This window comes from Papilio xuthus, unplaced genomic scaffold (assembly GCF_000836235.2).
Source record: "Papilio xuthus unplaced genomic scaffold, Pxut_1.1 DF825946.1, whole genome shotgun sequence".
Lineage (NCBI taxonomy): Eukaryota > Metazoa > Arthropoda > Insecta > Lepidoptera > Papilionidae > Papilio > Papilio xuthus.
This window is the reverse complement of record NW_013532703.1, coordinates 5,722,323-5,783,270: the sequence shown is the minus strand read 5'-3', so window position 1 is coordinate 5,783,270 and position 60,948 is coordinate 5,722,323. Positions and strand designations below refer to the sequence as shown.

The window sequence follows — 60,948 nt, the reverse complement described above, 5'->3', positions numbered from 1 at the left end:
TCCTACATCATTGATTTGTACATTTACTAGCTGTCGCCCGTGAATCCGCGCAAGTAAAAAATCTAATAAGTAGCCTATGTGTTCTAGACCATGTTCTACATCTACGCCAAACAGCGCGATTCATGCAGTTGTATTGCAGATATTTTTAAACAAACATACATCCAAACATTCGCATTTATATTATTAGTAAGTTAGATAAATTCAGAAAAAACCTAACCTAAAATATATATGTTTTAAACAAAATATCATCTCCATTTCATCGGCAATGTTTCCTGAACACCAAAACTAACTTATAAACAATCTTACTACTATTATAGATGCGAATGTTTGGATGGATGGATGTTTTTAGAAGGTATCTCGGTAACGGCTCAACGGATCTTGATGAAAATGACAGAAGTAGATTAGTCTAAAAGGACACATAGGCTTTTTAATTTTATTTTTAATTTCGCGCGGACGGAGTCGCGGGCGACAGCTATCTATATAATTCCATTGTAGCAAAAACTTGTCGCAACAAAACTATAAAAATAACTGTTCATTTAATTTGTTAATATTAATGTCGTTTTGTTTGTTATTTTGTTGTTAATTCGATGAATTTATTTCTGTAGTCAATGCCGGAGCCAGATGCATCGCATCCCGGATATTCACGATTTAAACGTATCCTGGTTCGTTTTAAATTTATTTTTAGATAAACATCTGGATATAATTGTGTTTTTGGTTAAAATTGTAAAATAAAAACCCTTTCAATGTCTTTACCGAAAATTTATTTTATATAAAATGTTTTATATATATCTTGTGGTTGCTTATTTTTCGAAATTCAGAATTTTTATTTAAACGCGCTAATCTCAGGAACTACTGGTCCGATTTAAAAAAAAACTTTTTTTCTTGGATAGTCCATTTATAGGTGAAGGCTTAGGCTATATAACAATACGCTGCGACCGCTGTTTTTTTTTTAATTCCGCGCGGACGAAGTCGCGGAGGACAGCTAGTATTTAATAAAACATATATTAATTTCACCCAATTTTCTTAAAAAGGATTATCTTTCAATGCTCTTTACCTTAATATATAAATATATTTGTTTTAATTTATATATTATGAATTATAGTTAATGATATACAATTAATTACATTACATCGTAAACACACACACACACACACACACACACGCGCGCGCACACACACACACGCGCACACACACACACACAAATCTGCGTTCAGATCTCCAAAATGTTTAAGCTATCACCGAATGTGAGCAACATAACATAGCCAATGATCTAATTTGCAATAACCGCGACCTCGTGTTCTTCGTTGATTCATTTCGGAAATTCGTGAAGGTGAAATGAAAGCAATTACGCATTTAATGACGAAATATGACGTCATTCACTTACCGGACATCGTCATCAAACCTCGATTTCTCTTATAAATAATAACAATGTTAAATATCTATATAAACTAGCTGACACCCGCGTCTCCGTCTGAGCGTTATTAAAAATTAAATTAGTAGCTTACGTGTTCTTCAAGATTATGTTCTACATTAATGCCTTACAGCGAGATCAATGCAGCCGTTCTGCTAATTCATTGGCATTTATAATATAAGTAAGATAACGATTTAAGTTTACACTTTAACAACTTAACCAATCAGAAATTGTGTTAAAAGGATAACTTAGATGAAAAAACTTCTTTTATCCTTAAAATTGTTTTGATAAAGAATATACAACCTACTTATTGTAGCTGAAGATCAAGACATTATCATATTTCAAACACTTTACGTATAATACACACGGAATTAATTAAAAAAAAATGTTCACCAAGTGTTAGGAAGAAAAGTCGGGTAAAAACCGACATTGGTATATCGGCTAGCATTAGACCTTTTTTTTATATAAGAGAAGGAGGCAAACGAGCGGCGGGAACACCGAGGTGATCATCGACACCCATGGACATCTGCAACACCAGAGGAACTGTAGATGCGTTGCCGGCCTTTATGGAAATGAAAAAAAAACTTAAAAAAAAAACATCTTTAAAAATATCAACGTTTATGTCCCCTTACTAATCAATTTGGCACTTGGTAACGAAAAGCGCGTCATTCGCTCCAAAATATTCTCACTAATATTGTCCAAAGCAAGGGATAACAATAGCAAAATGCACACAAAGCTAATGCCAACTGAACTTTAAATGAACTATTTTATTATTACGTAATATCCAACAAAGTACTGGACAAATTCCAATAATATTACTATCAGAGAATGCGTCACAGAAATGAACAAAGTTTGTATGTGACATCAGTAGACGTTGTGCGCATTGGAATTGAACCTATTACCAATGCATATGCATTCCAATTTATCACTCATTCACAAGGATATCGTTTGTAGTACCGAGTAAACAAACAAATAATGTAATCAACGGTTCTACAATCAAGGTAGAAGGCAGACGCGTATTTTAACGATTAAGATTCGATTATCAGTTAATTCGGTATTATTAAATCTTACTAATATTATAAACATGAAAGAGGATATGCGTAGAAAGAGGGTAGATTCATATATAACGGCTGATAGAGATGTATGGAGGAGTACATACTGTGCCGACCTTCAATATTGATGTATGTTTGTTAGAATGTAGTTCAGGAGAGAACGGCTGAACGGATCTTGATGTTTGGTATAGATGTAGAACATAGTATGGCAGAACACATAGGCTACTACATTCCTAAGAAATTAAAGTACTATATCGCAACCAATTTAATACCACGTACGTTAAAAAGTAAATCTATCTTTAATATCAAATGTATGTAAAATTTAAAAACATTCATTGATAGACTGAAATACAAAGTTCAAATACTATTAAAATATTCCAAAGGATTAACATAATTTACTGAAGTATTTGAACCTTAACTTCGAAATAGTAACCCATCATCGCCAGGCGCCTTCGAACCCGGACCTTTAGTGACGTGGGCGGACCACATAGCTCGCTTAAACCCGTCATTACTAATACCTACTTAGTAGACTAACTTGGTAACAACAAAGACAATTCTAAGAAAAGTAATTATATACGATTACTAAGGAACCATCTTTATGTTATAAAATCTTACTAATATTAATATGATTGTTTGTTTGGATGTTTGTTAGAAGGTTTCTTCAGAACAGCTGAACTGATCTCGATGAAATTTAGCATACATATAGAACATAGTCTGGAAGAAGGCATAAGTTACTAATTATGTTTTATATCGCGCGGACAGAGTTGCGAGCAATAGCTAGTTTTATATATAACAGATTATAAGTTATATAAAGAACTGTTTTAGATTCTGCAAGAAAAATCTTTAACTACTTAAATTTAATAGTTTTTTATCACAAATTTTTAGGTACTTAGTAACAAATATGTAGTGCTATTTATTTTTATCAGGCTGACAAAAGTTAAGATAAAATAAAACACACTGTAAATGACAGAAACGAGCCAAAAACCTTTAAGGATTGTAGGCTCATGTTTTGTAGTCTATATCTGATGGGACTAACCTCTATAAGTCTAATGGAATATAGAAGAATGTAATCAATAGAAAAACATATAATATGTTACAAATTGTTTGTATATTTCCAAAGATGTATCAACATCCGTTTCAAGTTAACTATTAAGAAATAAACACAATATTAGATAAACAACAAAACCTTAGTCACAAATCATATTTATGTTGGATTCGAAAGATGTTGGGTTTTTCCTTACAGATTATTGTTACGATTTTTGCCATATGACTGTTTACAATTACATAAATATAGGTTCTTGTCATCAGACCTTGTACCAAAGAGGTTGTATTACTCATTGACTTTATGACAACTTCTTTGGATATGTCACAGAAAAATATACTAATGAAAAGATAGGAATTTTGCGCCTTGGAGGCCTAATTTTAAGTTTCTCTTCCTACCATCTTTCTTATAAGGAAAGGATGGAAAGTAGAAGTGGATTATCCGAATGAGGAGATGTATGGGAAGGACAAATATTCTGTTTCTATGCATCCCTCTGTCGATTAAAGGTAGAGGAAACGCATCTGCAATTGCGTATGTCTATGAGCAACGGTTTTCGCTATTTCAGCGACTTCAGATGGCCGCCCGCTCGTTTGTCATTGTCAAAAAAGATTGTAGTACACAGTTCTATGAAGAGTTCCAGTAATTTGTTGAATTTAATTCATTCATAGTAGTAATAGGTTCAGTTATTCTAGGCATTCTGATAAATAGTTTCCTGGTTGATTGTAAATTTAATCTAATTATAATAAATAAATATTGCACTTTAACAATTTATGGTCGTAAATTACATACATAATAGACTGATATCCGGAGCATAACTGATAAAGTGCATTTACAATCAATCGCATTTATTTATAACTAGAAGTCGCCCGCGACTTTACCCGCGCGGCATTACAAAAATACTTAATTTATAACCTATGTGTTCGTCCAGGGTATATGTTCACCTCGCGGACGAGAGCGAAAGCGTGCCCGTGGTCCCGTCCCGATGCGTTGGAGGAACAGAGAGGTTTAGTGGGTATGCCTCCGCTATAGAGGAGAATCCCACATAACTACCGCGTCCCCCCGGGCGCGGAGTATGCATAAAGCATTCCTCTCTGGAAAAAAAAGGGTATGTTCACCTATGCCAAATTTCAGTAAAATCAATGCAGACGTTCTCGAGATATTTTGTAACATACATTTGAACATTCGCATTTATAATATTAGTAAGATACGTTACCGATATATGAGAATAAGGTTGCACTTTCATTAGTCACTAACTCTGTCGTTTTACAGCATGTAGGGAGTCGTCTCATATGTGTTTGCTACCAAAAAAAAATTACTAACTCCTTAATTATCACTTACTAGCTATCGCTAGTGACTCCGTCTGGGCGAGATTACAAAAAAAACTTAATTAGTAGCCTAAGTGTTCTACATCTATGCCAAATTTCAGAGACATCCATCCATCCTTTCTTAAGATACTTTCTAACAAACATAAATCCATGTAAAGTTTCGCATTCATAATATTAGTAAGAAATAAAAGTTAAAGACTTAAATAAAAGTTATATTGCACATCCCGAGTCTGCTTCCTGTACGGTAATTACAAATTACGCGGTCAAGACGGGTCATTTCATTTATAAATGTAAACCAACTGGCAGAGGAAATCCTTAATGCCTCATCCAAGGACCACGGGTACATAAAACGATGAGAGTTACTATTTACGACTGTCGATTCCGGATTCGAAGGTGTCCTGATCAAAAAACCCAAAGCGTTTTCTCAATCATTAAAAATTAAATTAAGTACGTATGTTTGTTTTTAAAGCATATAAAAATTATAACTGGACAGATATGCCATTAAAAACTATTGTAACGAAATTAATGATAAATTAAAAGCAATACAGACGCAAATTGTTTTTAACTTTATATGCTTTTCATTCTAGAATGACGATAACACATTTCCAAGTTATTGTTTGTACACTTAATAAACTTTGATCACAAAATCCTTTGTTTATATTTAATATTTTCAATCAGAACATATTTGATTCTATTGGAACGGGTAAATTATTTTATTGCTTACTTGAAATATATTGTAAATCACGTAGTAAGAAGCATTAAGGCCCTCCACACACATATACCTTAAAGCTTTGAAACCACAAGATTTTTGTAGCCAACTTACGCATTACTGACATACAACATACATGAGCGCAGTCACGCGTCGCCGACATTTTGGTCAATAAAACAAGTCGCACTTAATCTGTTTGTATAGATCGTCGTGTGAAATTCGCTCCGATTTTAAAGATGGTAGAGCAAATCTATACAGTTGACATATATTTGCTGTCTGTACTGACCGTATAGAGTAGCGTCGACGATTCTTCGTATGGACCGCGAAACTTGATACTTGCGACGCAACAATACTATATTGCTTTTGAAGATGTTTCGTTGTGTACGAAGGGGCTAAGTCAATGAATTAATTCACGCTATGACAAATCCAATTAAGTTTTTTGATATATTATATATCAATAACATATTTTGATATTAGCATCATATTTTCGCGAATAAAAAAAGACGTTCATAAATCCATATTGTTAATAAAAAAATTGTATTTTTTTTAATAAGAAACGTTGATGACGTCACGTACGCTGCTTCATTTAAATTTCATAACTAGTTTCTTATTATAAAAGAAAAATATTTATGAATATACAAAACAAGTTTAGTTTTTTATTATTTTTTAATATAATTTTCGACAAACACAAAACATAATCGCCACCTGCAAATTGCAAATTTTAATATAATACGACATTTAGTTAAAATAACTGTCACTAGGGGCATTCTTTCGTAACTATTTCTTTGTCTACTTATACAGGGTGTCTAAAGTTTAAATTAAGTAACTTTTGGATAGAGGTGTGTTGAGTTAAATCGTCATATTTTCGACCAAGGAATCTATGGTGCTCCGTTGTGTACCTCATACCCAGACATCCTATATAATGTATTTTTGTGAACATAGTGTTTAAACTAGACTAAAATGAGTACATTTAATATGTTAGGCAATTAGTAAAGATATTGTTTTTTTACTTACTCAAAGCCTTCCCCATATGAATTCAAAACTTCTAAAGAATACTGAGCTTATTTTGGTAACCTTACTTTTGAATTACTCATTTATCTATATTGTTGTTTTATTACGAACCGGACTACGGATACATTTGTTTCTTTAGAGCAAAATCTGATGAGTCATTCAAAAGGTCTCCTACCACCGATTTTACCACCTTTTATAAGACATAAGTTAAAGGTATTAGAAATTATATATCTGACTTGATATATCACTTAAGTACTATGTTCAAGGGATGTTAGTTTACACATAAAATGGAAATCATTTTAAAATGATTTGAAGAATATCATCGCGTAATCTTGTGAGTGATGCTTTGAAATTGTTATATTTAGGTTCCATTATTTGACTGTCCTAAACGATCCATCCACGCTGAATAAAAAAAAAACTTAACTAGTTGCCTATGTTCTTGCAGACTATGTTCTACATCTGTGCAAAATTTCATCAATATTAGTAGAGTTGCTATGTTTGTAAAATAGATCGAATCGTTTCAATTGTTTGTCTAAGCAAAATAATTGTTATCAAGTGAAACTCGCGCCATTATCTCGTAGTGCATAGTGTGAGATAGAGACGTCACCGCAAAAGGTCAGTCTGTGCGTTTCATAAATGTTTGTATAAAAGCGCGCGAGAAGACCGCCGGTAACAAAGTGACTCGTTACTGACCGGAGAGGCGTTGTGTCATCCGATGTTTTAAATATTGACATCAATACAGAGACGGTTTCAGTGTGTTGTGCTTTTCATTGTGGAGTGGTCGGAGGTTACGGAGACAGTTTTTTTACCGATTTAATTGTGAGTTTATTTTATTTTTCTATTTTTATTTATAGTGTTCTTTCAGTGGCTATTTTGAATATTTTTTAAAACGTTTTTAATATTTTTTTTAAATAAAGTATTTATTTTTAAGTATATTTTGATAAATCTATATGATTTATTTTAGAAAAAATATATTTTAATGCATAAAAAATTGTTTAAAAATGTTAGAAACTATTAACTTAGTTGTGATAAAATTTTGGGTGTTCGTTGATGTCTTTAGTTTGAAAAAGCTCGTAGTTGGCGCCAAAATTATTTAACAGACCACTTGTTAATAATACGTATAGTTTTGATAAATTAATATGAAATGAATCCAAGAATTTCTTTCATTATATTATTTATAAAATAACGTTTAACTGATGTAATAAACAATTATATTAAAGTTAAAAAAATAAATTTAAGTGACATGATATTACTTGATTAAGCCAAATTTAATTTAAAACATTATTTATTAATAATAATCAATTGATAAATAAGAAAATATTTTTTTTAATCTATTAAGATTATATTTTACTCCTATTACAAAACTAAATGACGACCAGACCATCATCATTAGTTTATTTAAAGTAATTAATCATTTGCCATCTTTTTTTTCTAACTATTGAATAATCATTAAATTATGCAATCCTTTGTAAATCCCAGCTACAATCAATAAGTCATATTTAACATTGATTGACGTTAATTACTATCGTCTGTCAATGTCATCCTACTTAACATTCAACTTAACAGACAGTTGCAGAAGAGTGGAAACGAGGCTTAACATCACAAACATCGCTACATATTTTTAATTGAACTTTATAATTATAATCTTTTTAAATATTTCATCGATACTTACCATCATATTGTTAAATGAATATTATAAATATTTTTTAAAATGAAAAAAATGTAGGATGATCAATTAATCCTCTTCCGTCACTTGGAAACTAGTATATAACGTAAGTCTAGTACATCTTACTAGTGTTATAAATACGGTATGTATGGATGGATTTTTATTAGAAGATATCTCCAGAACAGCTGCGTGGATTACTCTGAAATTTGGCATAGATGTAGAAAATATTGAAGAACATATAGGCTACTAATTAAGTTATTTTTAATTCCGCACGGATGGAGTCGCGGGCAACAGCTAGTGATACTATAAATATTGAATTCATGAAATTATTTGATTATCCATTTTGTCCGGTATTTTTCGTTTAGTCATCTTTAGAAGGTCATTGTGTAATGTAGATGCTTAGGTGTAAATCTTTACTACGTGAAAGGTCAATTATTTACTTTAAAAATGTTGATAAAATATAAATAAACATATAATATTACAAAATAACCAAGGTTTTTATTGCAACTTTTGACTTATGTATTGACGATAGACATTGTAGAGATATTTCTATTGGTTAAAGATTTTTTTATATGTAGCTAAAAATAACTCATTTATATGCAATTTATTTATAATTTTATCACTTTGTATCTAAATAAATAAGTTATTGGATTATAAGTTATGTTAGTGAAAAAATCTGACAATCGAGAGCGGAGACACGCAGTAACAAAATCCAGACGAATTGAAAACCTCCTCCTTTTTGTAGTTGTAAATGGCCATAAACAATTTGGAAACAGTATTGAGTTTCCTTTTTTTTTAATTAATTACACTACTATATTTAATACTAAAATATACAAGAACTGTAATTAATGTTATTTTTAGGGTTCCGTACCTCATAGGAAAAACGGAACCCTTATAGTATCACTTTGTTGTCCGTCCGTCTGTCTGTCAAGACACTTTTTTACTAAGTTCTTAGATTAATTGATTATAACATAAGCTGACACATCTAAAATTATGAGAGAAAATATCAAATGTCAAGTAAATGTCAGATATCTAGAACACAATTTTAGAAAGTTTTGTGACCTTGACAACGAGTTATAGTTTTTAAATAATGGAAGATAACTTTACGTTGCAATTTCTTAAATATTACAAATATTATAAATGCAAATGTTTAGATGGTTGGATAAATGATTGTTACAAGGAACGGCTCAACGGATCTTGATAAAATTTTACCCAGATGTAGAACATAGTGTAGAAGAACACATATGCTAGCTTAGCTAGCTTATTAAGTGTTTTATTTCCGACAAGATGGAGTAGCGGCCAACAGTATTCTATGAAAAGCTTGCTTTTCAAGATATTATCTCTATTTCTCTAACAATTGTAGAAATTCCCAATTTAATTTCTCTGTTTTCCTTTTCCTTCTTTTTCTAAATGGTCAGTAATAACTTATGAAAGCCTGACCCAAATTGACTAGGCCATACGGTGGTCTAGTGCACATTATATGATCTTGCATTTGAATTTCCACTGCTGAATTGTAGTTCACTTCATTATAGTTCGCAAAATACGTATCTTCATAGCTTCAGGTTTTACTAATTAAAAACTATGTCGTACTTTCAATTCATGTTCTAGCTTACACCCGAGCTTTAAGTTTCCGTGCCATTGTGTTATTGTATAATACGATCATAAAAGACCAGGTCGTGTTATTCAACGAAAATTCCAAGCGTACATTACATCAATACACGTGACGTCACCCGGACGTCTCCGTCCACTGAGGATATGCAAATGACCAACGTGACAGATGGTCGAAAACTTACCGAACAATTATCAACAAAGTACCAAGTTAAAGTAAGCTTTCATTTAACATATATACAAACATAATAATCTCAGATTTCTTAAAGAAATCTTACTAATATTATAAATGCGAATGTTTAGATGGATGTATGTTTGAAAGTATCTCGTACGTAAGTATCACTTCCCGCACGTTTTTTTCTATACTTTTCATATTTATCTTTTTATTAACCTAAAAGGCACAAATTCTGAGTGGCCATTATGCCACCTCTTTCGTATAATGTTTAATCCACCAAAGAGTTAGGATATGTAATTCTGCACTCAGCAAAGAGTATGCAAACCTTTCATATGGACAGTTTTTGATATAAATGTCAATATTTTTATTCGATTTCCATATTTGGCGGGAACCTATTAAATAATAACAAATAGCTTACAATTTCTGAATGTTCTAGAAAATACATTCACTCGTATAATCGCAAGAATTCTTACATTGGTGACCATATGCTCAGTGTTTGTAATCGTTGACTCGGTTAAAGGCTCTAATCGCGTCAACATCCGGTTATGATAACTATATAATTACTTTCTAGAAGCCTGCGTTATACAGCTGTTTATGCAACTACTTATATGTTACTTAGTAACTTATATGTTCTTATAAATGTCATTAGATTACGTATGATTTAAGTTGTTTTGTTTTATATATTCCTTACGTTTTTGTGATAAAAATTTAAGTATAGAATTATATTTTTTAAGGGTTTATACACAAATGATTGTTATACTAGACCAGTTTAATGGAATAATAAAAATAAATTAATAAATTAGTATAGCGAGATGATAAAAAAAACTTTTTAACTACATTTTTACATAAATAACTTAACCGGTGACACAAATAACGAATTTAAATACTAGTTTTACTTAACTAAGTACAAAAACTCAGTATAAATATTTGTAAAATTACTTCGATTTCACTATAATAGTTGAAAGCGAATTGATTTAACTTACTGAGTGGATTTTGACTTTGGTAGGAGCTATCATAAACTTAACCACTAACTTAACATACAATGCAATAACGCATTGAAATATTAACTGGAATTTACATAGTATCATGATTTAAACATAAAACTAACGAAATCCTGGCACAAAACATTGTTATCTTTGTCTTTTACACAGAGAATGACAAGGATGGTAATATTTTTTTTTATATCATAAGGTGCCAAACGAGCGAACGGCCACCTGAAATCGCTGAAATAGCGCAGTGACCGTTGCCCATAGACATACGCAATTGCATATGCGTTGCCTACCTTTAATCGACGGAGGAGAGGATGCACAGAAAGAAAATATCTTCCCTTCCCATGCATCCTCTTATCCGGAAAGTCCACTACCACTTTCCATCCTTTCTTTATAAGAAAAAGGGTGGGAAGGAAAAGAGGACTTATCTTTGTCTTATTTGTAGAACGCAATTCAATTAATTGATTCTATAAACAATTTACATGCAAAGATTTTACGATGTAATAAAATTTGTTACATCATTATGTACATTTTGCGTTATTTTTAGAACCATGACGATACGACTATCGACTATTTAATGGTGTGTCCGAGGAATTCCAATATCGAAATATTTTTTATTAAGCTTATTATCTCTATTATTTTCTACGACAATGAAAGGGATAGTAATATGTTATAGATTATTAACAGTTATTCTATTCGTTCGTTCATAAATGAAAAAAGAATGATTGATTTAACTTTAAAAGTAAAGTAAAGGCTATTAACATTTCTGTGTGATTTTAAGAATGTTACTTAACATTCAAAATTGTATTCAGATGTTAAATTCACTTCCAAATATTAATGACTCCCACACTTTGATTGTTCTATCTTAACTGCGCTATTGTTATAGTTATTTTTAATTAAAATAGACTATTATATGTAAACATCTACAACCAAGGTCACGTGATTAGGGTAGCTAGAATAAGTATGTTTCACGGCCTTGTTCCAGTTTTATTTCTCACAGATCTATGAATATATTTAAGATATCCCTATTGCTTTGACAATGGACTCATAGAATTTTCAAAGTCAGAATTCAAATGTTCACTGTGCTAGGAGCATGGCCCGAAATGCCTTGAACCCTTTCTCCAAGTAACATAGAACACATAAAAATGACTTTACTTAATTTCTAGGGAATGGTCTTATACTATTATATTTTTCTCCATCAATATATTATTATATTCTACTCCCGCTATACTTTTTAATTTCGTCTTCCACAGTTAAATATTCAATTCTTTCTTAAGTCAAACAAAAAGAATTAATGCAAGAGATGGGTATTGGCTCCTGAACCATAAAACAACATAGTACAGGAGCCAAGACAAAAAATAATATAAATAACTGTCAAACCTAAGCTTTGTTTATTTTTAAATTAACACTCTTTCTTTTTTTATTGAATTTATTGTCTAAGGTGTTTTCTCTCCTATATTATATAATATATGTGTGTCCTAAAATCCTTAATTCAAACGTTTTAAAGCGAACAAATTGGCAGATGCTAAATGAACATAAAAGTGTGAACTTTCAAAACATTACGAAAGGACATAAGAACCGGATTTTGTAGTGACGTCCGATACTATGATATCGACGAAATATAACCGTGGAATTCCACTGTTTGTTATTACATTTACTTATCTTAAACGGACCTTGCTGGGAATTTAAAGTACATGGAACAACCTAGAAAATTTTACAGGCTATGTTCTTAATCTATGTCAAATGAAAAACTTCTTACTAATATTATAAATGCGAATGTTTGAATGGATGGGTGGATGGATTATTCATCAACATCATCATCAACAGCTCACTATATGTCCCCACCGAGAGGCTCGGAGCCTACCCTAAGTTACAGGTGACTAGGTCATAGTTAACCACGATTACCAAGTGCAGGTTGACTTCACACATATCTTTGAATTTCTTCTCAAATATTAATTACAATTTATTAATCATTGGTAAAAAAAAATCGATTTAAATGTACATATTTACAAATGTATTACAAATATATCTCTCTATATATCTCTTAAATAGTTACTTGATTAAATACATATTAACGTAATATATGCATTAGATGCCACGGTCCGGTTGGGCGTAGGAGAACACCGCGGGGTTTAGTGGGTAGTCCGGTCTTGATCCCAGGCCGGGAGTCCCACACGAAACCGTCCCTGCTGCCCCCACAGCACAGACGGCGAAGTGCATAAACGCATTCCCCGCTTTAACAAAAAAAAAAACAACGTAATATTATATATGCATTTTAAATTAATTTATATATTAATAAATTTTATGTTTTATCTTTAAGTAGAGGATAGATTAAAAATATTTATTTATAACATATAGGAAATTTATGTTGTAAGTTAATTTATTTTAAGTATTTTTTAACGATTCAGTTTTTGTTTTATAAAATCTTTTCATTATAGACGCGATTATCGGAATATGTTACATATACTTTTGTGGCCAGAATTTATGTTGTATTTATAAAAAAAAATATTTGTCTATGGGAATAGTATCTATGCTTTGGATTCAAACAAGGAACACTAGTTACTAACCGTGAGTTTCTAAAACCAACATCGGTTTCGGTTTAAAGATCTTTATTTACTCATACAAAACACAAAATTTCGCTTACAATGAGTACAAATGTGAAATATAACATAAGGGCTTGCGGGCCAATACAAATTATAGTAACAATATATAAGATTAATATAAATCAAAAACAGACCTTACTACAACTAAAAGAACACTTTTTAACATCCCTGTTTATAACATGTTATAACTATTATGGCGAAGACAGGGATGACGATATGTTTTATACAAAGATTTTAGGTAACTTAGAAGCCCATAGTAAGTAGTACTCTTAATTTATTTACGACTAGTGTGGGCTAAAGCTAACTAACTTGAAGGTTCCTTAATATATAAAAATTTTTGCTCAATAATACTCCGTAATCGTAAATATTGTTATGTATCGGTTTATGTAAATGATTAAATCCCTAAAAAGGATATACAACATAGTCGTAAATAAGAAAATCTCGTATAATTAACAATAAATTCAACTATAAAATATATAAATTGACTTCTGGTTTTTTTTTACATTAATCATTTATATTGTCGTAACTGAAAAAGTTGTTCACAATTTGGGTGGTCCGAGAAGATATTGAATCTGTAAAAGTTCAATATCTTTTCCATATAATAATGTTAAAACTAACAGTCGACCGCGAAACCGTCTGTGCGGTATTTAAAAAAAACTTAATTAGTAGCTTATGTTCCTTACAGATTTCGTTCTACATCAGCGCTAAATTTCAGCGAGATCCATGCATCCGTTCATAATATTATTAACTAAGATAAACACGTTTCGAAGTATAATACGTCATAAGAAACATCTAAAATCAACTAAATTGATTTTAGATGTTTCTTATGACGTATTGACCACACAGAAGTCAGGCGTGAAGTGGAAGCAATTCCGCGTTTCGTCTGATGAGTGTGCGTCCCGGAGGCATAATTTACCTCCTCTTTCCCTTCCTACCCTTTTTTATAAGGAAAGAATGGGAAGTGGAAGTGGACTTTCCGGATGAGAAGATGCATGGAAATGTTTTCTTTCTGTGTTTCCTCTCCTCCGTCGATTAAAGGTAGGCAACGCATATGCAAATGCGTATGTCTATGGGCAACGGTCACTTCGCTATTTCAGTGATTTCAGGTGGCCGTTCGCTAGTTTGCCACCTTATGATATAAAAATAAAGTTATTGTTTGTTTCCGTCGTTTGAAAAGAGAATGAGAGGTTAAGTTACTGAAAATGTTTTGGCTATCGAAACCTAAATAGTGGAAACAAGATTTAAAACTTAATTAAATTCCTATTAAGTAGATAACATGATGACAGATGTTTCAAACTTAATTTAAATAGTATTTAATAAATATCAGATAAACGTGTAATATCTTGTTTTAACTAGAATTAAGTAAAATTGATGAATTAAGAATACTTGCGTCAGACTGTGATGTTTGATAAACGACCGCCATCGACCTGGGGGTCGAAACTGTTGATTAACCTATCAACATATTACCATAAACTTTACGAAATTGCCCCGTATTTACGACATTTGAAAGTTGTGGTCCTTCTAAAGCAACAGTAACGTATCTGAACTTTTGGGGTCATTGAAGATGACTTACTTTACATTTAAATATTACAAGACTATTAAAGGTATGCATTTACAACCTTATTAATTTAAAACTTGTCTATGGGCATGTGTCACACATTTTCTCGTACATCTGAGGCAAAGGTAATTTAGCTATTCAGCCACTTAAATAACACGGATCGGTTTTGTGCAAACATTAAATCTATTTTAGGCAAAAGATTTTATTAACAATTTCATCATCAGCTCACTATACGTCCCCACCGAGGGGCTCGGAGCCTACCCTAAGTACCTTCTCAGATATATGTAGGTTGCATCACAATGTTTTCCTTCACCGTAAGAACGTTGGATAAATGTACATATGTAAATCGTATATTAACAATTTACATATTTTAAAATATTCATTTTGAAAAGAAATTTTGTCTTGCCTATTTATTGATGATTAATTGTTTTTTTAATTACTAGTTAAAGTGAAAATTGATACGTTTAATAAACCAAACGTAATATTATTAAGAAAATCAAAAGACAATTGAATATAACCTTAGCATAAAATGTATGACCGCAAAAGGATGCGGTTGTTATCCAACTGCAAACCGCAATATTATTTAAAGGCCAATCTAAATATAGATTAACAAATATAACTAACGTAGAACCTGTAGCATTGACATTGTACTGTACTATAATGACTTTGACATATGTTTGACATGACATATGTCACGTGACGCAATTGCTGGCTGATAAGGATGTCACTTTAAAGAGATTCCCGCCCACAAAGAGTCTTGAGTTTCAATAGCGTCTATGAATAGTTATAGATTAAATAGAGTTGAATGAAATACAGAATTATAGTTATACAAGTATTATCTTTGTCTGTAATTCATGCGAAATAATTGTTTGAAATTTAATTATTTTGAGGTTATGATTCATAACAACTAACATGTCACATTTTGGCGCCAACATGTAGGCGGTAAGCGCCATCTTGACATTTATTATTTTAACAGCCTACGTCCGCTTAAATTATATATAATTAAAATTAAGCACAAAGACACGCCGAAATTGTTAATATATTATAATAATTTAGCTAAGCAATACACATTTGCTTATAATGTACATTACATCTTTGTTAACTTAGCATAGAGTGGACGGAAATAATTTTCTTTTATCAATTTTTTCTGCCAATTACACTTCATCAGATTAATTTCAGAAAGTGTACAATAGTTACATGAACAGAGAAATGAAGAGAACGCGTCTGTAAACTTTTAACATTTTAAGATGTCTATGGGCGGTGGTCTCTACACTAATTCAGAGTTACCATAGACAACATACTTGCCATATTCTGATATAAAAGTTAATACTAAACTTCATATACTTTTTTTTTAATTTTATGGCCTGGTAACATAGACCTTTAGGTCAATTTCATATTCCGATAGGGAAAGGTCAAACACTAGATTTTCTCAGACAAATCTCAAAAAGGATAACCTCTAAATACCTGTTACTAAGTTCACATCACGCATATGTGATTGTCTGCCAATAACCCCATATTAAAACATTTAAATAGCATCACAACGAGCTGAGTATTAAGGCGTGGGCTCAGCAAGGTTGTGTAATGAAAGCGATGACATAAAGCGATAGGCACGAGTGGGCGCCAAACGTTTGCATCCAACTGTTTGTTTCTCACTCGAATTTATTTAATGATTTGCAAGATTTTAACGCGTAATCGTGATATATGTAAAAATTATTTTTTATATATAGAATTAGTTTTCGTAGATTACAATTGTATTGTTTATTTTGAATATATCTTGGTATAAAATATCGATATTAAAAGCCATCCCTAATATTTTTTTGAAATGGTATGAAAATTAGTAAAAACACAATGTAGGTCTTTAACCGTGGATTTTTGAGACCAAAATCTCTGTTTAAAACATATTGTTACATCATTTTTGTTAAAGATAATGACAGACGATATGTTTAATATAGAGATTTTGGTCTCAAAAATCCACCGTAAGTGAATGATCCAATATTACAGAATAGAAGTGAAGTTATGGAGTTCTTTTATCCCTGAGAATATATTACTTACAGTGAGTTTCTAGGCCCAAAATCTCTGTATAAATTATTATATCGCCATCCCTCTCATTATCTTTGACAAAACAGAGTTACAATGTGTTTTTATCGGAGATTTTGGTCTCCAACACCCACGGTTATAAAAATTGTGCGAGTACATTCTGCAAATAGCTGTTTGTAAGAGGGACTTAAGTAGGCTCGACACTTTGCTACTACGACATTGGTTTGTTTGTCTTAGTGTTTACGTAAGAAACTAGATATATCTAGGTATTTAGGTAAAAAGGTAAGAAGTCGTAATACGATTTAGAATGTTATTAAAATTTAATATTTTTACAATGCAACCTGTTTATTATTTTACAAGAGCTATGTTTGAAAATATAGATTTTTGCTTAACTTCTTAGTAAAAATCTTCTATTCTTTCGATTTAATAGAAACCCATCGGAAATTGAACAACGGACAGATGTATACGTTTGGTTATACAAGGCTAGTGTTGTGAACGGGTAATTATCGATAAATGTTTTTTTTTCCAAAAATTATTCTTTTATATGACCTTTAACAAAAAGGTTTGTTGGAAGACTAATTGCTTGATGTAATTAATTTCAAACTAACGATAATGTCAATGCCATATGATTTTATAATAAAAAAAATCAAGTGGATAAAAATTACTGGCTGACAATAATACCGATCGACGTTGAGTAATTTAAGAAAAAAAAAATCATAACGCGTTAGTTTTCTTTGCGTATCATTATGTGACAGGATTGCTATATTTAATACTAGCTGTCGCTCGTGACTCCGTCTGCGCTGAATTAAAAAAAAAACGCAATTATTGGCCTATACGATTGTTGTAATATATTTAAAATAATGCTCAAACATACATTTTATTAAAGAATTTTAATTAATTAATCCAAACTGTGATTATGAAAGTATTATATTAAAAAAAGATATTCAATTTTTTCTATTAAAAAGTTTTAAATTTGAAACGATTTAATTTAAATATTAATTGATAAGAAATGAAGATAACCTTAAAGTATACTTAATTATAAACTAAGCGTTTTGTGTTACAAAATAAAATTAGAAACCGGTAACTCGGACCATACAATCATCTAAATAGCCTGATAGTGATTCAGATATTTACCTACAATTTAAAAAAAATATTAGCTAATAAATTAGCATTTGATCTTTTCTAGTAATCTGATAAAGAAAGAAACATTTTAAGGTTTTTTTTTAAGTAATTTCTTGGACCAGGTCGCTTTACTTAGTTTCTATTATGTGATTAGAAAGCCATATCTCTTAACCTAAAATCAATTATTCCTATTTAACTATCTTTTTAAATGTGTAAAAAATATTAAAACAATTTTATTTACGGATTTACGGATTTAAATTTCATTTCATTAAATTTAAAAAGTATGGAATGACTGTGTGAAAGAGGATGCGTAAGAAGGGGGTAGACTCGGATATGACGGCTGATAGAGATGTATGGAGAGTAGTACATGCTGTGCCGACCCTCGATAGGGATAAGGGCAGGTTGATGATGACGGATTTAAATTTCATTAGAATTTTTTTTATATCATAATGTGGCAAACGAGCGAGCGGCTTCCTGAAATCGCTGAAATAGCAAAAGACCGTTTCCCGTAGACATACGCAATTGCATATGCGTTGCCTACCTTTAATCGACGGAGGAGAGGATGCACAGAAAGAAAATATCTTCCCTTTCCATGCAGCCTCTCATCTGGAAAGTCCACTTCCAATCCTTTCCTTATAAGAAAAAGGGTGGGAAGGGAAAGAGGACTAAATTGGGCCTCCGGGACGCACACTCATCAGACGAAACGCGGAATTGCTTCCACTTGACGCCTGTCTTCTGAATCCGATCCATTGAAGAAGAGAGTCGCATTGAATTGATTAATTTTTAGGATTTATTATTAATTTCTTGCTAATTTTTTCATAAAACTTTTCTGTTATTGATTCATAAATTATTACCAAATTAGTCGAACAATTTTGTTTTTTTTTGTATTTTAGTGTCAAAGGTTCAATGATGTTTCGGTATCTTATTTGAATATATAATTTCGTTGATAAGGTTGATTTTTTAATATTAATAATGTAAATAAAATAATAAGTATATTAGCAACAAGCTAAAAATCTTTACCTGTGTTAAGATCGTTATTATTTCTTTTATATCCTTAGACTTGTCTCCATCTCATGTTTATTTTAAGAATAAAAATTTTGAACCTTGTTTCAACTTTTATTAAAAACCAGATGTCGCCCGTGACTCTGTCCGCGCAGGTTAAAAAAACTTAATTAGTAGCCTATGTGTTCTACCAGGCTATGTTCTACATCTATGCCAAATCTCAGCGAGATCCGTTAGCCCTTCTGTAGATTCAAACAAACTTCCATCCATCTAAACATTCGCATTTATAATATTAGTAAGACTAAATATCGGCCGCGAATTCGTCCGGTCGGTTTAAAAAAAAACATAATGAGTAGCCTTTATATTCTAGACTATATACCAAATTAAAAAAAAAAACAGATAGTAGCCGATTCTCAAACCTACTAAATATGCATATATAGGTAAAATTTAGGAGTATGGTAACTAACATTGTGACATGAGAATCTATATATATATATAAAAGAAAGATGTGTTAGTTAAACTATTTATAACTCAAGAACGGCTTTACCGATATGCCTGAAAATTGGTTAATAGCTAGCTTAGAGCCAGGAGACAGACATAGGATACTATTTATTCATATTTTTTTCCAACTTATGCCTTGCTGCTTTTTATTTAACTTATCTATATATATTTTTCTATATATCCACGCGGACGGAGTCGCGGGCGACAGCTAGTTTTATGTATTAATAATACTATTAATCGAATTACTATTTTTAATTAAGATACTCTATATAAGATAAGAGAATATAAATAATTTTCACAATATGTAATCGTATTTAAAAACATGCAATTATTTCTTAAATTCCAATTTAGATTTATTCCAAACTTTCAACATGTTCAAATGTCATAATAACATCGTAAGTGTTAAGAAATTTCAATCATCATTACAGATGATATATAATAAATCAAATCTTTAATATAAATGATAGTGGTCATTTGTAAAAGGATTAAGAAACAGGTGCAAAACGTTTTGCTCGTTCGCTTAAAACCTTGAACTATGAATGATCAAATTTGCATAAGATTAGAGTGTTTTTCTTCTATTTTTATGTCATTCTAGTCTGGTGAGTCTTGTGATAGCTTTGAATCGATATTTATGTACACCTTTAACCTACCTTAGTATATTGTACATCTGTAAAATTTATCAAAAGGTTATTCTTCGATCGCTTAAATATACTTTATCATAAATGTTTTATTAGAAAATAATGTATTATTTTTTTTTGTTTCAGAACAATGAAGCCACTACTTAGTACAGTGGTGGCTCTCTGCCTAATCCTCCCCACACTAGCACACCCAGAAAATATCGAGGAGGTTAAAGAATTGCCACAAAGCAAAGAACCCGTCGTTGAGGCTGAAGAATCCAAGTCTCAAGCCAGAAAAGAACGTTGCTCAAAATGCTCGTCTACTGTCGGCTTGGACCTTAAGTCGCCGAAAGACCTTATCGCGGCACTACAGACCCTACCCGGAGGAGAGGTCCACACCCAGCAATCCTTTGAAGGCTGCTCGAGCAGCAAAGGCTGCGCTGGCATTAAGGTTCAAGACGGAAAAGTCACCGACAAATTTGGTAACTTAAACGCTTTTGGTGGCGAGAATACTTTCAAAGCCGGTTCTACGTTCGGTAGCAATCTTCTTAATGGTAAAATCTCCGGCGAACCTCTCTGGTGGATGGGTGCCAACTCTCCGTTCAAAAACATCAACTCGGCGAGCTACAAAGCCAGCTCAAGTTATACCAGCACCACTGGAGGTGCCATAGGAGCTGGTGGTGCTGACCTTTCGAAAAATATCTTCTTGAACCCGGGCGCAAGCGGCTTTGCCGGTGGACAATCGAATTACGATGCTTCGTCATCCTCTTTCCAAGCGACTAAGGAAGGAGAACTTGACGTCGCAAATAATCCGTTCTTAAACGGCAACATAAACTTGGCACAATCTGGTCTTGCTGGCGGTAAAGGATTCGCAGCGCAAGGAGGTAGCGCTTTCGGAGCGGGTTCCACCACCGCTTTTGGTAGTGGATCTGGTTACGTTGGTTCTTCTCCTAGTCCATTCGCGACCAGCACTGGGCCGAACATCAACCTGATTCAAAGCGCACAGAAGCCGAGCGTATTCGACATCGACCAGACACAGCAGACGATCAATGATGATATATTCGCTGGAGGATCTAACGTGAACCTTCAAGTTCCGTCTGGTGAGGGTCTCCAGCAGTCTTGCCTCGGCCAGGGCTACGCCTGCGTGCTGCGCCCTCAGTGCAGCAATGGTGTCACCAGCGCTATACCACTAACCAAGGTAAGAATTCATATATTTTTTTAAACATCAGTTTTAGAAAAAAACTAACCATAGTCTGAGATTAATATTATGTAGGTTTGGTGATTATAATTTAAATTACAATTAAGTATTTCGTCCGTGTAAATTGAACGACCATAATAAATATTCAACTTAATTTTTGTGTTTAGTAGAAATAACAAAATATAAGCTTTACAAAATACTTCTCCATAACAGTGATTTCTCGTGAGAATTATCTTGCCATTGTTACTCATATATTATTTACTCGTATGTATTTTAAATTTAAAAAGTTTCGCTTCAATAATACAAATCGTAGAATATTTTTTGTTACAATTACAACTTTAATTGTCGCCGTCCGTGGCTCAGTGGTCAAGCACTTGACTTTCAATCTACAGGTCCTGGGTTCGAATCCCACCATATACCAATGTGTTTTTCGATTTCCGATTTACATATGTATCCGACGTTCTTACGGTGAAGGAAAACATCGTGATGCTGCACATATCTGAGAAGAAATTCAAAGATATGTGTTAAGTCAACCAACCCGCACTTGGCCAGCGTTGACTATGGCCTAATCACCGTACGTGGGGACGTATAGTGAGCTAATGATGATGACAACTTTAATAAAATTCTTGTCTTTTCCCAATAAAATGTTTTATTGTACGCGTCACAAGAGGTCAACCGACCTTGTATTCCTAAACCTTTATTGTGTAATACTTGAAAATAAAAACCAAATAAATACATTTCAATACAAAAGGTCACGCGTGTTGACTTTACAAATGTCATAATCAACCGTGAAAAGGTCATCTTTAAAATTCACCACCATCTTTAATTCGACGCTTATAAAAAAACTAAGTGTTGCGCGCAACTTTGCTCATTTGGAATAAAAAAAAAATGAGTCATCATAATTTTTATCACACGAGAAACGTACATTTTTCCAGATAAAATGGAATAACCCATATGCTATTTCGACTTCTAATCTATGCCTGTTTCGCCTTTGATTATCTAGTCAACAAACATCCATACATCCATCTAAACTTTCGCATTTATCTATACATATAAATAAAATTGATATGTCTGTTTTTAATATTGAATTAACCGTTTTTTACTACATGTATATGAATATATGTATGTACGGGTACGTACACGAAAAAACATTATTAACAATTTTGTCTGTCTGTCTGTTTGTTCCGGCTAATCTTTAAAATGACTTGACCGATTTTGACAGGACTTTTATTGGCAGGTAACTAATGTAATAAGGAGTAACTTAGGATACGTTTCTTTAAGAAAAAATCTTGCATTTTAGAATAATAAAGTAATATTGCAATGTCCAAGTACTGGCCAGTAACGTGCGCAGCTTAAAATCAGTATTTCACGCGGACGAAGTCGCGGGATCAACTAGTATTGGTTAGATTACTTCCTAAGGTGTTACAATGTAATCGATACAAAGATAGCTATCAAAGAAATGTCCGTCGTTTTGTAATAGATGTTTCAAAGAGATAACAATGAAGCAGTGTTGTGGTCATACTGCGACGAAACATGCAACTAATATGTGTTGAAATTTACACATAATAGAACTAATTAAGAGGTCACAAGTGAAATATTCGTACACAAAAAGACGATTGAAATCTTGTACTGACATTTTCTATGTACATCTTTAGACAAGAGTCATAAGACTTTTTAAAAACTGTCGCCCGGGACTCCGTGCGCGAGGTGTTAAAAAAAAAATTAGTAGTCTATGTCTTCCAGCCTACGTTCTACATTGATGCTAAATTACAGCGAAAGTCATCAACCGTTCGGATTTATAATATTAGTAAGATGCAAAAGATTTTTTCACATAACCGGATTTCGATTTTCAAAAAAATGCGGGAAAAAATTTAAAATAATTGGTATACATAATAACGTATTGTTTATGTACATCTTTTATTTTAAAGTTTCTTAACCGGAATTCATAGAACAATCATATGTTTAGAATAGATGTATTTTCCGTCACGTCACAAACCTAACGTGTGTAACAGACACAATGACTCAACTAGTTGCAAGTTCAAGGACAACAAATGTTAATATATAACATATTTCAGTAATAGAAGCATAATAAGTGGATTAAAGGTAAGCAACTAGGCTATCGCGGATTTCCACCAAGAGACGCGAGCGTATCACCATCTCAAAGGCTAGCAACATATCTGCATTTCCTCTCGTACTTGAGATATCGTGGACGTCGATGAACAACAGTGTTCCCGCGCACATTTGCCCCCTTCTCTTATAAATAAATTCCAGCTTGATACCTTCACGCGTTTTTGAGATAAAAGATAAGGGTTCCGTTTTTTTCCTATGAGGTACGGAACCCTTAAAAAAATGTCTATTGGTAGCGGTCGCTTCGCTTTCGGGTTTAGGTGAACCAACCATGGTTTGTGTGTTTGCTACTTGATAATAAGTTATTGAGAATAACTCAAAAACCACTTCATAGTTTTTAATGTTTCATAAAATGGGACCAAATGAGACGAAACACTTTTCGAATAAAAAAAGAATTATAAAAATCGGACAACTAGTTATCGACGAATAAAAATTAAAAAAACATACAGACGATTTGAGAACCTCCTACTCTTTGAAGTCGGTTAATATATACTTTTGTCTATAAATCAAATTTATAGGTTATATTCCAATGATGGTATACTCTTAAATATAATTTTCGGGCGTTGATTTTACTTCACGAAGTTCACCTTTAAAGGTTAATAAAAATTTATATCCTTAAGAACATCATATAATAGACGTTGTTAATTTATAGACATAGAAAAAAATCTTTTATACTGGTCATGGAAATGGTAGGCTTTATATCTAACTAACTAATACTATAAATACGAATGTTACGATGGATAGATGAATAGATGTTTGTTTGAAGGTATCTCAAGCACGGCTGCATGACTTTCGGATGAAGAAAGAAATTATTTTTTTATATCATAAGGTGGCAAACGAGCAAGCGGCCACCTGAAATCGCTGAAATAGCGAAGTGACCGTTGCCAATAGACATACGCAATTGCATATGCGTTGCCTACCTTTAATCAACGGAGGAGAGGATGCACAGAAAGAAAATATCTTCCCTTCCCATGCATCCTCTCGTCCGGAAAGTCCAATTCCACTTCCCATCCTTCCCTTATAAGAAAAAGGGTGGGACGGGAAAGAGGACTATATAAGGCCTCCGGGACGCAATCTTTAGAACGGCTGAACGGATCTCTATTAAATTTGGCATATATATAGAACATTGTCTGAAAGTACACATAGACTTGTGTGGTGTTTTTTAACTCTTATGTTCATGTTGTATAGTATACCGTAAATACAACTTTATAAAAATATATACGATCACTATAAAATAATTTTTAACTTAGTTTTTTTAACTTTAAATCTTGTCACAACAAGGGTTCGGAGACGGAGTCGCAGGCAACAGCTAGTTCTTCATAAAAATACATTAAATGATTTTATGATGTCGCCAGCTCTGAAAATTTATCGATAGTTGCGTTACTCATAATTGCTTTATTTAGCAAAATTTACTTGATAGTCGGTCGTAAAATAACATACAACAAACTTTTATGATATTTAAAAAGACATGATGTAATTACATTTGTCTATAGGTACTCATATTTGGCAATTAAATTAATACAATCATCGTATAACAACCAGCCGAAATTCGCACGGATGGACGTTTATTTTTTAAACATTATATAACAATATTAAATATAGCCTATCAAACTTAGTGATGTATTCTAATGGTAAAAGATTTTTTAATCTGTATTGTTTTTGTGTTTTTAATTTTTTTTTTATATCATAAGTTGCCAAACGAGCGAGCGACCTGAAATCGCTGATATAGCGAAGTGACCGTTGCCCATAGACGTACGCAATTGCATATGCGTTGCCTACCTTTAATCGACGGTGGAGAGGATGCACAGAAACAAAAAATATTTTCCCTTTCCATGCATCCTCTCATCCGGAAAGTCCACTTCCACTTAAATGCAGACACAGAGACATACAACTGTTTTGTCTTTATACTATACTATAGATGACCGAAAATGCCAAAGTGTTCAATAATAACCTTTGATCCTTTGGCAATAAGGATTATTTTCAAAAATTACATACAATTTAATGTGAATTAGTGTTAGACCACACCTAGATGAACTTCTTATCTAAACAATCATAATTCAATGCTGTTTAATTCATTTCGTAAGACTTCAAAGTGTGTAGTACACATTTAAGGCTTTAGCCGCACTAACTTTCAAGTCTCTTGTCTTGCAAAACCTTATCTAAATAGTGTTTAAACTTGACTTGACATCTTATTAATACTATAAATTAAATTTATATGGATATCCATATGACGTTGACGTTTCGACATAGTTTAGAAGAACACATAAGCTATTTAATTTTTTTTTTAATTTTGCGTGTACGGATTCGCGGCCAGTTCAATTATAAAAGCAACAATACTTTTTGGATAAAAAAAAAAACAAATATATCCTAAACACATACAACATTCAAACGTGTATACATAACCTATGTTAATTTATTATCGCAAAACTCTACCAGAATATAAATTGTAAAATAACATCCTGGTCTAGACTTGTGCAATGTCCTTGACATTTAAAAAGAAAAGATTAACCATCTCAATACGCCATCCTCTAATACAGGATACTTTTATCTAAATCTACATTTTGTCCCGAAAAAACTTACAACTCATAAACTTTGTATTAACTTGTTTGACAGGTTTGTAAATCTTAAAACAACTTAACAACACAACAAAATTAAATGAAATATATTACTTACAATCTGTACCCTTAGTTGTCAATTTAAAAGTTACGCTAAAGGTACAGTCAGCTTCATAAATACCGTAGCAGACAAGATATGCATATATATAGGTACACCAAAAGTAATCAATTATATAAGTACATACGCTTCCATTTGCCCGCGCCGGACGCACTGCACGCACCGATTAAACGGATTTACTTTGTGTTTCGATGCTTGTAGCGCGGATAATGGACGCAGCGCTATGTAAAATTATACAATTCAAATTAAAATCCCTTGCAGGGCGTGTTGTGTCCGGCGTGGGCCAATGTACAACCTTAAATCTCATATATTCCAAAATGTTTTTGTCAAAACACTTTTTCTGGCATTAGTATGGTCGTTGTTACGACTCGTAGCTGTCAGTGTGGAATTAAAAAAAAATAGCCCAAGTTCCACCCGCACACATCAACTATCTTCCAGTCGAAATCACATTAAAATTGATCTAGCCATTTCAGAGATTACCTGGATCAAAAGAAAATTTATGAATAGACAGACAGATAAATATTAAACAAATTCCATCGCTCCAATATTATTAATTGTATGGATTGTCTACTCTCTCATTCTCTTTGAAAAAAACATAACTTTACGGATATTTTAGTAAATATCACGGTTATTTCCACATAATTTTGAAAACAATATCTTTAACATATCTTCCCAACTTATATTTACATGACACGTAACCGGTTGTTAACATAGTGTTGTCCAGCCAGTACTTACAAAATTTGCATATGAATACTTATGTTTCAGATGCAAAAGATATGCATATGAATTGCTGACAAATTTCTCTGTTTATTACTTAAAATATGACTCGACTGGTCTATACTAAGAGGAAAGATTTTGTTTGCATTGAATAGGCTTGAAAACTACTGAACCGATTTTAAAAATTCTTACACTGGAAGCTGCACTATCCCCGGGTGTAGGCTATATTAATTTTTAATTCCGGTCAGACGAAGGAGCGTTATATAAATAAAGTTTGGATATAGAATCTGAATGTTTGGAATAAGTGAAATTGCAATCTGGAATAACGCTGGCTAATTTTTTTTTAATTTACGCGGTGGAAGATGCCAGAAAAAAATGTAGCTTTGAGACAGAAAAATCTTTTCTATAATATTATCTTAAAATATACGAATCTGTACTTCCAATGAAAATGCCAACGGGGAAATGCCGCCAGCCTCTTGGGAACCCTACCATGCGACCGCAGCGATTTGAGGTCGATTTTTTATATTATTTAGTTTGGTTTAGTTTTAGTATATAGTATTAATTAATTCATTTATTTTGTAGTGGTTAGTTATTTAGTAAGATTATATTTTAATTTATAATAAGGTTAATAATATTCTTGTATTTTGTTTTGCCGATTATTCAAATAAAATTGACAGTTGGTAGAACTGATGTGAATACTCTAATTGAATTAAATATCCAATAAAATAAATTTAAAATAATATTTTGCATCAGACTGATAATTAAAGAGAGAAGGCTTTATTTAGCTTTAACTTTTATGATGACATGATTTGTGTCTTTGGAAGTAATCGATGTCTTTGACAATGTAATTGAAATAGACAAGGGTACAAATTACATTGTTTCTAAAAGTGTTATGTTATGTATTTTATCTATGGTTAAAAAAAATTAAACATCCGTCATGAACAATGGCGTGGGACAAGTTACAGGGATGTTAATGATTGGTAGATCTTACTAATATTATAACTAAATATTGTTGTAGCCAGATTAATGTTTCTATATGTTTTTGTATGCGTTTTTCGGCAGTGGACATCCTTGATTACAATATTCTTATATACTGCCAATAACTGTGTCTTCTTCTTCGTTACAGTCTATTCAGACTGGTCGTGGTCATCAAGTATCAGTGACCCTCTTTAACTGTGGCTTACTAAAACAAGTCAAGTAAAATTTTGTTTTTAAATTCATTATTCTCTTTTCCTGATATCTCTAATATTGCGTTACTGAGATTTAAATCTCCGTTTAAAACATATTGTTATATCTGTTTTGTCAAATATAATGACAGGGATGACGATATGTTTCATACAAAGTAGTATTAGGAATCAACGGTGAGGTCAGCGCACTAGTTATGGTCCACCAAATAAATTTATCATATGTCGTCAGTCGATAAATGTAAGAATTACGCAGTAGCATTGGTATAAAAACTGTAACGGTTTCCTTAATAATACGATCATTAATAACTTGTTTTTTTAACTATCTAATTACCTGACATCACAATAAAATAATTCTCATGACGAACAAGAACAATGCATCTCCGTTATAACTTCCTAGAAATAAAAACGTACCCATCTCATGGTTATATCAATGTTAAATACAAATTCAAATATACAAAAACCCATCATTTATAAATTAATTGGTTTCTAGAAATTGTAATCAATATGAATAAATTAAAAGTGTATTTATAGAAATTCAATTTCATCATCATCAGCTCACTATACGTCCCCACCAAAGGGCTCGGAGCCTACCCTAAGTTATGGGTGATTAGACCATAGTCAACCACGCTGGCCAAGTGCGGGTTGGTTGACTTCACATATCTTTAAATTTCTTCTCAGATATATGCAGGTTGCATCACGATGTTTTCCTTCACCGTAAGAACGTCGGATAAATGTACATATGTAAATCGGAAATCGAAAAACACATTGGTACATGGCGGGATCGAACCCAGGACCTTTAGATTGCAAGTCAAATGCTTGACCACTGAGCCACCGACGCTCTTACGTATGAAATTTTTTCACGATTTAATAAATCTTGGTGAGTTTTTAGAGCAAATGTAATACATTTTGTTTGAAGGTATCTGCAGAACGGCTTCATAGTAAATGTAGAAAATATTCTGAAAGAACACATAAGCTACTAAATTAGTTTATTTTTATTCTTCGCGGACGGCATCGCGGGCGACAGCTAGTAACCAAATAAAGTAAACGCAAGTTAATTTTAGTCATTGGATGATTTGAATGATGACATATCATAATGATGATAAATATTAAGATATCATAGTGGTATTTCTGAAGATGTTAGAACTATTTTGCAATTTCTATATTTTATTTATTTTGCGTATTTATGACATGAAATATTATCTACATGTCACGGTCAGATATTTGTCTAGATCTGCCTAGGCGATAAAATCAATTTGTTCCAATCTGACCTCGTGTAATATTATCATATAAATAATAAAAATATTGTTTCGTTATCCAAATAGTAAAATGCATTTTGTCATTTTAAATATTTAAATCAATTTCATAAATATCGATCGATGTTGCAAAAAAATTATAAATCGATTTATTAAGTGTTTAGTGTTGCCATATTTCATGATATCTGAACGAATTTATTAACATAATTTAAATTTAAAAAAAATATGACAAGACCTAAACTGTAGCATCTACATTATAGACTTCTTAATTAAGCTGAGTGAGTATTTTAGTGGAGCTTTTTCATCTTAAATTTATACTAAAGGACTGTTGACAACTGTGATTAGGGCAATAACTCTATATATTTTTACTTTTAATAGAGTTTTAAAACACTTTAATATTTAAGGGCAACGCCTTTTACGTCACACGTCAAAAGATCGGCATTTTAATTTATTACTAGGAATTATTTAAATTATAGCTAAATAGGACTGTCAAGCATCTAACCTTAACCCAATTACCATTAAAAACTGATTTTATATTTCATTTAATGGATATAAAAATATTATATTTTAAACGAAAATTTAAAATGTATTCATGGGTTTGTGTCAACCCTATACTAAATGAAGGTTTTCTTGCATCGTATTTCGCTAACAGACCGCATGTCTTTGTTTATTTAACCAATGCAATAGCAAACAAACCATTACTTTCCACTGCTAACATACATTTATAAATATTGTTGTCTTTGTTTCTTTAAAAAGAAAGAGAGTGATAGCAATATGTTTTCGTCACTGACCTATATAAGTAAACTGGCTATAAAACGTGGATTTTGTGCCTAATCGATATTCGCCATTATTGCAATGATGAGTGGTTTGTAGCAGTTTAGTAGATTCGAATTTATAGTATAAATAGAATTAACTGCCACTTATTATTTTTTTTAAATATCGTCAGGAGCGTTTGAACCAGAACGAAACAAAAGATGTTGTGGCCAAGAAATCGCCTATGCATTTTTAGAGATAAGTGGTTTTCGTATAAATTTGTCTGTGGTAACTGACAGATAAATATTTACTGCTTTTCGTTATCTATGACGCATGCATTATACAAACATTGCAAATATGTACATATTCAATGCAAAATGTAAAATCAAATATCTCTGTAAACAAAATACTCGACATGTTTGTAAATTAAATATTTTATTGAGTTTTATGATCGTATTATAAGATTGTTAATTGAAATATGAAATTCCATAGACATCTCCAACACGTAATGTTGCAAAAATACTATACTATTTCTTTTTCGTTCCCTGGCCCCTTTCAATGTCTATACCTTATTAGACAAATTGGGGTAAGGGACTAGATTAGGACCATCCAACTCACACTCATCAAACTAGGGGCTATTACTTCCACTTCATACCTGTTTGTGTGATACTGCACCGAAACCGTATAAGTAGAGCCGATCTGCTGCGAACTCTACCATTGCTAATATGAACTTTACATGCATATCTAAAAAACACCGTATAATCTCAGGCAATCTTCTTTTTGGCTCGATGTATTTATTGTGAATTAATCAAATATAATTAATATAATAAAAATATAACTGAAATCTCGTGAAAGCTGAAAAGGAAAAAGTGTTAAAATACCTAGATTTGGCTCACGAGGTTACCGCCATGTGACGTATGAAATCGACTACCATTATTCCGATAGTCGTATCGGCAAATGGACTGATAGCGAAGAGTTTCGACCAACATCTCAAGAAGCTCTCGCTAAACAGTTGGATTAAGGGTTCGATACAAAAGGCAGTTATCCTAGAAACCGCGCGCATCGTGAGAAGGTTCCTGTCTCTGTAGCCCTGACCACTGGTTGTTTGAGTCATGGGATTCCGCAGCCGGTGGTGTTGTTCTGTTTTTAATATAATATGTTTTGTATATATATATTTTTTGGATATGAAATGTATTATATTAAAAATATGTATACGTAATATAACTAACAATTATTTAATCGTATTTTGCCTCAATTTTACAATTAAATTCAAACTCATAAATACTAAAATACATCGTAATAAATGCCTCATTCGTTTTACGTTTTATTTATATATACATTACGTATGCAGCTGTCTCTGAGTGACAGACATCATTCATCACCTGTAATCACCTTGTAGTGATGAATGAATGTTTGTAAGCCATCTTGACAGTTAGAAATTAAACATAAAATTGAGGACAACGGATATTTTGTGTTAATCATTTTTACTTATAAATTATCACAGATAATTTTCATTGCAAGTTCAACGAAAATTATATTTTTTAATTAAAAGTTAAAGTTTGTTTAAGAAGAATGATTTTAATAAAAAGAATAAAAAAAATTAACACTGGTCAAATAGACAAGACTTTATCGTAAATTTAAATTTGGAATTCTCATTCGAACTTTGAATTAAAGAAGCGGTGGTGGAATGCGAAAAATTAATAACCTAAAAAGCGTCAATTCTTCCAACTTTACGACGTATCAGTAAAGGGGATAAACAGATAAACGATGTCGCAATCGAGCCGAGGTATTCGAACGTAATATTAAACGGCCAGCGTTAAAGTTTACTTTACAGACAACCAATATGAAGAGGTCGTATGATGACATACATTTTTCTGTTACATCGAAGCTTGTTGACTTTTAGTACAGACGCGCACAAAACATTGTTTCGAACAAATTTACTCGCGTACAAGACAATTGTAACTAAAACTAAAATTGTAAACGTTTTTTTACTTCGTATGTGGATTAAACGTTTCATTTTCCTGTCATGTTAGCAGTTTGCTCGGGTAACGATGTAATAATCGGTTGTTACGAACGGACCACCTTGACAATGACAATGATAAGTATAATTAATGTGTTTAATAATAACTACAATGTTTATCTCAAAGTCTTTACTGAATAACCGAATTCAAGTAGCCGATTGCTTGTTACGCCATCTTCTTCTATAAAAAAAAAAGTTAAAATATATTTCATGTGTATGTAAAACGTACTATTCTATACTACAGTACTATTACAGGAAAAAAAGTAAAATTATTATCTTTAAGATTGGGGAGACCAAAATCTTTGTGTATAACATATCGTCAACCCTGTCATTATCTTTGACTTAATAGAGATAACAATATTATCACTGAAACGGGAATTTTGGTCTCAGGAATACACGATTACTTAGTTATTCTCGTATCAACTAAAAATAAAATTTTAAATTACTGTTTCGAAGCATACTAGAGAAAATAAAATATTTTTGATGTTAATATAAACAATATAAATTGCTTGTTAACACTTTTGTACGTCAGTGTACGGATACGCAACTACGTGTGAATGATGAGTAGTGGTTGACCCGAGGCAAGAGGGCCGGCTCCCGCCAGAGCTACATCAAGTGATTCGTGTCCCAGTACTATTGTAGATGGGAATGTCATTGTAAAATAATTAAAACTCTATCTTGATGGCCAAAAATGATATCTGTTTAGGATTATGTTAATGATAATTATATGACGTATATTATATATTTCTTACTATAATATACAAAAAATATACAGACGAATTAATAACCTCTAACTTTTTCAAGCTCGTTTAAAATAGTCTTAGTAATATTATAAATGAGAATGTTTAGATGGATGGTTTGTTTGAAGGTATCTCCTGAACGGCTTAACAGATTTCGATGTAATTTAGCACACATATATAACAAAGTCTGGAACAACACATAGGCTACTAATTAAGTTTTTTTTTAATTCCACACGGATTGAGTCGCGGGCGATAGATAGTGTTCATTATAATTAAAAAATCTTGGCAGACAAAAAAATATATTTCTAATATGTTTAATCACGATTCTCATGATTAATTTCATTTCTTAACAAAGTGACACTTGAATATTACAAAATTGTTGCAATAATGTCATTTGCATTTACATCAATGTCGATTAAAAAGCATAGAGAAAAAAATACAAAGCATTAGCCAGCTTACGTTTATGTAACTGCAGCGCTGGAGTTTTTTTAATGCTTGTAATTTTTCTATTGTCATTACTTCGCTCTAACTACATACATGATTGATGTTTTGCAATCAATGAATTAAACAGGGCATAAAAAACAACGCATTTACTGTCTTCTTTTTTAAACTAAACCTCTTATAAGAACATTCAAAACAGGACTTTACATTTCTCATTTTGTTACAGAAGCAGTACTGCGACACAAGAACCGAAGTCTGCTGTAGATTAGACGCCTCTTTATCCGGAATACCTCAAACTCCACTTGGAGTTGGCTTCGCTACTTCCGATACTGAAATCCAAGGATCCGGACTACTAAACACGCAGAGCACAACCAACCAGGGCTTTGGAGTTCAAACCGCATTCAATGGAGCTTCCAGCTACGACGCCAACCAAGCTACTGTAGGCAACAACTTCGGTTCAACCGTACCCGTCGTGACCGCCATCCCAATTGGCTCTACTGGCGCTTTTGGTCCAACAAATACTCCCACTGGATTTACTGGCTCCACTCTCCGTCCAGTGTCAGGCCAAGGCAACGTCCTTAACACTGATACCTTTACTTCTCAGAGCGAAAACACAAACGTGTTCAGGCCCGGGGCAGTCGGTACCGGCCTCAAACCTGGGATTCCTTACCTACCACCCGTCGACAACACGAACAGCGGCACCAACGTCGTCAGTTCTACTGTATTCCCATCAACTCCTTTGTTCACAACCCCCCGTCCAGTTTCCACCCCCCGCCCAATCCTTCCCCGTCCAGTCACCACACCCCGTCCTTACACCCCCGTACGTCCAGTGACGACCCCACGCCCTGTAAGCAGACCAACGTACTTGCCTCCTGTGTCTTCCACCTCCGCTCCTGGATATTTACCCCCAGTGGGAGAACAGACCATAAACAGGGAAACCTTTGTGCCCAGCCCTGACTACAATGAGGGTGGAATTATTCTGGATGAATCAAGATTTCCTTCAACAACTCGTCAGCCAATCGTACCTGTTCTAAGTAAGTTTTTGTACATTAGGTCTTCGATTTTAGTTTTTTATAAATTTTTACTTCATTATCTCCAAGAAACCAAAGGCCTGTTTCACAACGTTCAAGTGAAGTCATCGTTGGCTTTTCACAATCTACATGGTAAATAAAGTCCCAAGTAAAATATAAGTTGACTTGTCCGTCAGATAAGGAAGATATTTAAATGATCTTTGTGAAACATGCCCAAAGTATAATACTCTGTTCTGATAACCAGATGAAATCCCTGCTGGATGCGCTGCCGCTTTGAAATGTACTCCCATCGAGTTCTGCACAGCTGATGGAATCATCTCAAACACAACAATTATTCTATCAAGAGATCAAAATGCATACAGAGTACCACTTACTGTAAGTAGAAAGTCTATAGGAATTAAAACGATGAGCTATAACAATAAATTGCTACTCGTTTTTATGCTTATTTCAAAACTACCGTGTCTTTAAAACAGGACTGTAAAGACTTGGCGACTGGTCGCATCGGCAAATGCTGTCGTGATCCCTTCTACACTGACCCCTGGCCCACCAACCAGCTCGGCAAGTGGGTTCCTGGTGTATTCGGCGGAAACGACGGCAAATACGTACCTGATAATCGCGACAGTTCCAGCACGATTCGCAACCAGGTCACTGGCAGACCTGACGTCACTGGAAGCACTCTTCTGAACATTTTCAGGTAACGTTGTGGAGTAAAACGAATATATTTAACCTAAAAGGCCTAGACTTAGATTTTATTAAATTATTTGTAAAGAGTTTATTACCATTTGGAATCACATTTTTTCTGGTACGCATAATCTTATTAAGAATTGAAAGAGATATCATGAGTACATTTTCTAATAATTATTTACTTTACAGCTTATTGGGTTTACAGATAATAAAAGTATACAAAATTAGTGTTAATATTTAATTTTATTTTTGCAGGAACCCAAAAACAACACCTCCTACTTTTGGAACAACCCCAGGTCAGGGTGTGCAAATCACACCGGGTTATAACCAAGTGCCACAATTTGGTCAAGGGCAATTCACTAAAGGTGGTGTGGGTCAATTCGGTCAGGGTGGTATTGGTCAAGTAACTCAAACCGGTATTGGACAATACGGTCAAACAGGTATAGGTCAAACTGGCCAGGGACAGATTGGCCAAACTGGGTTTGGGTTAATTGGTCAGGCTGGTATCGGTCAAACTGGTCAGGTTGGTGTTGGACAGAACGGTCAGGTCGGTGTTGGAGAGTACGGAAAAGCAGGTGTCGGCCTAGTCGGTCAAGCTGGATTTGGGCAGAGGGGCCAAGTCGGAGTAGGACAAGTAGGTTTCGGACAAAGAGGACAAGTTGGAGTTGGACAAAGAGGACAAGGTGGTATCGGCCAAATAGGACAAGTGGGAGTGGGACAAAGAGGACAAGTTGGAGTTGGGCAAGGAACTCAAGTTGGTATTGGCCAAAGAGGACAGGTGGGCATTGGACAAGTCGGACAAACTGGCATCGGCCAAGTTAGTCAAACTGGGACTGGATTAATTGGCCAAGCTGGCATTGGCCAAACAGGTCAAGTTGGAGTAGGACAAATTGGACAAGGGGGCTTTGGACAAAGAGGACAAGTTGGCATTGGACAAATTGGGCAAGGTGGCCTAGGGCAAAGAGGACAAGTTGGAGTAGGACAATTTGGACAAGGTGGCATTGGACAAAGGGGACAAGTTGGAGTTGGACAATTTGGACAAGGCGGCATTGGACAAAGAGGACAAGTTGGAGTAGGACAAATTGGACAAAGAGGACAAGTTGGAGTAAGCCAAATTGGACAAAGAGGACAAGTTGGAGTAGGACAAATTGGACAAAACGGTATTGGACAAAGAGGACAAGTTGGAGGAGGACAAATTGGACAAAGCGGTATTGGACAAAGAGGACAAGTTGGAATTGGGCAAGTCGGACAAACTGGCATCGGGCAAGTTGGTATACAGGGTATCGGACAAGTTGGCCAAGCCGGTATTGGCCAGAGGGAACAAGTCGGCATCGGACAAAGAGGTCAAGTTGGCTTTGGACAAGGAACTCAAATTGGAGTTGGACAAAGAGGCCAAACAGGTGTTGGAGTTATTGGTCAAGCTGGTATTGGGCAAACTGGACAAGTTGGACTTGGACAAATAGGACAACGTGGTCAAGGCGAAATAGGCCAAGTTGGAGTTGGTCAAATCGGAATTGGACAAAACGGTCAAGTTGGTATTGATCAATTAGGCCAAGGCAGTGTTGGACAAATTGGTCAAACTGGAATTGGTCAAATCGGCCAAACAGGCGTTGGACAAATCGGCCAAACTGGTGTTGGACAGATTGGTAATGTTGGAGTGGGCCAAGTTGGTCAATATGGAGTAGGACAAAGGGGCCAAGTTGGTATAGGGCAAAGAGGACAAGTCGGCATTGGTCAAGCTGGTTTCGGTTTAGCTGGACAGACTGGCGTAGGTCAAACTAACGTTGGTCAATATGGGCAAGCTGGAATTGGACAAGGCGGCCAAGGTGGTGTAGGTCAATACGGCCAGGCTGAAACTGGCCAATATACTGAAAATGGTATTGGACAATACACACAAAATGGTGTAGGCCAATACACTCAGAATGGATTAGGACAATATACACAAACTGGAGTCGGACAATACAGTCAACGACAAATCATTGGTCAAGGTAATCCTTACTAACCGATTACAACTATAATCTGATGAAAATGCTAATAGATTCTCATTTAAAAAAATGTATTTAACTGTATTTTATACACAATATTAGTTTTATTATACTATATAACTTACTTATGTCATAAAAACCATCACAAGTCAAAGTATAAATCGTCGAAACAAATATTGTATTGCGTCAAGGGAATCGGGTTGCGCGTGCTTGTACGCACAAAGTTAAATCGTCGACGCGAATCGTCTATTCCTTCAGTACAAGCATAGTGACTTTTCTCACCACAATCTTGACAATCAGGTTGCGAGCGTCTGTCTCCGCCAATGCTTTGGGAACCTTTTCGACTTGTTTTGTTTTAATTCTTGGGATTCTATTAGCATTTCAACTGGGTTATACATAATTTTGTGATTAATAATTTAATTTGTGTTTTCGTGTTCATTATGTGTTGCATGCTTTGAATTATTAATTAAAATGTGTTCTAATCAACATTATCAAATTGATATTACAAAACGCTTTTTGTGTTTAACATAAGTGTGACTACTTAAAATAATACGTAACTTGTAACTATTAATATTTAATAATAACAAAAACATAGAATAAGTATTAGATGGTTTTAAAATCATTGACCTTACGTTCTGGAGAAAACATGATAAAACTGAACAAATGAACGAAAGATAATAACACAAATTGTGAAATGTCAATAATATTAATATAAAGCCTCAGAAATAGCTTAATACCAGTAAAAACAATTGCTTATTAGAATTTCAAAAATTATTGTATAAACATCGAACTTTTTATTTTACTCGAATTCATGTTCTCTCCATTGTGTAGATTAAATGATTTTTTAGAGCCTACATTCAATTAGATTTATTTATTTAATAGAATATTTATCACCACAGGACAAGGTGAGATCGGCATTGTTGGTCAAGGACTTGGAATCGAGCAGGGACAGGTAATTTTTTAAATACATAATAAAATAAGACGAAAAACTTCACAATACATATTATAAATTCTATTAATAATTCCTCAAAAGTGACAAAGAAAAACTCAAATAGAGTTACAAAACCGAGGAAAATATCCAATTTTAACAACAACAATTTCAAAACAAAACTTTGCGATATCTGGCTTTGTTTTTCAAAAATCTCGTTATCATTATCAGGGCAGTATCATAAGCCAAGGTAAAGGACAACGCAACAAATTCGGCCTGGTCTCCCAAGGCATCCAGCTTGAGACCGGACAAGGGCAATACACTGAGCAAGGAGTGGGCAAGACCGTTGTTCAGGGTGGAGGCGTGGGCATACTGCAAGGCGGCGGCGTGGGCATCCAACAAGGCGGCGGCTTGATAACTGAGAACGAGTATGGCGCCTCTACTAACAGGATTTACCTCCAGCGGTACGACGGTGCCGGACAGTGTGGTGTTAAACATGTAAGTATTATATTACTAATATTAAATCCTTGAAATCGAAAACACCGACCGAATATTGATTTCGGTCATAGATAGGGAGGAATTAATCAAATCAACTACGAGCGATGACATGAAACATCTATTAGCATTGAAAAACTCAATCTAATAGAAAAAGTTACGAAATAGTCGATTTCATCACGATATCAGAGGTTATGGTTCAAAGTCAATCCACGATAATTCTAAATTATTTTGACTTAAAATTCATATTTCATTATATTGTAAATACTAAAATATATGTTTAATAAATTACACTTAACCCTGTAAATGGAATGGCTAAGAAATGATAGCATTTTCTTCGTACCGACATAAACGCGCCTGTTGAAATTCCTGACAGTCAATTCTATATTAATTCAATTCCTCCCCACCGCTACGGACCGCAACCGTCAGAGCCAAAATGGCGATCATGAAATAGGCACAAAATAACACGGCTTATAACCTTGTCTATGTGTCAGTGGCAACGAACTATATATTATTGGGACTATCAAATAATTTGGGGGATGGAAGAAGACTTAATTAAAAAGAGATTGTCTACTGAGATGACAGAAGATAGATCGATATTGAAAAGTATGACAAAACCACATGAATTTATAATTTAAAAACGTCTAAACAATTCGAATATCTATTAAATTATTCAAACTTTCGTGAGACATTATACTAAACTGATATATAAAAACGGCTAAACACTCACGTATATTTTTCCGGTGGCGGCACCGACTAGTAGACCGAGTGAGCTGAGGGCCGCGTCCGCGAAATAATACCAGTACCACTCATCCTGAAGAAGGGCCCCCGATGGGCTCGAAACTAGTCGAACACACCACCGGACGAATATACGAGAGTGTTTAGCCGTGTTTATATATCAGTTTAATTCGAATATCTCTTTAGTTCTTAAAATCCGTTTAAAATGTCATAAACAAACAGCTCGATATGACAATATTAATATTGTACAAAATCTTGTTTGAAAAAAAAAGAAAAACAAGTTGTTAATTATTCTGAATTGTGTATAATGTATACAGAAGTTTGGCAAACTGCTCATAAATAATCATCGGTAGATATAATACGTGTAGATTTTAATCAATATTTAATTTCATTATGTAAATTAGGCATACGAATAGAGAAATATTTTACGACCAATAAAATTTATTTCCAAATAGGGATTTACAACTAAATATATCAAAAATATAACCAAAATCGAAACAACATTTTTTAACAATTACGTATCACTGTAAATCTAATTTTTCAAAACTTTTTAAAGTCTATGTTTGTTAGTATTTAGAAGTCTTTTTTCCCAGTTGAAGAAACATTGCAGTAAGATATTTTATACATTTATTTATCATATTTTTAATATAGTACATTTCATATCCAAAAAAATATATACAAAACATATTATATTAAAAATAGAACACCACCGGCTGCGAAAACCCATGACTCAAACAACCAGTGGTCAGTGCTACAGAGACAAGAACCTTCTCACGATGCGCGTGGTTTCTAGGATAAATGCCTTTTGTATCCAACTGTTGATCGAGAGCTTCTTGGGATGTAGTTAGATATATTTTTACGATAAATCAATGGTGATTGTTTAGGTTGTAATCTACAATTGTCTCTGTCAAATTGTAAATTGTCGCCTAAATAAGAATATAAAAATCCTTCCCTTGTGGTGTTAAAACAACCTACTTATTAGTGTAGTTGGATATTTTTCCACAATATACTGTCTCATCATCATCATCAGCTCACTATACGTCCCCACTGCAGGGCTCGGAGCCTACCCTAAGTTAAGGGTGATTAGACCATAGTCAACCACGCTGGCCAAGTGCAGGTTGGTTGACATCACATATCATTGAATTTCTTCTCAGATATGTGCAGGTTGCATCACGATGTTTTCCTTCACTGTAAGAACGTCGGATAAATGTACATATGTAAATCAGAAATCGAAAAACACATTGGTACATGGCGGGATTCGAACCCAGGACCTGCACTGCAAGTCAAGTGCTTCACCACTGAGCCACGGACGCTCCTTATATTTTTATATTCTTAAACAAGCTATAAAATATCATTAATTAAGATCAATGAACTAACGTAAAGTTTATTCACTTTAAAACAAGAAAATATGACATAAATTAATTATAAATGCTCTACATATACAGAAAATGTGTCAATTCCGTAAATAGCCGGCAATAAATTATACATGAATATATATTTAGCCGAAATCAAAAAGAAGAAGGTTATCAATACATCTGTATTTTTGTTACCGCGTAACTCCGCTCCTGGTGTTCCAATTTTGAATTTTTTTTAATCGTAAGGCAGTGCAAATGGGTCCCATTTTTTTTTACTGACTGGTAGTCTAGAAGATTTTATAATATTTGTGTAAAACATGTAAACCGATCTTACTAATATCATAAATGCCAAAGTTTAGATGGATGTTTGTTTGAAGGTATCTCCGAAACGGCTCAACAGATTTTGATGAAATTTTGCACAGATGTAGAACGTAACCTGGAAAAACATTTAGGCTACTCATTAAATGTTTTTTCACCTGGAATAGAATCGGTGTCAATTATTACTAACGTTCGAATTTAATATTTATAATCCTGTAGATTAATATTTTTAGAATAGGCGTAGTAAAGAAATAATTTATTAAATACATGTTGTTTTCCTAAACTTGTCTTAAATTTATTAAGATTAACATATTAACGTCATATCAATATGGTTTATTAAAAGTTGAATAATTAAGCCATATTAATATTTTTGTGAGTTACCAATGAGTGGAAAAACTTGTTCACATAAATTTTATTACCCCTAGACATCTGCAAAAATTAAAGCGAACCAAAAAGACATTGACAACTCGTACCAATAGATTTCTTTATCATATTAATTATAAATACCGAAAAACTATTGAACATATGTCTAAGCTCAAATAGCAAATGTTCAACTAGAAGATGCAACTAATTTATTTATTATATTTATCCAGGGCCAAAGACCATATGGAAACCACGACAACCTAGAGGTAGACTTCGCGGAGATCCCATGGCAGGCGATGGTGTTGCTGCAGTCCAACAAGAGTCTGCTCTGCGGCGGTGTTATCTCCAGACCTGACGTTGTGTTGACTTCTGCTTCTTGTGTTGATGGGTAAGGAGTGTTCTTTGTAATTAAACCAAAACTTTAAGGTTATGTTCAGGGTTCAAGTCGTAATGTAATGTTTATATTTATAGTAATTGCTCACCAAATACGTCTAACTTATCATTATTATTATTTAATTGTTAAATTTTTCCAGAAAATAAACAAAGATTTTTTTTCCAGATTGGACGCCAGGAACGTTCTAGTCAAAGGCGGCGAATGGAAGCTTGGAATCGACGATGAACCTCTACCTTTCCAGATCGTGCAAGTCAAAACGATCATTTTCCATCCAGGATACAGATCTGGCAGCCTTCAAGATGATGTAGCAATTCTTTACCTCAGTGAAAACCTACGGCTAGCGAACAACATTCAACCGATATGCATGCCTGATTCCTCAGACTCGATTAATGCTTTCTACAATGGAGGTGGACAATGTATTGTCACTGGATGGGGCAAGATAGTATTGCAAGGTAAGTTTTATAATCTGTTCGTTTACCGTCGTCAACGACCTAAGCCACTTTATTAGAAATTGACTAATTGATGGCCACAAGTTAGCTCTTATAACATTTTTAACAAAATCAATGACTGTCAAAGAAAAAATTAAACCAAGAAGTTACTCAACAAGGAGAAACACAAATTGGCGGCAATGCAAACTGTCAATGTAATAAAATAAACAAGATCTGTATAACGAAGTGTCAAATATGCGAGTCTCCTAATTGTATTGCGTACAAAAGTTTCACTGTTGTTCAGTTGCGTGTAGATAAAAGTTTGCGAAATTTTATTTAGCGTATAACAAATACGATAGGAAGTTAATCTTAACATTTTTGCGAACAACAATTCAAACATTGTCAGCTATAACAGGGCTGTTTAAATGAATACGATGTATATTTAAAAATTCCATTCATTTTTTAAATAACGTTTCATGGCCGTTGTACTTTTGACTTTTTGAATATTTGTTTTACGTTTATAAACTATAGTTTTATATAATTTTTCAATGAACAATCGACATCTATAACCGTGACCCAGACAAGATATTCGTTAAATGCCAACCTGACCCCGGAATCGAAGTCTTTATGTAATAATGAATCCAACGAATTTTTATATTGATACACGTAGTCCAGGGTAAGAGGTCTGGTTCTAGACTAAAATTCAGGGTGCAAGACTAGTCGTAAGCCATAGAGTAAGTATAATCGTAGAAACGGGTTTGTACGGGCTGATTACTAAGACGTGATAACTTTTTAAAAATTCCCCCTTAATAGAGACCAAAGAGGTTTACATGTAGGTAAAGCCATTATCGATTTTTAAAAAAATCTTTGAAGTGAGATTAAAGACGATGTGCATCGTAAACCGGTTGAATTAATAAAACACCGATTGGGCCGGCGAAAACTCGTAAACACAAGATATGGAAAAAGGAAAGTGTACGCGTAAGTGTTCGCCATTTTGGGGTCATTGTCGGAGCGGTAGCGATAGCATGAAAAAAGCGAAGCAATTAAATAATTTCAGGAAGGTTTCTGGAATTTTATAACTGCTTGGATTTAACTATTAATAACCTAAATTACTATCCAGTATATTTTACCACAATTATTATCTTAATTAAATAAATTCAGGTAGAAACCTTTGAGTCATCGAAAGTTTTAAGTGTTCAAGAATGTAACTTTTATTATTAAAGTTTTATATTCAAACGTTCAAATACTTTTCCAACGAATAAATTCTTCGTAATAACAATCAACCGGTCTCGCAAAACCAGTCATAAGCGTTTCTAATTGATCTAGCGTTTACATACAAAATTGTTAATTTTAACAACACACAAAAAATTATGCGGAAAATATTAATTTTTTGAATAAAAAAAAACGTTGCCCACAATCTTATTTCCTGGTGCATTTAAAATTTTAACTGTATTTAATGTAAAAAGCAAATAACCTCAAAATTTAGTTACGTCAATTACTACGTTGTTGCTATATCTTACTTCTTACTTATATTATAAATGCGAATGTGTGGATGGATGGATGGATGGATGTTTTTTTAAGGGATCTCCAGAACGGCTGAACGTGTCTCGATAAAATTTGGCATACATATAGAACATATAGGCTACTTATTATGTTTTTTTTAATTCCGCGCGGACGGAGCCGCGGGTCACCACTAGTTAATAATATTTAAGGTAAATATAACTTCAAGAGCCTCCGATAAACATTCCTTTGTTAACAAATTGTATTTGTTCTGTCATATATAATACCTAACATTGAATTATAATTATTTGACCTATCCATACAAGGCGGCCATCTTGAATTATTATTTTGGCACCACAAGGTCAATTTAATCTTTTATTTTCGTTAAAGAATAGATAAATCAAAAAGACTAAGGTATATTTAAATGTATACAAAATTAAAAATAATAGTTATAATTTAAATTTGCAGGATGTTTACGATAAATGTTAAACACTTAAGAAAAGGAAAAAGACGTCTTTTTTCTAAAATAATGCTCAAATACTTGTTAAATAAACTCTCTAAATTAACATATTCTTATCTTTTGATTTTATATTTCATAAAATGTTAAATGTAAAACTGCTTTATGATAATTTCTACCCGGATACAAAGAAGTTTGCTCATAGACTGTTTGTCATAAGCATACAAGATTCAAACTCAGTAAATCAAACGATCTTTGACGATGAGTTGAATAGAAAAAAAATGACGTAAATGCGTAATATTTACGAGTAACCGGTCATTGTCAACTCGCGCATTTTCAAGGTTAGAAAATTTAATTATTAATTGACGTCTGGTTTTGGAATATAACATGAAAAGTTTATGTCTCTAATATACAACAAAATCGAATTAAATTACGAGGGTATTAGACTCAGAGTTTTTAATTGATCACTAAGACACCGTTTAGCGTAAACTTAAATATAAGAATACTATATTAAAAGACTGTTTGAATAACTATTAAATGACGGTGAAGGCGGTGAATAACGAACATAATACCTTATTCAAACTTTCGTGAGACATTATATTAAACTGATATAAAAACGGCTAAAACTAGTCGGTGCGGCCACCGGATGAATATACGTGAGTGTTTAGCCGTTTTTATATCAGTTTATAATATCTTAGTTTAAAAAATAAGAGTTATAGAAAATAATTTAAAAAAAATGGCAACTTTCTTTGCTGACAGTACCGCAAACGAGTTTGTTATCCCGGCGTTGACCGCTGCACACCAATCACCCACTGTCAAACTGTCCGTCTGTCCGTGTAACATCACGTGTGTGTTACGCAATATTGTCAGTAATGTTTAACCGACTTTTGAACTAGGTTACTGTGGTCACTTCTAAGTGTTGCTTATGTAAATACTAGCCGTTGCACCCGACTCCGTCCGCGCGGAATTAAAAAAACTAATTAGTAGCCTAATATTATGAATGCGAGTAGTGGGTTGTTTGTTTGATAGAAGATATGTCCAGAACGGTTCCACGGGTGGAGGCGCAGACGACAATTAGTCTAGAAATAAATATTTTTCAATGAATAAGTCACATTTTTTCATACAATCGACCTTAAGCATAAAAAATGTCGTACCAATGTGGGAATTACTAAGAAAACATTGCCGCGGTATGTGTGGTCCTTCACGAAACATGAACTAACGTAAACAAGAACAAATTATGTGTATTTATAGAACTACTAGTTGTCGCACGCGACTCCGCCCGAGCGACATTAAAAACTTAATTAGTATTCTATGTGGTCTTCCAGACTATGTTCTACATGGCCTTTCAGCGGTATCCATGCATTAAATTATTCAAACTTTCGTGAGACATTATACTAAACTGATATAAAAACGGCTAAACACTCACGTATATTCGTCCTGAGGCGGCACCAGATGAATATACGTGAGTGTTTAGCCGTTTTTATATCATATCAGTTTGGTATCCATGCAGGTGATCTGGAGATATACCTTCTAACAAACATCTATCCATCTAAACATTCGCATTTATAATATTAGTAAGATTACGATGTAGCACCGGTTTGTGGAATGTATTGGAATCATTAGATTCGTATGAGTTTTTTTGACCGTGAGTTTACGCTAGCGAAATACTCGGACGATTTTTTTTTTCATAAATTCCAAAACCAATTTACATATCCTAAATATTTTATGGTCAACGTAGCTTTAAAATAAATATTCTAAGTTAAGGTTTTCCCGAACTGCCGTGCTAGCCTGCGATGTACTCTTATGTTAATTTGCTCAAAACCAGTTGTCTTTAAAGCATTTTAATAGTTTTTTATAAGGTCAAAGTTATAATAGAATTTAGCCGACACAATTATATGCTAAGAGCGTCGGTGGCTCAAGGGTCATTTGACTTGCAATCTGCAGGTCCTGGGTTCGAATCCCGCCATGCACCAATGTGTTTTTCCATTTCCGATTTACATATCCGACGTTCTTACGGTGAAGGAAAACATCGTGATGCAACCTGCACATATCTGAGAAGAAATTCAAAGATGTGTGTGAAGTCAACCAACCCGCACTTAGCCAGCGTGGTTGACAATGGCCTAATCACCCTTAGCTTAGGGTAGGCTCCGAGCCCCTCGGTGGGGACTTATAGTGAGCTGATGATGAATTATATGCTAATTAATATGAGACGGAATACCTAAAGCGTGCAATAGCCCGTCTAGGAACCTTATCAATCATTTTGACTCCTAGTTCTATACACGTATTAAAATATCTTTTATACTAGACTAACTTTGGAAAACAATGTATTTCGCGCATACAAATGTCAGTTCCACTGCAATCGCCTGACGACAAAACTGATTTTATCAAGTTTTTTTAAGAAAATAAATAGTCGCCAGTCGCAGTTCGTTATCGGATCATTAATAAAAGGTAGCCTATAATATGCTTACGTGTATCAACTACCTTGTTTAATCCCGTCGAAATTAGTCCAACTGTTTTGGACATTACGCAAGACAAACGCGGACAAATATTTAACTATTGGTTTTTCGTCATCAGCAGCGTAAATACGACATAAGTTCGTTTATTTTGATATAATTATAGACGTCCAATCTTTTATTTTTTTTCCTTATTATTTCCAGCTCACCTGGAAGGCAGTATCATGCACAGTGTGAACGTATCACTCATTCAGCCTAACGAGTGTGAAAGTAGATTGCAACAGAACTACCCTCACTTACTGGACAACTACGACCGCGACAGCTGCGCCTGCGGACAGCCTACTAATCCATTGAACAACATCTGCAAGGTGAGTGGATCATCACCAACCTGGCCTTATCCCACCCTACAGAGTTTCGACACAGTATGGACTACTCATCCATACTTCTCTATCAGCCGCCTTATCTGAATCCACCCCCTTCTTACACATATCCTCTATCACACACTCCATCCATACTTCCTGCAAGATGAGTGGATACAACACGAAGTTATTACACCTACAAACAAAAGAAATTAAACATGTTTATAGTTATTTTAGAGCGTCGGTGGCTCAGTGGTCAAGCACTTGACTTGCAATCTGCAGGTCCTGGGTTCGAATCCCGACATGTACCAATGTGTTATTCGATTTCCGATTTACATATGTACATTTATCCGACGTTCTTACGGTGAAGGAATACATCGTGGTGCAACCTGCAAATATCTGAGAAGAAATTCAAATATATGTGTGAAGTCAACCCGCACTTGGCCAGCGTGGTTTACTATGGTCTGTTCACCCTTAACTTAGGATAGGCTCCGACCCCTTGGTGGGGACGTATAGTGAGCTGATGATGATAGTTATTTTAATGGAATTTTCGGAGGAATGATGTGTAATTGTTTCTTAGTTTAGGGTAGCATTTGAATAGTGTAAGTATAACATTTTAATTATTATTTGCAGGTTGACATCGGCAGCGCCCTCGCGTGCACAACTGGTGATGGTTACTACGTGATGCAGGGTATCTACTCATGGGACTCAGGTGAGGATCCATCACGTATACAGCAATAGCAAGAACTACAATTTGCAACTAACTATCGGCTTCATTTGTTATCCCAAACTTCGATAGCAACGATATGCATTTTATAACGCAAATTGTAATTTCCAGGTTGTCAGGTCGGCAACCAATTGGCAGCATTCTACAAATTCGACATTGAATGGTACGAGTGGGCCATCGGACTAACAGAGAGCGTTCGCTACTCCCAGTACGGTGTCGGTACCAAGGTCACACAGACTAAGTACACAGGACAAGTGACCTCCGGTACCAAGGGCATCCAGTACAACAACGGATTTAAGGGAACCATCACTAATGGCGTCAAGGGCATCGGACAGGGCACACAAATCGGTGTTTCACAAGGCGTTACAGGTAAAGCCGAATTCAGTGCAGAACAGACCCATTTTTCGTGTTCATTACGTGTTGCATACGTTAATTTACAATGCTCGGCATAAAATCAATTTTTTCGCTACTTAATTATTGTAAAATTGTGTAATTTTGATGAACCAGATACAAGAAAATAAAGGAATCAACTGATTTTATATTTTAGAAAACATAAGAATGAGAAAAGAACTGTGCAAACTCATATAAATTATGCTACATTAACAGTTGCTTATTAAGCTATCAGAAATCATAAAATATTGTATAAAGTCAGTATTCTTTATTGAATTCAAATTCATATTCTCTCCATTACGTTGGTTACATGTAGTTTTAGAGCCTACATTCACTTGCATATATTATTTTAATATATTTATTGTCACCACAGGACAAGGTGAGATCGGCATTGTTGGTCAAGGACTTGGAATCGAGCAGGGACAGGTAATTTAATTCTACTTAATAGAGTAAGAAGAAAATCTTCAAAAAATATATTACAAAATCTATTAATGTCTCAAACGTAAAAGAGTAAAAATACAGAAGTGCTCAAAAAGTTTCAAAATATGAAAATATAGACAAACTACCAAATTTTACAAATCAAAAAAAACTTTGTTTGGCCTCCGGTATAATTTTTTCTCAAAAATTTTATTATCATTCTCAGGGCACTATTATAAGCCAAGGCAAAGGTCAACGCAACAAATACGGCCTGGTCTCACAAGGTACCATTGTTGAGAACGGACAAGGGCAATACACTGAGCAAGGAGTGGGCAAGACCGTTGTTCAGGGTGGAGGCGTGGGCATAGTTCAAGGCGGCGGCGTGGGCATCCAACAAGGAGGCGGTGTGGGCATACTGCAAGGCGGCGGCGTGGGCATCCAACAGGGCGGCGGCTTGATAGCTGAAAACGAGTATGGCGCCTCTACTAACAGGATTTACCTCCAGCGGTACGACGGTGCCGGACAGTGTGGTGTTAAACATGTAAGTATTATAATAAAGACATTATTATAGATTGATTCATTATTAAATAACGTTACTAGTTTTAAGCTGTGTATAATTAATATTCAATCCTTTAGATTGATTAGAAAATAATTGAATAATAAATGCAATAAAAATGGTACAAGACTGAATATTGATTTCGGTCATAGATAGGGAGGAATTAATCAAATCAACTACAAGCGATGACAAGAAACATCTAATAGCATTGAAAAACTCAATCTAATAGAAAAAGTTACGAAATAGTCGAATGATTTCATCACGATATTACAGGTTATGGTTCAAAGTCAATCCGTGAATATTGAATTCTAAACTATTTTCACTTAAAATTGACATTTGACTATATTTGAATTTGAAATATCAGTATAGGGGATACTCAAATATTGTTGTATAATATATTTTTATACTGTGTTAATAAGTATAGGTAATAAGAAAGGTGCTCAATTAAAAATGTCCCATTTGTTATTGAGGCTATCAAACTGTAAGGTAACAACAGGCTGCTAGGCTCACATAGCAAAGGCTCAAGTAGAAGATGCAACGAATGTATTTATTATATTTATCCAGGGCCAAAGACCATACGGAAACCACGACAACCTAGAGGTAGACTTCGCAGAGATCCCCTGGCAGGCAATGGTACTGCTGCAGTCCAACAAGAGTCTGCTCTGCGGCGGTGTTATCTCCAGACCTGACGTTGTGTTGACTTCTGCTTCTTGTGTTGATGGGTAAGGGGTTTTCGTTATAATTAAATCAACATTTGATCATGATGTTTATGTTTATGACTTTATGATCTAAGGTAAACGCAGCTAAAGAATTATTTAGTTATTTCAGTGTTAGATACTTGACGTGCAATAATAATTATGCAATATTTAATTTTGTTTCTGAGGATGCCGATAAGATTAAAAACTTCTATAGCAACATTTCATACCACATAAATTATTTTGAAATGAAAATAAACAAATATTTTTTTTTCCCAGATTGGACGCCAGGAACGTTCTAGTCAAAGGCGGCGAATGGAAGCTTGGAATCGACGATGAACCTCTACCTTTCCAGATCGTTCAAGTCAAAACGATCATTTTCCATCCAGGATACAGATCTGGCAGCCTTCAAGATGATGTAGCTATTCTTTACCTCAGTGAAAACCTACGGCTAGCGAACAACATTCAACCGATATGCATGCCTGATTCCTCAGACTCGATTAATGCTTTCTACAATGGAGGTGGACAATGTATTGTCACTGGATGGGGCAAGATAGTATTGCAAGGTAAGTTTAATAACATATGTTATAATTTTGTTGCTGTTAAGTGATAATATAAGTATCCAATCTTTAAAAATTCCATAACTGATACCCATAACTTAGCCCTCTGAGTACAGGTTTTTAGTTTTTTTGTATTAAGAATAGTGTTTTCTTTGTTTTCTTTTTCTTATTAATATATTTGTTATTATTATTTCCAGCTCACCTGGCAGGCAGTATCATGCACAGCGTGAATGTATCACTTATCCAGCCTGACGAATGTGAAAGTAGATTGCAACAGAACTACCCTCACTTGCTGGACAACTACGACCGCGACAGCTGCGCCTGCGGACAGCCCACTAATCCATTGAACAACATCTGCAAGGTAAGGATAAAACACGAAGAAACTGGCAGCATTCCCCCTTTGAATTGCTAGACTAATTCTTTGTCTGTGGTTGTTGCCAGCTCTTTGGTCTCCTGTGATTTCGACTAACAATTTTTTCTATAACCCCACGCAATGGGACAAAATCATATTCTGAGCCTAGACCCCTGTATTTGTATGTTTTAGCCGCTTCACAAGCCGCACCGGCTCTATTGTTGGTCCCATGTAGACATATATTTAATTTAAATGGTATCTTCCGATAGTAAATAATGTCATTAAATTTAATTCATAATTCCTACTTCTCTATTATGTATTTAGTAGTTTAATAGTGTAGCATTTGAACAGTGTAAATATATTTTAATGGTTATTTGCAGGTGGACATCGGCAGCGCCCTCGCGTGCACAACTGGTGATGGTTACTACGTGATGCAGGGTATCTACTCATGGGACTCAGGTGAGGATCCATCACATATACAGCAATAGCAAGAACTACAATTTGCAACTAACTATCGGCTTCATTTGTTATCCCAAACTTCGATAGCAACGATATGCATTTTATAACGCAAATTGTAATTTCCAGGTTGTCAGGTCGGTAATCAATTGGCAGCATTCTACAAATTCGACATTGAATGGTACGAGTGGGCCATCGGACTAACAGAGAGCGTTCGCTACTCCCAGTACGGTATCGGTACAAAGGTCACACAGACTAAGTACACAGGACAAGTGACCTCCGGCACCAAGGGCATCCAGTACAACAACGGATTTAAGGGAACCATCACTAACGGCGTCAAAGGCATCGGACAGGGCACACAAATCGGTGTTTCACAAGGTACAGGACAGACCCAATTCAGTACCAGTCAAACTAAATACGGTACAGACCAAACCCAATTTGGTATCGCTAAGACTCAATTCGACATCGGGCAAATCGGCGTAAATCACAAGGAAGTTAGTGCTGAAGAATTCGCCAAACTCTTCGGGCAGGGCCAATTGACCACCAACTTTAGTAACTTCGGCAAATTTGACCAAGGCAGCACTGGCTTCAATTCGGGAGGGTTGAATCTCGGCACCGAGATAAAGGGACCAATTTCCAACACCTTCAGCGCGACATACTCAGAGAAGAAGTATTACCAATCCGAACCGAAAATAATCACATATACGACCAAACCCGAAATCGTCACCTATACGACGAAACCCGAAATCGTTACCTTTACGACCAAACCCGAAATCTTTACATACACAACTAAACCCAAAATAGTTACATATACAACCAAACCTAAAATTATAACTTACACGACCAAACCTAAAATCATTACTTACACAACCAAACCTAAGATCGTGACTTATACGACCAAACCTCAATTTATCACTTACGAAACATCTGGCAGTGGTACAAACCCGCAATACATCGCTCCAGGTGTCACTTTCAACCCATCATTCTCCCAAGTGGTCGGTGCGCAGCACAAACACAACGCCGAATGCAAATGCTTAGAAAACGGCAAGAAATAAAACGACCAAATTTAATCGCCTTGAAAAATATTGGTAACAAAATGGACTTAACGTGCCATATAAAACAACATCTCATATTTCATAACAATTAAAATATAAATCGACAAAAAACAGTACAAATTTTACTCCAGTTCCTAAAAATGTTACCATATTTTTAATGCTGGTCACACTAATTTCGGAACCTGTGAGGTAAAAACTGAACTTTTTTGTAATTTTTATTTATAAATATTAAAATGTGTAAATAGGTAGGATTTATTTAATTTGTACAATCTGGTTCATACATTATTGGCATTTTTACATGTTTTTTTTTACAGAATGACTTTTTAATAATTAAAACTGCCAGTTTATTTTTTTACCAGTGTAGTACGATATGTATTCTTTGTTATTGAACTTTTTTGTAACCAAAATAAATGGAAATGTTTTTTCTTGATTCAAATGAAATTAGACTTTTGACCATTTTGGTTACAATAGACACCAACATGGTCGACTCTCTAATACGATTGGTCATAGTTTTAAAAGTGTTAATGTAAGTTTTTTATATGCATTATAGTATCGTATATATGACTATCGTATATATGCGTATGATAAATATCAATATGATACATATGTTATAGTCAAACAAGGATATCTGTTCCGGTGACAGGGGCGCTGCTATCGCGTTTAGTTCTGTCACAAAATATATAAAACCTATTTAGGCACAATGTCATAAAATAAAAAAAATAATGCTACAGCACAAAAACAATCTTGTTATACTTCTTGATATTGACAGAGTGACGCTAGTGAGCAGTCATAATTTTGACTTATGCCCACTGTTTCAGATATCCTTGTCGGTCTATAATTCTAATTGTTGTAATTAGGATTAATCGATTGAAATAAAACGACTTTTTATTAGTACTTTGTATTATTTCTTTACCGTCAAACACGTTGGGCAACCAAGTTTATAAAAAAGTTTCGATAATAAGGTTGGATATCCACTGAAAACAAATTCATACAAATAACTTTGTACAATAGAAAAACTGAGTTGCCAGATTTGGCTTTTTTGGAAAGTTTTTTTTTTATTCAGACAAATAGTTTAGAAGATAACAAACACTTAGGGGAACCGAAAAATCCATTTGTCTTCCTAATAGAGAGGGTGGTTAACTTTGGACTTTATTTCCATACCACAGTAAAATGTGAAGTCGGATAGTTATTTTAAAAAAGCGCCATCTATTAGAAATATCTTGAACCTTGAAAAAAAAGTTCTAAATAGGCAGCTAGATGTCTCTATAACAAAATCTGTAAAATTTAATTTTCTATTCCGTTCTTCCGTTCAAAATTACTAACTTTACCAAAATGGCTGACTTTAAAGATTGTAGTGAAATGTGAAATCAATGGAAATATAACAAATATGATGTAATCAATTTTTATTAGCAATTAGCTTTTTATTTTTTCAAGAACTCCTTAGCGAACATATAAAAATCTAAAAATAAAACATAAAAATATTGTTTGACAAATTGACGGTAAAAAAATATGACATTTTCCATTTTATTTTGACTTTAGACTGCTTTAAAATCTTCTTGTCAATATTTAAAACCGATTTTTCATCTAAATATTGACAAGAAGATATACAAAAAAACTCAAATTATTTTTAATTATACATATATTTTTCCTAATTTATGTGACAAAATCAAAATCGTAAGTTGACTACAATTTAAAATGTAAATAAAGTAATGTTCATTAGGTCTAGTCAATTTGGGCAGATCAACAGGATACGTTCAAATCTTTGCTAAAATGACTACTGCATAACAACATTCTGTACTTTCATGAAAGAACGGTCTCTATTCTATCAGGTAAAATTTAATCAATCAAGATGTATCGATTGGTACATAAAACAAACTCATACTAACACCTCGCAGTATCAGGCATAATGTGACTTAGGTATTCTTCCGTCATTTTCTTATAAATCTTAGTTTTATTTCTAAAAAATCTGAATAATATTGAAATATTATTATATAAAAATCATACTCGCTATGCAAACATTTAAAATAAATTGACAATTATTGAAAAATGGCTGGATATCGATGGGTCGAACTACCACAAACACTAGAAACAAGATCCACGATAAGGCGTAGCTCTATTCATCGCAAATCACGCAGCTCTAATCGACGCAGTCCTGAACGACGTAATACTAGACAGCGCAGCAGTGAATTTCGCAAACTTAATCAACACAGCCCTGAACAGATCTATTCTAGTCAGCGTAGCATTGAACAGAACAATCCTAGACGACGCAGTTCTATTCGGCGTAGCTCTGACCAGCGCAGCCCTGATCGTAGTCGTAGACGGCGTAGATCTAGCCGGCGCAAATCTAAGCAACTGGGCCCTGGCCAGCGTAGACTTGATCAGAGTAACCACAAACGGCGCAGCCGTAATCTGGAGAGTCCTGTTCTATTTGGCTGTAGACGCAGCTCAAGTCGACGTAGTGATCAAATCCCAGGCCGACTCAGCCCTGATCAGAACAGCACAGGTAGACGCAGCCCTGAACGGCGCAGCTCAGCTCGACGTATCTCCAGTCAGCGCATCCCTGGTCAAAACAGCCCTGGTCGGTACAGTCCTAGTCGGCGCATCTCTGGTTCTGACAGGTCAGTAGCTAATTATAGTTTGACTTTAAGGAGAATTTTGACTTGTGATGTTGCATTCGATTCGTATTCATTATCTGGAGAAGTTTAGGTTAAAGAGCTCTAACACTAGGTTCTTGTTTATTTTTTAATAAGTGTTACTTTAAATAGGTAATTTTTTTAAGGTTCCACACGGCATTCGACGATATGCGTGCTAACATGCAAATGTTCCTTGACCGAATGGACTTTTGCAATTGCCCGACTGGCTCTAAAGATAAATTAGCAAAGGTGGAGAAAGGTCTACGGGTGTGGGTGAGTTACCAAATATTTCTCTTCCTCTGCATTCTAATGCCTAAATATCGATTCAAGAAATAACCTTTAAAACTTCACTCCCTTTATCTTTGTATTTTCAAACAAGGTTATTAAATGGAAATAAACGTACAAACACACAAAGTAAACGGTCTAGATTAGATTAATATCTCAATGGTATTGTTTTGATGTCGTGCTTGTTTGTTTTGATGATCAGTTTTGTTACGTCTGTACGCGTTTATCTATTTACATTATTCTTATACAATTATACTTATTAGTTGCCTTTATTGTTATTATTTAGTCATACTATAGATTATAGTACTTTTAGGAACGTAACCATCTTTTATATATATAATTCTTCTGTGAGTGTGTATGTCACTGAACTTCTCTCTTGATGAAATTTTTTGTGTGTGTTCAAGGGGATCTGGGAATGGTTTAGATTCACAATGTTGTCCGCTGGACAATGTTTTTTTTAATTTACTTTTTAATTTATTAGTAGTTGTTGATTTTGGAATGTTTTACCTTGGATCCGACAGACAGCGCTACCATCGCAGTGTCAAATTTTAAATAATATTCGAATTTTCAAATTAAAGACGTGTAGACAGGACAACGTCTGTCGCGTCCGCTAGTAGATATATAGAACATAACTATGGATTGCGTGTTAAAGTTTGACGTTTTGACGTCTCATCGTTACCCGATTTTCATTTCATTTTGTTTTGTAAATTGCAACACTCAAAAAAAGGTGCCTAAAAAAGGGCTCTTGAAGCCTTTTTAGACTCATCTTTATACTCCGGATTAGGTATCTATAGGTTATTAATCTATGAATTTAGCGTTACAAATAATCTTCTTATATAAAACATTCTTGTGACACAATATTAGTTACCATACTCCTTCGAAACGGCTTGACTTATAAGCATGTTCAGTAAATGAAAATCGGTTATCTTTTTTTATCCCGGGCGTTCGGAGTCGCGGGCGACAGCTAGTACTATAAATAACTATCGGTTTAGTTGACACTAAAAACTTTTTCACAAACAATAAACGAAATCAACCACTATTATCTGTGCAGGTAACAATAAGCAAGATAGAAGTTTTTCTATCACAACTATTTAATCTTCACTACAATGATGTTATGTAAAAAATTGTAAATAGACGTATTGTTGTACATTTTTAATGTTTTTTTCTCACTTGATTTTAATAACTTTTTTATTAACTTTTTATATGGATCCGGGTATTTTGTTAGACTATCCTTGAACACAAATAAATAATTTGCAATAATGAATGTTTACATTGAAAAAAACTGTAGGTAAAATCTAACCATAGATAATAATTCACAGATCATAGATGGAGAGTTTCATTCATATTTGACATCTAATCGAGAGTAGTTTTTCGAAATGTCATGTTTTGAATATGACAACACTGAGAGAATTTACAAACACAAGGCCCCCGGATGCCTTTTTTATCCTCACTTTTGTACTCCGGATTATGTATCTACAGAATACCAATGATCCTAATGTTATATGTTATAACGTAAGGAGAAATCAGAACTTACCGTCGAAATCAATACTCGATTTCGAACCATTTTAATTGGTCACTTAGTGCAGATTTCTCTTACTTAATCTATTTAAAGATGCGGCTTAAACAACACTGATTGCGTAGTTTGAGAACTTAAGAATAAAAAGTGGTAATTTCTTTGACGTGCTATAGTTAATGTCTGTTATGTATTTTATTATAGACTCAAAATTATTGCGCAAATCACGTTTGTACTAGACGTACCATGTTTTGTAAACACGCTTTACTATGTTTAAAGTACGGCTTCCGACAACCTTGGCTAGAAAAATCAGTGATTTTTAGACAATTATTTTTGCATGGTATAAATTATGACATTAATGAATGAATTTGAATACAAAATGCAGGTAACAATATTTATTTTATCAACTTTGTTTACTAGCACAATGATTATTATCAATTACCATCAAAACATGTTTTGAATGTGAAGAATATATCGCCGGAAATAATAATCATTATTCACATTCGTATGTATACACTAAATAATAATGATTCATATTGTTTACTGTTTTTTTGTGAAAGAAAATGTGACTGCTTTGAAATGTTGCATCCAATAAAATACTTCGATTGTTGAAATGCGTCTCTATACATTAGTAGTATAATATGTGTGAATCATTTTATCCGACAAGCACCGACAAGGGTTGCTTTTCGCTTTTCGTCAATTTCCGCACGCTTCGAGCAAAAAGGAATCATTCCTTCTCGCTCGCGCTTATGACGATGTGATAATGTCGCCCTATCGAATTTCTATACAACAGACATCTCGCTCGCTCGCCAACTCGCCAGTTTATATTTTTAGCCTACGCAGTGCAGACGTTCAGTGTATGTTAAAAACTCAGTGTATATCGCAATTGTCTTAATAACTTAAAATATTTGTTTCTTTGACTGTAAAGAAAAGAATTATTGTGCCATGGCCAAGGTAATTTGATTTTTCACTCACAGTAGCCGTAACATTTTTATAATCAAAGAAAATGTTTTTTTTTTCTCTCGCCATAACATCATACCACTATGACGTATCTTGAAGATAACTATATTTTATATTCCGTTATGTTATAATGAGCAAAGATTCAATTAATTTTCTTTAAATAATATAATAAAGACTTATCGTTTTCATTGTTCCATACGTATTTTCTTTGTTTTCTTTTTCTTCCTTCTATTTCATTTTGGAAAACAACATTCATTTCAAATGAAAGCTTTTTTAATTCAATTTATCAATGGGATAAAGGATTTATTATGTTAATTTTGATTTCTAATTAAAAATTTGCTTGAACTTGTTTATAAGCTATATCCTTATAAGTATTTGTATTTTCAACACCAAATGAACATAATATTAAATTTTACCTAATACTATAATATTATTCTTACTTAAAGTTAATAAACTATTGAAGCGTTTTATATAACTTTATTATTATTTTAAACGATAATTTAAATGATACAAAGAAAAACAAATCGGGCAACACTGAAATGTCAATGTCAAAGTAAAATCAATATTTCGACATAAAATAACCTGACATTTTTGAAAGTGATAATTGGTGATTTTCCTAAATTTTAATGTCTTCAACAATTAAGAAGATATTAATGGAAGCTGGGAATTATTGCAATCGATTAATTCTGTCCAGTAGAAGCCGCTATTGGGTATTTTTCCTTTATATTTATTAATAACTTCATTTTTAATATATGTTCAAGTTTCTTAGTGATAAGACATTTTAGAATCTACATACAAATATTACACCACCTACAAAATGTTAAATAATACCAGATATAGTACTTATTATAATAATTATCAAGTCACCTTTTAAAGTGTGAATTATAATTAATAAATTATTTCAACAATCTTCCAATTTCTTAACCTTGTATGTCTTGATATCGTAAACAACACTATGTTCATCTGTAGTTTTTTATTTAATGGAAACCAGGAAAACGGCACAAATTATTATATTTAAATACCTTTCATGCTGTATATACATTTTTTTTATTACTACAAGTCTATGTCTACAATACATTTCCTATCATATTGGATTGACTATGAGTAGACACTTTGCTATTTTAGCAAAATCTCATGGCTGCTTACTTGTTTTTTTTTACTATAAAATAATTGCTTATGCATGCATTTTTCGCTACATCTTCTTCTTCTTCTTCGTGTACGTAATTACTGAAGGTCGTGCTTGTCTTGATATGCTATTACGGCTGTGTCGACCAGCTGCTATCTATGCTAGCTATCTCTTATCTTCTTCTTCTTCATATTCTTCATTACTGAAGGTCGTGCTTGTCCTGGTACGCTTCAACGGCCGTGTAGACCAGCTGCAGCTGCAGCTTTCGCTACATATCATACTAATATTATAAATGTGAATGTATGGATGGATGTTTGTTTGAAGGTATCTCGAGAATAGCTGTATGGATCTTGCTGAAATTTTGCTTAGATGTAGAACATAGCCTGAAAGAACATGTAGGCTACTAATTAAGTTTTGTAAGGCAAACGGAGTTGCATGCAATATCTAGTTGATTTATATACTCGGTAGTACTTTGATCTGTGTTTCAAATGTATATATTATGTTATCATAATTATGTAATCAGTATGGTACATTATAATGTTAATGAGCTTGATAATTATGTTTATATTTCTTTTATAAAACAATTACTTGATTGTATATTGTTTTCTTTATATTGAAAACACATTAATTACCAACAATTTTCGACCATGGAAAATGAAAAACTAACTAGTAATAAATATGCTTATCACACTAGAGATAAGCCCCTAGAGTCGCAACCGTCACCATCAACCGATCATTTGTCAAACAGATCGATAATCCGTCCACCTCTCTGTTCTTTACTATTTAATCTTTTAATCTTCCTTTTTCCGTTTTCAATTACCTTCAACCTTGACGTTGGCGAAATCATCGAAATTAAACGATGGGGTCCATTAGTAACTAAAAGAAGAAGATAAGCCCCTATTTCAATATTGTCCCTTATTTTTTAAATTTAGAATTTTAATTACTAAAAAAGGATATTTATTGCTTATACATGGGTGTATTTACCTACCAATGTATCATAAACAGCTCACTATATGCCCCCACTGAAAGGCTCGGAACCTACCCTAATAATGGTAACTAGACCTCAACCATATTGGTCCAATGTGGGTTAGTTGACTTCACACATATCTTTAAATTACTTGATAGATATGTGTAGCATCATGATGTTTTCCTTCACTGTAAGAATGTCAGAAAAATGTACATATGTAAATCGACAATCTAAATATATATTGGTTACATGGTGTTGTACCCAAGACCTGCAGATTACAAGTCAAGTGCTTAACACTTTAGCCAGACGATCCTTCCAATGTGACTTTGAATATTCTTTGATAGTTTATACCAATTGTATGTTATAAAAAGTAGGTAAAAACACAAGTTAGTACCGTTCATATCAATTAAGATCGTTTTACCTCAATCATGAATAATAAACATTAATAAAATGCAATGACAAGTCTCATAAAAGCAACAATCAGAGACACCATTAATTAAAAACACACACAAATCATTTAAATTGAACTGTAACATAATATTTCTAGAACATACAATTGGTTAAAAAAATTCATCATCATCTCACTTTACGTCCCCACTGAGGGGCAACCACACTGGTCAAGTGCGGGTTGGTTGACTTCACATATATCTTTGAATTACTTCTCAGATATGTATAGGTTGTATCACGATGTTTTCCTCTACCTTAAGAACGTCGGATAAATGTACATATGTAAATCGGAAATCGAAAAATACATTGGTACATGTGGGATTCGAATCCAGGACCTGCAGATTGCAAGTCTTGACCCCTGAGTCACCGACGCTTAAAGAAAAAATTACACGTACATTTTAGTTTATTATGTGGTGTTGTCATATGTACCAAGAGGGAATGCTATGTTTTAGTATGACTGATATATATGAGTGGTCTTTCAGTGGAAGCCCACATTTATGTAATAGTCAATATTATTATAGAAGTATTAAATCTTATATTATTAATGCAAATGTTTTGATGTATCTTTGTTAGAAGATATTTCCGGAACAGCTCAATGGTTTTTGATGAAATTTGGCATAGATGTATTACATACTCTGGAAGAACACATAGGCGACTAACCGCAAACAATACTTTATTTAATAACTAGCTGTCGCCCGCGACTCCGTTCGCGCGGAATTAAAAATAAACATAATTAGTAGTCTATGTGTTCTTCCAGTTGTTCTATATGAATGCCAAATTTCAT

The 60,948-nt window shown here is 33.8% G+C and overlaps 3 protein-coding genes across 9 annotated transcripts in view; all 3 read left to right on the top strand.

Annotated features, from left to right (window-relative positions):
* Positions 1–7,206: 7,206 nt before the first annotated feature.
* LOC106124294 (uncharacterized) lies at positions 7,207–53,127 on the top strand. Of its 3 annotated transcripts, none has more exons than XM_013320792.1 (20): positions 7,207–7,369; positions 20,576–21,626; positions 33,764–34,571; positions 34,813–34,943; positions 35,042–35,262; positions 35,508–35,548; positions 38,137–38,189; positions 38,397–38,663; positions 41,665–41,822; positions 41,994–42,280; positions 46,871–47,034; positions 47,659–47,737; positions 47,864–48,121; positions 48,516–48,568; positions 48,786–49,100; positions 49,680–49,837; positions 50,090–50,376; positions 50,568–50,731; positions 51,103–51,181; positions 51,308–53,127. In XM_013320792.1, exons 2-20 carry the CDS (start codon positions 20,580–20,582, stop codon positions 52,231–52,233), a joined length of 5,496 nt encoding a protein of 1,831 aa, XP_013176246.1. In that variant the 5' UTR covers positions 7,207–7,369; positions 20,576–20,579; the 3' UTR covers positions 52,234–53,127. The 3 variants fall into 3 exon arrangements, with proteins under 3 accessions (XP_013176246.1, XP_013176244.1, XP_013176245.1); XM_013320790.1 differs by having other exon boundaries at positions 35,508–37,240; XM_013320791.1 differs by lacking the exons at positions 48,516–48,568; positions 48,786–49,100; positions 49,680–49,837; ... (1 more) ...; positions 50,568–50,731; positions 51,103–51,181 and having other exon boundaries at positions 35,508–37,240; positions 47,864–48,076; positions 51,521–53,127.
* A 677-nt stretch (positions 53,128–53,804) lies between these two features.
* On the top strand, positions 53,805–55,202 carry LOC106123861 (serine/arginine repetitive matrix protein 1-like). Its single transcript, XM_013320270.1, has 2 exons — positions 53,805–54,851; positions 55,013–55,202. The coding sequence occupies exons 1-2, from the start codon at positions 54,280–54,282 to the stop codon at positions 55,200–55,202; spliced, it is 762 nt and encodes a 253-aa protein (XP_013175724.1). The 5' UTR covers positions 53,805–54,279.
* Positions 55,203–57,476: 2,274 nt separating this feature from the next.
* LOC106124658 (choline/ethanolamine kinase) overlaps positions 57,477–60,948 on the top strand; it is a 19,960-nt gene continuing 16,488 nt past the window's right edge. For 3 of the 5 annotated variants that reach the window (XR_001228211.1, XR_001228212.1, XM_013321550.1), the window contains exon 1: positions 58,199–58,334. Coding sequence is in view for 3 of the 5 variants with exons in the window: in XM_013321550.1 (XP_013177004.1) it covers positions 58,251–58,334 (84 nt within the window). In the remaining 2 variants the exon portion in view is untranslated. Of the gene's footprint in view, positions 57,619–58,198; positions 58,335–60,948 lie in introns of those variants that run through there. The other 2 variants (XM_013321548.1, XM_013321547.1) reach the window with 2 other exon arrangements.

Bases quoted from the DNA above. Each gene is read 5' to 3' on its own strand.
- LOC106124294 (XM_013320790.1), top strand. From the start codon at position 20,580: ATGAAGCCACTACTTAGTACAGTGGTGGCTCTCTGCCTAATCCTCCCC. The intron at 47,035-47,658 runs GTGAGTGGATCA...TATTATTTGCAG, and splicing joins CATTGAACAACATCTGCAAG to GTTGACATCGGCAGCGCCCT. The intron at 49,838-50,089 runs GTAAGGGGTTTT...TTTTTTTCCCAG, and splicing joins TCTGCTTCTTGTGTTGATGG to ATTGGACGCCAGGAACGTTC.
- LOC106123861 (XM_013320270.1), top strand. From the start codon at position 54,280: ATGGCTGGATATCGATGGGTCGAACTACCACAAACACTAGAAACAAGA. The intron at 54,852-55,012 runs GTCAGTAGCTAA...AATTTTTTTAAG, and splicing joins CGCATCTCTGGTTCTGACAG to GTTCCACACGGCATTCGACG.